This window comes from Pan troglodytes, chromosome 12 (genome assembly GCF_028858775.2).
Source record: "Pan troglodytes isolate AG18354 chromosome 12, NHGRI_mPanTro3-v2.0_pri, whole genome shotgun sequence".
NCBI lineage: Eukaryota > Metazoa > Chordata > Mammalia > Primates > Hominidae > Pan > Pan troglodytes.
This window is the reverse complement of record NC_072410.2, coordinates 54,665,715-54,737,803: the sequence shown is the minus strand read 5'-3', so window position 1 is coordinate 54,737,803 and position 72,089 is coordinate 54,665,715. Positions and strand designations below refer to the sequence as shown.

General features: G+C 38.6%; 1 protein-coding gene across 3 annotated transcripts; it reads right to left on the bottom strand.

Moving 5' to 3' along the window:
• Window positions 1-47,799: 47,799 nt before the first annotated feature.
• On the bottom strand, window positions 47,800-68,616 carry C1D (C1D nuclear receptor corepressor). 3 transcript variants are annotated; one of them, XM_001167269.7, is made up of 5 exons: window positions 68,529-68,616; window positions 52,766-52,912; window positions 51,936-52,002; window positions 51,580-51,635; window positions 47,800-48,660 (listed from the first exon to the last, which is right to left on the bottom strand). In XM_001167269.7, the coding sequence occupies exons 2-5, from the start codon at window positions 52,901-52,903 to the stop codon at window positions 48,496-48,498; spliced, it is 426 nt and encodes a 141-aa protein (XP_001167269.1). In that variant the 5' UTR covers window positions 52,904-52,912; window positions 68,529-68,616; the 3' UTR covers window positions 47,800-48,495. The 3 variants fall into 3 exon arrangements, with proteins under 3 accessions (XP_001167269.1, XP_009440852.1, XP_054533904.1); XM_009442577.5 differs by having other exon boundaries at window positions 68,516-68,607; XM_054677929.2 differs by having other exon boundaries at window positions 47,800-50,310; window positions 68,529-68,593.
• Between the last annotated feature and the right edge of the window lie 3,473 nt (window positions 68,617-72,089).

The following is a 72,089-nucleotide window of genomic DNA, read 5'->3' as shown; positions in this document are numbered from 1 at the left end:
GAATTTTTTTTTTCTAGTTTGTTGTTTAAAATTCAAACTTGTCTGGCCTTCACAAGCAATTTACCAGAAGCTGAACTTAAAAATGTAAACTGATGTCAGATGTTAGATTTATCTAAAATATCCAGGAAAATCAGAACATTGCATTTTAATGACTTGGCAGGTGGTCCATGATTATGATGAATTTCTTACTCTAGTTGACACATTTTCAAATGTTAATGTCCTCTCGAGGAATAAACTGTGTTCTAATGATTGAAATAATGGCTTCAAAGGTGAGCATTCAGCTTATTATGGTTTCAAATCTTGGCAGTGTGCATGGAGAGGTGTTAGGTTATGCACTCGACAGAGAAATAATTATGACCACGTAATGAAAAGGAGAAGAGGCTTTCAGAGAAGGATTATGAAGAGGGCCTAAGTCATGAGGAACAGACTCCTTCTCAGGATGGAACTACCCTGAATCAAGTGCAACACAATGCAGAAGACACTAGATCAAGTTTCCTCAAAATTGCACAATTCACACTCACCAGGGTCCCAGTTTGTGGACACACTTTTTTTCTCTAACCCAAAAGGAGGACTCAGAGATATTTTTTTTTCCTGTCAAAACTCAGCTCTCTTTAAGCCTAATGCTGAGTCCAAAAAGGCTGAAACTTGACAGTAACAAGGTGAGTTCTCAGCTTTTTCAACTCTCCAGGAGGAAAGGAGAACAGACAACCTCCTGGTGACCAAACACACTTCTATCTGCAGTCTGACTGATAGAATTTATTTGAAAAAAATATAGAGTAACTGTCAGCACCAGGAGAAAGGAATTGGAAATATTCTCTGGAAAGGAATTATTGGTCCCCTATGGCATTGCTTCTTTACTTTAAGCCATAGTTGATAAAAGTTTCCCCCTTTGCCTTGCAATTCCTAATTAAGCCCATCCTGAGCTAACTTCTTAGGGAAAACATGTATCTCAGTCCATTTAGGTGCTATAACAAAATATATTAGACTAGGTATCTTATATTAATAGACAAGATAAATTAATTTCTCACAGTTCTGGAGGCTGGGAAGTCCAAGATCAAAGCTCTGGCAGATTTGGTGTCTGGTGAGGACCCACTTCCTGGTTCATAGACTGTGCTTTCTCCCTGGGTCCTCACAAGGTAGAAGGGGTGAGGAGTCTCTCTTGAGACTCTTTAATAAGGGCACTAACCCAATTTCTGAGGGCTCCACCCCATAACCTAATCACCTCCCAAGGACCCAACCTCCTAATACCATCACCTTGGGGATTAGGATTTCAACATGTGAATTTTGGGGAGACACAAACATTCAGACTATAGCAACATGCAAAATGCTTCACCATAGAAATGCCATCAGTACACTGCTAGCCACACTTAGGATAATGATTTGGCCAAGGCAGAAAATCTCCTTTCTTTTCCTGAGATTAATAGACTGTGAATGATATAGATGCAAACATTCAGCGGAGTGGCACTAAGAAGGAAGGGAAAACTGATTACCCTACTCTCAAATCTTGTTTTGCACCTGAGCAAAGGCAGGCCTCCAACAAGTCCTATGTATTAGTTTTCTGTGCTATGTAAAAAATGATCACAAACTTCGTGTCTTAAAAAGCACTCATTTATTATCTCACAATTTCCATGGGTCAGGAATCTGGGTATCACTTAGCTGAGTTCTTTGCCCAGGGTCTCACCAGGCCTCATTTCCATCTAGATGTCAGGGTCCTCTTGCAAGATCACTGGTAATTGGCAGAATTCAGATCCTCAAACTGAGGATCTGATCTGAGGCCCCATTTCCTAAAGACCACCTGCTATTCCCACCAAATGGTCCTGTGACAACCATGTGCTTCTTCAAGGCTGCATTAGTCAGGTCAGTTTGCTACAACAAAATACCATAGACTCTGTGGCTTAAATAACAGAATTTTTTTTTAAGTTCTGGAGGCTGAAAGTCCAATATCAGGGGACCAGCATGGTTGGTTTCTGATGAGGGCTCTCCCCTTGGGTTGTAGGTGGCAACCATCTTGCTGTGTTCACATGACCTCTTCTTTACGCAAACTTGGGAGTGGGTGGGGGTGTAAAGAAAGAAAGCACAAGAGGGCACAAGTGCTAGCTGTCAGGTGTCTCTTCTTATAAGGGCATTAATTTCATCATGAGGGAGAACCTCATCTAACCCTAATTACTCTCCAAAGGCTCCATCTCCAAGTACCATCACATTTGGAATTGGGGCTTCAACATATAAATTTTGGAGGGAGTTTTTGGGGACAAGCATATTCAGCCCATAACAAAGCCAAAAGGAAAATTTCTCTAATTTCTTTCATTTCTGACCTCTGGATTTCCTTATAAAGGGGTCACCTGATTAGATCAGGCCCTCAGAGGCTCCAGGACAGGGTATTAGACCAGGCACATACACGAAGGGGCTTTCTAAGAACTCTGCCTACCATACCCTATCATTGACCCTATGGTGTCCTTTTCTCTCATATCCCTTTACCCCTCAGCACTCTCATCTGTCACTCTCGCTACCATACATGCACGCATGTGACATGCACACACACACACTCGCCACTCTTCACGGACACCTACAAATGAGCTGCAGTCATTTGGCCACGTCCCATGGCCTCCCATGTCCTCTTCCTGTCCCCATTTCCATCTTGACCTAAAAGGGCTAGCCTGTTGGAGTACAGAAAGAAGCAATGAGAAAATAGTTTTTTCTTTCTGCCAATTATTAATAAATCTCCATTTGAACCTGATATATTTTCTCTAAAGACATTCACCAACCATTAATAGTTACAGTGACTAGTATCTATGAGCTTCTAAAGGGCTTACTAAAAATGTATGACATCTAAAAAAGGAAAAAGCTATTGTCTTTAAAATGTAAAATTTGATATTATTAAATATTTAGTTGTATGCTTATAAAATATCAGGATGAATAAGTTATATGACTATATTTTAGTTAATGAGGGATATGAAAATATTTTAATATGTTTGATATGATGGGGTATAGAGCTCCAAAAATAAGAGTTTCTAGGAGTAGGACCCACGAAGGTTTCAAACAACTGAGACATATTTACCCCCAGCACTAGAATTGATAGGGTGAGGTTTGAGTGGAGAAATCTCAGAGCAGCACTTACTTTACTATACTTTCTACTTTTAAGGCGTCCTGGCATTTAAGCTTTTACCTGATCTTACTGATTTCCTTTCGAATTAGAAAAAGCAAATACATATATATATTTTTTATTTCACATATTGGGAAAGAATGATAAATTAAGTTACTTATCGAAGGCCACAGTAGAATCATAAGGAAGAACATGGTCTGCTCTCAAACTACAGAATCACAGATTCTGGGCATCGAACAGTTGATGGCATCATCTGATGGGTGCAGAGAAAATGTGAGGAGCCCAGGATCCCACTAGACAGCAAGTGAATATTAGAGACAGGAATCAAGGCTGGTTGCCTCTTCCCCCAGAGTTCTTTCCAATACAACACACTTTCTCTTTCTTAACACTAGACTCACATTTTTTCAGTTCAACCTCTGCATCTTTCAAACCAGACCTTACTGTATGATTTTTCCAATTAATTCCTTTCATCACAAATCTCACCTAGAATTTGATAATAAACTGTAAGCAGAACCCTAGAATCTTGGTGATAGACTCTCAGAGATCATCTAATCCATCCTCTCCTCCAGGCTGGATATTGCTTCAACAATATCCCTTACATGTGGTCAACTAGCCTCTACTTTATTACCTCCAGTAACAAGGAGCTCACTACCAAAGACATGGGCAACTACATTCTGAGCAACCTTAGCTGTTGAGATGTTCTCCCATCCTCTAACTTCACATGTGGTTTTCTGGAGGTACATGAAATAAGTGTAAGTCCTTTCAGAGGCCACTGTGTCTCATATTTGAAGATGATTACCTTTCTCCAATCACTTCCCCTCCCAGACTTTCTCAGTGTCAGTGTTATCAGTACTAAGACTTCTTCCTCAGCCAGAAGTGTCCCATGAATTACAAGATATTTAGCATCACTGGTCCTCCAAGAACCAAACTCCACTAGCCCTAGACTCTTACCTTATGACAACCTATTTGTGGTGACAACACAAGATTCCCCTGGCACTTTCAAAAACCTTTGGAGAGAGGAAGAATACTGTCCTTGATCGAGAAGCACTGTGAGTCGAGGCCACCCCCCCCCCACATTTACTGTATTAAACATGGTATAGCTATAGAAGGCTCTCTCAGTTCATGGAATTCTCAAAGCCATCCATGATGGGAGCTTTGTGCCACTGTTCTCAGAACACAGGATTACAGAGGGAATGAGAGAATTAATGACAGGAATTTAACACTGAACAGAAGGAAGCCTTCTGCCGTGTTTAGGAATCTGCCCTTTTGCACCACACCCATGTGCTCCCCACTTGAAAGCCACCCTCCTGTCTTCCTGTTGCAATTGGGAAGCATGTGTTGCCAATTAAGTAGTTTTTCTGAATTAGAAATTCAGATTACATTGTTTCCCACCCAAATAGCCATCTCTCAATTATTTTTCCAACTGAAGTGCCATGTAGTTCTTCAAATGTCTTTCACCTTTGGCCATTGTTTTCTTTGGATCTTTTGATTTTGATTAAAATTGCCTAAGTCAGAATAATTGTAAAAACAGAAAAAAGATTGAAACCCAAATTGCCCTTGAAATTGCTTTGAAATCAGAGCACAACCCTGGCAAGTGATTACAATTTCATTGAATGTGAGACCACCACACAGGACCTCCAGGCTTGCCCACTCATTCCCAGAATATTTTTGATTGCACACGTGATAATGATTGTATTTTGAGAAGCAGCGGGCAATACGCAGTATAGAGGTAAAAGCATGGGCTTCTTGCTTTGAATCCTGGGTCTGCCATCTACCAGCTATGTGACCATGGGCAAGTTTGTTAACTGCTCTGTGCCTCAGTTTCCCCTTCTGTAAAATGGAGGTAATTTACACCTCCTAAGGTTGTCATCAGGATTGAATGAGCTAAGGCACTGTCACAGGTACTGTCAGCACCCCACCAGACCCCCTTGGAGCATTTTTATGGTTTCTATATACCCATTCCCTGGCTACTATGTATGGAGTAGAAGGGGTGGGGGGTGTTTTTCATCTTCTTCTAACATCCTGTAACTCTCACCACAGAACTGTTTGATAGCTACTGAAGCTGCTTTGTGTTGAGGCACAAAAAGCCAGAAATACCTAAAAGTTTATGTCCCCCAACACCACCATCAGCCCATTGGACGGCCCTTAGCCAGCAACTGACTGGGGCAGAAATACGAAAGGCCCAGTTCCTTTGCCATGCGTGAGGACCAACCCTGTGATGTACTTAACACTCCAGAGCACCCCATTTGACTGAGCTAAGACTGGGACTCACCTGCAATAACACCCTTGTTTGACTTCTTCCACTCTGTCCTTCCTCTTCCCATTCTCTGGGCAAAATCCTACATAAATCCCCTGCATACAAATCCTCTTCTCAGTGTCTGGAAATCCAACCTGAGACAGGCACTTTACTCTAATTCACACCTGGTAAGCACTTAATAAATGCTAGCATTCATTATGTATGTTTTTAGTAGCCACTATGAATCCAAAAACACTTTTTTTTTTTAGATGGAGTCTCGCTCTGTTGCCCAGGCTGGAGTGCAGAGGCGTGATCTCAGCTCACTGTAACCTCTGCCTCCCGAATTCAAGTGATTCTCCTGCCTCAGCCTCCTGAGTAGCTGGGATTACAGGTGTGCACCACCATGCCCAGCTAATCTTTGTATTTTTAGTAGAGACAGCATTTCACCACGGTGGCCAGGCTGGTCTCAAACTCCTGGCCTCAAGTGATCTGCCTGCCTCGGCCTCCCAAAGTGCTGGGATTACAGGCATGAGCCACCACACCCGGCCCCAGTAACACTTTAAAATGAACCTGAATTTTATCAGTCACAGTCACTTCTAAATACACTTGAAAAATAATTACATATGTGCAAGACATTGTGTGCTCAGCCTGCAGCCAGCTGGGCAGACAGCTTGGACCAAACTACAATAACCCCACTATTCTCCATGACCCACATTTTGGAAGCATGGCTTTCAAACAAGTCCTTCATCTCACTGGAAATCAAACCACGGACAGGCTGTATCTAAGCCTATGTGAGCATATGGTGAGTGAGTGATGAGCAGGATGTAGCACACAGGTCTCCTGCCTAGTTCACTGCCATTTTCCTTGCATGCCTTATCCTCTTGCTGGATGGTTTTCAGAGATAACTAAACCACCAAGCCTCAGAAGCCCTTCTCAGACAGCTGCAGTAACACTTATCACTAGTTATCACAGGTCTTGTGTGCACAGCACCCATGCTGGATATTTTTATGAACATCAAAGTATACAGAAACTCCCTGCCTTCTAAAGTTTGTCACTGAGTATGGACAAAAGGCCAAATGCAGAAGAAACACATGAAAATACTCGGAAGGCATTAGGAAGTTGAGACTATTCAGGCGTGTGGAATAAATTTAGAGATGGAAGGAACCTTAGAAGATGTCTGTTTTCTGGTGATTTTCAGCACATCTTTTTAAGCAGTAGAATGTTTGGTTCAAATGAAATCTTACACCAAAATTCAGATTATAGAAAAGGTAGAAGCAGGGGCACTCCAACTGAAAAGGGTAAAAGATTAGAGCCCTGGGACACCATCTCCCCTCCCATCTCCCCTACCAACTGATCTAGGCTAAGCCCCCACTCATTTACAGCTGGATCAGGGGCAGAATTTACAGTCCCATGACCAGCTCACCCATCGCCTCTCTGAGGCCCTTATTTCCTCTCACCTGGTGATATGGTTTGGCTGTATCCCCACCCAAATCTCATCTTGAATTGTAGTTCCCATAATCCCCATGTGTCATGGAAGGGACCCAGTCGGAGGTAATTGAATCACTGGGGAGGGTTTTTCCCATGCTGTTCTCATGATAGTGAATAAATCTCATGAAAAATTATTGTTTTAGAAAGCACAGTTGCCCTGCACATGCTCTCTTGCCTACTGCCATGTAAGATGTGCCTTTGCTCCTCCTTTGCCTTCCACCATGATTGTGGAATTGTGAGTCCATTAAACCTCTTTTTTTAAATAAATTGTCCAGTCTCAGGCATGTCTTTATTAGCAGCACAAGGACAGACTAATACACCTGGTCTTGAATAGCAGCCCGACTCTTCCTGCTTCCTGTGCCTTAGGAAGATTCCTCTGAGAGTTCAGAGTGTGTGGGATGGGAGGTATTAATCAGGATGGGGGTGAAGTGGGAGTGGTAAAAAAAGCTTCAAAAAGTTAACTTCACTGAGGGCAAGTTTTTTTCCTCCATATTTTTCCTCCAGAAAGGGAGTTTTCTTATCTAAGAATGGGCAATATAAAGTAAATCCTCATAAGAATGATCCCCAGGGCCTGCCCCATCTCAGAAAGTGACAATGAGAGTGCTGTGGGTTCCCATGGCCAGCTGTCACAATCTAAAGGAGGGATGTGCCCCAGGAATGGTTCCAGACCGATAAACACAGAGTCTGGAAGAAAAGCCATTTGCAGCATGCAGCATGCCCACCCCATCCAGGGCAGGTTTTGGTGCCTTTTCTGCCTAGTTCTGTTCTTCAAAATCCACTTGGCAATGTGAAAAATGCAGATTTGCACATCTGCTGGCATTCTCTACAAGAAGTGGGCTATGTGAAAAATGCGGTTGTACAGATCTGCTGCCATTCATTCTTTACAAGAAGTAGCTTCCAGGAATGAGGCAGGAGGATTAGTGCTATGGGCATTCTCTCCTGTGGCCCAGTCACTGGCCTTGTTGTCAGGGATACCGCCCAGAAAGAAATGAGCAGACAACTCAGGAGTGGCCTCAAGGATCACTCTGAGTGGCCAGGAGTCAGACTCTGAGGGTCCCAGTTTCCGGATGTTCCCCAGCCCCCTTTGCCACACCACTTCCCAGCCCATCAAGCCTGCTTTCAGGAGATCCCAAGAGTCATGCTGATACCTTAAGGATCATGGTTTCCCAGAGAGTATTCGCATATATTGACAAAGGGATGTTTTGCTCAAATAGGTTTGGGAAATCCAAAGTTAAAGAAGTTTATTTTCTAGGGACTTCTCAGAGCCTTTCAAACCTAATGATTGCTAGGAAGTTCCAACAATATAATACCTATATGTATACTGCATTCCCCAATATGACTTAGTCATGGGGCTCCTTACCCAGCAGCCTCTTCTTAAACCAATGGCATTTGATTTAGTTTGTTCCCTTCCTTTTCTCTACCTCAGCAGTTCTCAAAGTGTGGTCCACAGACCCACTTTCAGGGATCCACAAGGTTCAAACTATTTTCATAATAATAGTGAGACATTATTTGTCTTCTTTACTGTGTTGAAATTCACTGACACTGTGGAAGTATGGGGAGTAAAACTGCTGGTGCCTTAGCAGTATCAAGGCTGAGGCAAGCTGCGCTAGTGATCATTCTGTTCTTTACCACCACATGCTTCCAAGAAGAAAAAGCCAGTTTTGCTTAAGAATGACATTGAGGAGGCAGTAAAAGGTATGAATTTCATTAAGCGGCTATCTTTGAGTATACATATTTTTAATATGTTGGGTGACTAAATGAGAAGTACATATAAGCACTTCTGCTGCATACTGAAGCATGCTAGTGGTCTCCAGGAAATCCTCTGGTGCAATATAGTTTGAGCTGTGAGCTGAATGAGCCTCTTTTTTAACGGGACAACATTTTACATGGCTGACAGACAGACCATAGTTATTCAAACTTCAGTATTTGGCAGATATTGACTCAAAAATAAAAGTAATGAGCCTATCTGTACAAGGAAAACAACTGACAGAATTTGACGCCAATTATAAAATTTGAGGTTTCAAGGAAAAATTAGAATTTTGGAAAACTTACATGCTCCACCAAGTGTTTGACAGCTTAAAGACAATGAGCTCTACGGTGATATTAACAAATGTGATGTTTTGATATGATACAAAATGAAACGTGTCAACATTTGGAAGATCTGCAAAACTCAGTGAACTATTATTTTCAAAATAATGTGTGATGTTATAAAATCTTACATGGGTATAAGATTCATTCAGAGTGCAAATTAGACCAGTGCATTTTAATGTAACACAGTATAAATTGCCATTGCTATGGTTCGGTTCCAGATTTTACATGCATCCTCCTAGAAATCACCACGTGTCAAGGCTTGTGGTAATGTCAAAGCAGAATATCTACAAATATCTGAAAAGACTATTAAAATACTCCTCCTTTTCCTGACTATATACCTGTAAGGGGTTAGATTTTCTTCATTTACTTAAACCAAAGCAGCATACCACAACAGGTTGGATGAAGAAACAGATATGAGAATTCAGCTGCTTCTTTTAAGCTGCACATCAAAGAAATTTACAAAAGTGTAAACCAATGTCACTCTGAGTCTTACTAAGTTTTTTGTTTTATTTTAGCAAATAGAGACATATTTCCAACTGAAAAAAGTATTCAATTATCTTGTCATGATTTTGTTATTGATATTTTTAATGAATTAATACATATTTTAAATATATTTTTTAAATTTTTATATCAGGAATTGGCAAACTATTCTGCAAAGGACAGGTAATATTTTAGGCTTCACAGGCCACACAGACTCTGCTACAACTACTCAACTCTGTCACTGTACTGTGAAAGCAGCCACAGACAATATGTAAATGAATGGGGTTGGCTGTGTGCCAATAAAACTTTATTTACAAAAACAGGTGGTGAGCCAGATTTGGCCCATGGGTCATAGTTTGCTGACCCCTATCTTATATGCTAAGTATCAATAGATATAGCCAACTTAAAAGCATTTCGTGGTCTTCAACAATTTGTAAGTGTAAAGGGGTCCTATGACTTAAAAGATTGAAAAACCCTGTTCTACCTGAAGTCTGAACACTTTGTCATCTTTACACAAGAATTCAGACATACAGAAAGGTCATGGGAGGTATATTGGGGTGGGAGCCCTTCATCTGAAGGGCATCAGCCTGCTCTGGCTCTCCATAGGACAAATCCCATAGCTAACTGATGGTTTGGCAAAGTAAGATCCCAAATATTCAGGACTCCACCTTCACATGCCCAGACACCTCTGGAATACACTTCATCTGCAAAAAGGATCAAGCTTTGACTACCGTGGATACTGTGAGTTCATCCAAATGAACAAATAAGTGAAATCAACAAAAATCTCCCCCTCTCGACGACAAAAGTCAGGAGATGCCAAAGTATATCTGTAGGATAACCTCCAACTAGCTCCAGGAAAGCTTCTGCCCAGTGGTGACAGCAGCCTACATGGGGGTGAGGCTAACAGGTCAGATGCTCGAACAAACAAAACATTTCAGACGTAGTAGCACACGGAGACTCCAGACTGCTCAGGGCATGCCAGTTACAGTAGACTCATCAGGCTTGGTGAAAGGCTGGCTCCTCAGCCCTGAGCTTTTGTTGTATATTTTAATTCAGGAACTGAGTCACACCTGCAAATCCTGTGACAAATGATGTTGTATTAACGTTGAAGAGTGCCAGCTCATCTCCTGGGTTCCAAGCCAACCTGACATAATAGAGTCTTTTTAAAAACCCACTAGAAAAAGTTGGTGTAAGGTCCAAAATATTTCAAGGAATGAGCACTTCTTAATTTGTGAATAAGTTCTGTGTCAATCAGCTATAATAAGATAAAAGCCTATCATTAGAGACCCCAAGCAAACTCAGAGTGGCCGCCATAGCCCCATTCTGTGGGACTTTCTGTCCTTGCCTGTATTTTTCCTTCTAGCAATGCTCTGGGAGACAAGCAGAATTTTCTGGTACCTTTCACACAGTTGGCTCTCCTGTCTGCCAATCTTCTGAGTGTTTTCATTTCACTCCCTCCGTGATTGTAGTGGATTAAAACATCAAGCTGTGAGGTTTCACAAACATGAAATGTCAATGCAAACACAGATATATCCAAAATAGCAGCACTCTGCTATTTTATAGCAAACATCACCAACTGCCCCCCAACACACATACGCACATCCAATTTTCCTCAGTTGACAAAGCTGTCCAGTTGGGCCTGTCTCTTCGGGATTCTGCTTTAGACTCACCAAGTAGCAACACACAGAGGTTCCAGTGTTTCTTTTGCTTTTAAAGGAGCTAAGCTCATCAGAGAAGCAGGGCATAGGGTAAACACACCTGAGAGCAATAATTTAAGCATATCCTAAGAATGAGCCTGTATGGCAGATGCACCTGAATGTGTGTTCTGAGCTAGGAGATCCAGGAGTAGACAAGCGGGAGATTCGTTCTTTATCTATGATAAAGATCTGAGCCCCTGGTCTCTCCCGTGGAAGATGGACCATTCAGGGGATTGAGGCCCTGAGTTTTGGTAAATGAAGGTTGCCAGGTGGAGGTGGTTAGGAGGAGGGTTTTAGGTGAAAATGCTATATAGACTGCATGCTGTTTGCAGGTGGTTGTGGTTCTCATGCCTAGCCTGCTGCCGCTGAACTCTCTCCCCTGTTTGTAAGCCCTTAATAAAAGTCCACGTCTTGTTTGCTGGCTCAGGGTCTCTTTTTGACCTCTTGAACTTGGCACCTTCCCTACTGGGGTGAATAGGGGTTCACCACAGCACAGGGTAAGCAAAATTCACACATGCAAAGCAATGGCAATCGGCATTTAAGGGACAGACCAGGTGGCTTCCATCTGATTAGAGGGAATAAAAGCAGCCTCAAGATGAGACAGAACAGTCTTGAAAGGTGAGGGAGAGCTACCTTCCTAGAGCAGAGGGTCTGTGGTGTGGTGCCTGAGGAATTCCTGGAGAAAGGGTGGGTTCATGGGACTGGCACAAGCTCTAACGAGAGAAGGAGGAAACTGAGAGCTGTGCAAGAGCTTCAGAGCACCCCTGAACTGAGCAGGATAATATGACTCCTTTAAAATTGGACTTTGTGGAGTCAGGAGGTGACATCCAGAAAATTTGAAACCTGGATCATTGAGGAAGGCTCAAAGGCCAAGTCCCTTGAGTAAGAGGTCTACCCTACTAAGTTTCCAAATAAAGGGAGAAATTTAAACCCTCAGCCAACCAGGAAATCTAAGGCCTTCAGGTTGACAAGGCACCCAGGCCACAACCAAATCTACTCTGATGCTCACTAGTTTGGTGAAGCAGGACAAGTTCCTTGGTCTCTTCACACAGTTGGCTCTTGGTCTTTTTGAATCTATTTTCTCATTGGTCTTTTTGAACCTATTTTCTCACTGATAAAATGGGATAATAATTGTACTGTATTAGTCAGCTCAGGCCGCTGTAACAAATACAACAGACTGGGAGGCTTAGGCAACAGAAACTTATTTCTCACAGTTCTGGAGGCTGGAAGTCTGAGGTCAGTTCCCAGCAATGTGGGTTCTGGTGAGGGCCCTCTTACTGGCTTACGGATGGCTGCCTTCTCTGATTGTGTCCTCACATGGCACACAGCGCTCGTCTCTGCCACTTCTTAAAAAATCATCAATCCCATCACAGGGTGCCACCCTTATAACCCCATCTAAACCCATTCACTTCCCAAAGACCCCACCTCCAAATACCATTATACTGGGGCTTAGAGAGAGCTTATGTAGCATAGTGCCTGGCCTATCCTTGGAACACATTGAAGGTGGCTGTTTTTCTTGTTCTAATTTGTTTTAGGGAGTGGGCAGAGGAAGCATGTCTACAGGTCAGTATCACTGTTCACCCCATCGGAGCCATGTTTGGGCAGGTGGTTTCAATGATATTTCCAACAAAAGAGTTTGTTGCCTTTTACTTGAAGGTAGCCAGTCTTTGCTCCCTGATCCCAAGAACGCTCCCTCCCAGTATCTATGTCCCAAGTGCTACAAAGAGGTCTGAGTTACAGAAAGGAGCAGTCTTCCTTTAGGAACTAGTATCAGGGCCTCCTTGGCAACCAGGAGCCTGTGACTGGAGATGGAGGCATTCTCACCTTGTCTTTTGCACCAGAACACGGACCAGTGGTTCTCAAACTTGAACGTAAACCAGAATCACTGAAGGGTTTGTTACACCCCAGGTTGCTGGGCCCTATCTCCAGAGTTTCTGATTCAGTAGGTCTGGGCTGGGTCCCAAGAATTTGCATTTCTAACAAGTTTCAAGGGGATGGTGTTGCCACTGGTTTTGGAACTACGCTTTGAGAACCACTAACATAAACACTAAAGCAGAGGATGCAGTAGCTCACTTCCTATGACAGTCAAATAGCTTCATAAAACCAACGGATTGGAAGATCCTACTCGTGAACCAATGCCACTGGGACCTAGTGTCCCAACCCCAGAGCTGCACAGATTCTCAACAGCCTCTCAGCTGGAATCTGCTTAAGCCTACCAAGCTCCTGGGAAGAGGGGCGACCAGCACCACAGCTGTGGCTGCCTGCTGTCTAAGCCATTTGAGCTCCTTGCGGGAGGAGCAGCAGCCAGCATTGGGACTCACAACTGCCTAACACGCTAAGCTCCCTGGGCAAGGGAAGGACAGCACCCATTTCTATAGCTCCAGGCCACACTTTTCCCCTGCTGGAGCCAGGGAGGCTATACGGCTTGGTCCTAAGACATGTCCCCCACCGCCCAACACACCAGCTGTGGCAGACTGTGGCCAGAGCGCCTCTTCAGGCTTGACCCTGACTCATCCTTCCTCACTTGATAGGGCTTCCCTGCAGGAACTCTAATAACTCCAGCCAGAGGTTCAGGGACAGAACCCAGATCTCCCTGGGCTTGAGCCCCTAGGGGGAAGGGTGGCTGCAGTCTCTGTAGACCAGCAGACTTAGCCTTTCTCTTGGTATTTCGGAGGAATCCGGCAGCCCAGATGAGTGGGTTTCCCCCAAGCAAAGCACACCCCCTCCACCAATGGACAGTCAAAGTACTTCGTTAAATAGGTCCTGTTCCCTCCAACAGGGGTTGTCAGACAACCTACACAGAAGCGATCCTACTGGCATCAGTATGGTGCCCCTCAAGGTCAGAAATCCCAGGAGAAGGAGCAAGCACCCATTATTGCTGTTCTCCAGCCTCCTTGCATGACATCTCCAGGTGCAGGAGTGAACCAGATGAGAAGGGCCTGAAGCAAACCCCCAGCAAACCACAGCAGCCGTACAGAAGAGGGCTTTGAAAGAAAGAAACAAACCATGGAAAGAAAAGCAAACAAACAGAAAGCAACAACAACAACAAAAAAAGCCCCCACAAAAACCCCATCCAAGGGTCAGCAGTCTGAAATATCAAAACTAGACAAACTCACAAAGATGAGAAAGAATCAACAAAAAAATGCTGAAAACCCAAAAGACCAGAGTGCCTTTTCTCCTCCAAATGATCACAGTGTTTCTCCAGCAAGGCCGCAGAACTGGACAGAGGATGAGATGGATGAATTGATGGGAGTAGGCTTCAGAAGATGGGTAAAAAAAAAAAAAAAAAACTACACTGAGCTAAAGGATCATGTTCTAACCCAGTGCAAACAAGCTAAGAACCTTGATAAAAGGTGAGAGGAGCTGCTAACTAGAATAGCCAGTTTACGGAGGAAAATAAATGACCTGATGGAGCTGAAAAACACAGCAGGAGAACTTCATGAAGCATACACAAGTATCAGTAGCTGAAGAAGGGATATCAGAGTTTGAAGACGACCTTGCTGAAATAAGGCATGAAGACAAGACTAGAGAAAAAAGAATGAAAAGGAATGAATAAAGACTCCAAGAAATATGGGACTTCATAAAAAAACCAAGCCTATGATTGATTGGAGTACCTGACGGAGACAGGAAGAATGGAAACAAGCTGGAAAACACACTTCAGGATATTATCCAGGAGAACTTCCCCAACCTAGCAAGACAGGCCAACATGTAAATTCAGGAAATACACAGAACACCACTAGGATACTCCATGAGAAGATCAACCCAAAAACACATAATCATCAGATTCTCCAAGGTCAAAATGAAGGAAACAAAGTTAAGGGCAGCCAGAGAGAAAGGCCAGGTCACCTACAAAGGGAAGCCCATCAGACTAATAGCAGACCTCTCAGCAGAAACTCTATAAGCCAGAAGAGATTGGGTGCCAATATTCAATATTCTTAAAGAAAAGAATTTTCAACCCAGAATTCATATCCAGCCAAACTAAGTTTCGTAGGCAAAGGAGAAATAAAATCCTTTCTAGACAAGCAAATGCTGAGGGATTTTGTTACCACCAGGCCTGCCTTGCAAGAGTTCCTGAAAGAAGCACTAAATATGGAAAGGAAAAACCAGCACCAGTCACTGCAAAACACACCAAAATGTAAAGACCAATGACACTATAAAGAAACTGCATCAACTAGTGTGCGAAATAACCAACTAGCATCATGATGACAGGACAAAATTTACACATAACAATACTAACCTTAAATGTAAATGGGCTAAATGCCCCCATTTAAAAGACACAGACTGGCAAATCGGATAAACAGTCAAGACCCATGGGTATGCTGTATTCAGGAGACCCATCTCACGTGCAAAGACATACATAGGCTTAAAATAAAGTAAGGGAGGAAAATTTACCAAGCAAACGGAAAGCAAAAAAAAAGCAGGGGTTACAATCCTAGTCTCTGACAAAACAGACTTTAAACAAACAAAGACCAAAAAAAACCACAAAGAAAGGGATTACATAATTGTAAAGAGAACAATTCAACAAGAAGAGCTAACTATTCTAAATATGTATGCACCCAATATAGGAGCACCCAGATTCATAAAACCAGTTCTTAGAGACCTACAAAGAGACTTAGACTACCACACAATAATAGTGGGAGACTTTAAAATGCCACTGTCAATCAACTGACAGATCAGTAAGGCAGAAAATTAACAGATATTCAGGACTTGAACTCAGCTCTGGATCAAGTGGACCTAATAGACATCTACGGAACTCTCCACCCTAAATCAACAGAATATACATTCCTCTGAGTGCCACATGGCACTTATTCTAAAATTGACCACATAATCAGAAGTAAACACTCCTCAGCAAATGCAAAAGAAATGAAATAATAAGAAACAGTCTCTCAGACCACAATGCAATCAAATTAGAACTCAGGATTAAGAAACTCACTCAAAACCACACAATTACATGGAAATCGAACAACCTGCTCCTGAATGACTCCTGGGGAAATAATGAAATTAAGGCAGAATCAAGTTCTTTGAAACCAATAAAAACAAAGAGTCATGGGGCACAGTGGCTCACGCCTGTGAGTGGCTCACGCCCAAAGTGGCACTTTGGGGGGCCAAGGCAGGCAGATTACAGGGTCAGGGAATCGAGACCATCCTGGTCAACATGGTGAAACCCCATCTCTACCAAAATACAAAAAAAAGTAGCCAGGCATGGTGATGCATGCCTGTAGTCCCAGCTACTCAGGAGGCTGAGGCAGGGGAATCACTTGGACCTGGGAGGCAGAGATTGCAGTGAGCCAAGATCATGCCACTGCACTCCAGCCTGGCAATACAGTGAGACTCCATCTAAAAAAAAAAAAAAAAAAAAAAAAAGAACAAAGAGTTAACGTATCAGAATCTCTGGGACACAGCTAAAGTACTGCTTTAGTGGTGTAAGAGGGGAATTTATATCACTAAATGCCCACATCAGAAAGCTAAAAAGATCTCAAGTCAACACCCTAACATCACAATTAAAAGAGCTAGAAAGGCGAGAGCAAACTAATCCAAAAGCTAGCAGAAGACAAGAAATAACTAAGATCAGAGCAGAATCAAAAGAGATAGAGACAAGAAAAAAACCCTCCAAAAAAAATCAGTGAATCCAGGAGCTGGTTTTTTGAAAAGATTAACAAAATAGATGGACCACTAGCTAGATTAATAAGAAGAAAAGAGAGAAGAATCAAATAGACACAATAAAAGATGATAAAAAGGATATCACCACTGACCCCACAGAAATACAAACTACCATCAGAGAATACTATAAACACCTCTATGCAAACAAACTAGAAAATCTAGAAGAAATGGATAAACTCCTGGACACATACACCCTCCCAAGACTAAACCAGGAAGAAGTCAAATCCCTGAATAGACCAATAATGAGTTCTGAAATTGAGGCAGTAATTAATAGCCTACCAACTAAAAAAAGCCCAGGACCAGACAGATTCACAGCCAAATTCTACCAGAGGTACAAGGAGAGCTGGTACCATTCCTTCCAAAACTGTTCCAAACAATTGAAAAGGAGGGACGCCTCCCTAACTCATTTTATGAAGCCAGCATCATCCTGACACCAAAACTGGGCAGAGACACAACAAAAAAAGGAAACTTCTGGCCAATATCCCTGATGAACATCAATGTTAAAATCCTCAATGAAACACTGGCAAACTGAACCCAGCAGCACATCAAAAAACTTACCCACCACGATGAAGTCGGCTTCTTTCCTGGGATGCAAGGCTGGTTCAATATACACAAATCAATACATGTAATTCATCATATAAACAGAACCAAAGACATGATTATCTCAATAGATGCAGAAAAGGCCTTTGATAAAATTCAACAGCCCTTCATGTTAAAACAAAAACTCAATAAACTAGGTATTAATAGAACATATCTCAAAATAATAAGAGCTATTTATGACAAACCCACAGCCAATATCATATTGAATGGGTAAAAACTGGAAGCATTCCCTTTGAAAACCAGTACAAGACAAGGATGCCCTCTTTCACCACTCCTATTCAACATAGTGTTGGAAGTTCTGGCCAGGGCAATCAGGCAAGAGAAAGCAATAAAGCGTATTCAAATACGAAGAGAGGAGGTCAAATTGTCTCTCTTTGCAGATGACATGATTCTATATTTTGAAAAAATACCATCATCTCAGCCCAAAAACTCCTTAAACTGATAAGCAACTTCAGCAAAATCTCAGGATACAAAATCAATGTGCAAAAATCACAAGCATTCCTTTATACCAACAATAGATAAGCAGACAGCCAAATTATGAATGAACTCCCATTCGCGATTGCTACAAAAAGCAATAAAATACCTAGGAATACAGCTAACAAGGGATGTGAAGAACCTCTTCAAGGAGAACTACCAACCACTGCTCAAGGAAATAAGAGAGGACACAAACAAATGGATAAACTTTCCATCCTCATGGATAGGAAGAATCAGTATCGTGAAAATGGCCACACTGACCAAGGTAATTTATAGATTCAATGCTATTCCCATCAAACTACCATTGACATTCTTCACAGAATTAGAAAAAAAAACACTTTAAATTTTATATGAAATCAAAGAAGACCCTGTAGGGCCAAGACAATCCTAAGCAAAAAGAACAAAGCTGGAGGCAACATGCTACCTGACTTCAAACTATACTACAAGACTACAGTAACCAAAACAGCACGGTACTGGTACCAAAACAGACATATAGACCAATAGGACAGAACAGAGACCTCAGAAATAACACCACACATCTACAGCCACCTGATTGTCAACAAAACTGACAAAAACAAGCAATGGCAACAGGATCTCCTATTCAATAAATGGTGCTGGGATAACTGGCTAGCCATATGCAGAAAGCTGAAACTGGACCCCTTCCTTACGCTTTATACAAAAATTAACTTGAGATAGATTAAAGACTTAAATGTAAATCCCAAAACCATTAAATCCCTAGAAGAAAACCTAGGCAATACCATTCAGGACATAGGCATGGACAAAGACTTCATGACAAAAACGACAAAAGCAATTGCTACAAAAGCCAGAATTTGACAAATGGGATCTAATTAAACTAAAAAGCTTCTGTATAAAAAAAGAAACTACCATCAGAGTGAACAGGCAACCTACAGAATAGGAGAACATTTTTGCAATCTACCCATCCAACAAAGGTCTAATATGCAGAATTTACAAGGAACTTAAACAAATTTACAAGAAAAACACAAACAACCCCATCAAAAAGTGAGCAAAAGACATGTGCAGACACTTCCCAAAAGAAGACATTTACATGGCCAACAAACATACGAAAACAAGCTCAACATCACTGATCATTAGAGAAATGCAAATTAAAACCGCAATGATGTACCATCTCAAGCCAGTCAGAATGGCAACTATTAAAAAGTCAAGAAACAATAGATGCTGGCAACGCTGTGGAGAAATAGGAACGCTTTCACACTGTTGGCAGGAATATAAATTAGTTCAACCATTTTGGAAGACAGCATGGCAATTTCTCAAGGATCTAGAACCAGAAATACCATTTGACCCAGTAATCCCATTACTGGGTATATACCCAAAGGATTATAAATCATTCTATTATGAAGACACATGCACACATATGTTTATTGCAGCACTATTTACAATAGCAAAGTCATGGAACCAACCCAAATACCCATCAATGATAGACTGGATAAATAAAATGTGGCACATATACACCATGGAATACTACCAGCCATAAAAAGGAATGAGATCATAAAGCTGGAAGAAATCATCCTCAGCAAACTAACACAGAAACAGAAAACCAAACACTGCATGTTCTCACTCAGAAGTGGGAGTTGAACATTGAGAACACATGGACACAGGGAGGGGAACAACACACACTAGGGCCTGTTGAGGGGTTAGGGGCGAGGGGAGGGAACTTAGAGGACAGGTCAGTAGGGGCAGCAAACCACCATGGCACAGGTACACCTATGTAACAAACCTGCACATTCTGCACATGTATCCTGAAGAAAAAAAAGAAAAAAGAAACCTCAGGGGGAGAGTGGAAAAGTGAGACCAGGAAGGAAAGGAAGGCATTAGAGGGTATGTTATCAAGCAAGTCAATACTGCAGGCAACTGAAGCTTTATCCTACTAGGGAATGCCAGGAGAGAATATAGAACATTATCTTCAGTTATCCCAAACGAGACTCAAGGAAGCTGAGGTATGTACTCACACATCCCATCAATCATTCATTGAGGGCTGACCCCAAGGGATATTAATTCCCCAGCACTTCCAGCTGGCCCAAACACAGGCAGCGGGGAGGTCTCCAAGAAAGCCTGCAGGCAAAGCATCTCAGGTGTGGGTGGTTGAAAGTCAGACTGGTGTAAATGCAACTGATAAGTGTGAGTGTCTACAGATGGGGATACCAACAGCATCTGCTACAATGGGATTTCGGGGCACATTCATTTGATAAATTGTATTTCTCTCATGTTTGAACATTTACAATTTCATTTATTACATTAATGTCAAGAATAAAACATTCATGACTAAAAATACCAGAGGGAAATGTAAAAAGCAAAATTAAAAGATAGGATGAAATGTTGCTCGTAATATCAGTTAAGCTGCCTAATACAAAACTAAGAACAAACAAGTTCAGAATCATATTTCATCCAACTTGAAATAGAGGTTACCCACCACGTGGTGTTGGAAGCACGGTCACTACAGATCTGACACTCATGTGCCATGAAGCTTCAAATGGTGTGTGCGGGCAGTGGGGGAGGGACTTCCCAGTCATATTCCTGGTGGCTGCATACACGCTCCTGGCAGCAGGAAACAAAGGCAGGGGCCCTTCATGCTTGGTTTTAGATCCCCTCTCCAGAAAATTTGAAAATTTTGAACACTTATTAAAAAGTATTACTATGCCAGGCACAGTGGCTCACACCTCTAATCCCAGCACTTTGGGAGGCTGAGGTGGGCAGATCACGAGGTCAGGAGTTCGAGACCAGCCTGACCAACATGGTAAAACCCCGTCTCTTAAAAAAAAACACAAAAATTAACTGGATGCAGTGGTGCGCACCTGTAGTCCCAGCTACTCAGGAAGCTGAGGCGGGAGAATCGCTTGAACCCGGGAAGCGAAGGTTGCAGTGAGCCAAGATTGCGCCACTGCACTCCAGCCTGGGCGACAGAGTGAGACTCCATCTAAAATAAAATAAAATAAAATAAAATAAGCATTACTGCAAGTGTCAATTAAAAAAAAAAACCACTAGCAAAGTAATTCAAGCAGAGACAAAACTGTTACAGGGAAATTAACTGATTTCAGTCAACATTGGTGCAATCAAAGCTACCCAGTCCATTTAGTGAGACCTCATTTTCCAAAGTCTGATGTTTGTGAATTCATATACAACATAACCAGGAAGTTTAGTCCTTACCTGACATCACATATTTTATTTTAAACCTTTTTTCACATTAATTTTTAATGCCCAATAGTCTAAACCTCCACTCCTGTAAAACCAACTTCTGAAGACAGATATGCACATGCATGCACACACACACACACACACACACACAGAGCCTCTAAACAATTTTGGGGAGGCCCAAAAAGAGACCAGTCTGTCAACTGCAAACATCATGCAACTTCTTTCATGTTCTTTTCCTTCTCTGAATCTTTATAACAAATTCTTACTTGTTGATGTGATGCCACTAATGTTGTTTAACTTTAACTGGGTTTCTGTTACCTGCAAAATATACTAAGGGAAAGGCTGGCCCAGAGATGTTACTTAGCCTACAAGAGGTCATAAGCAGCAGTTGGGCTCAGTGGCTTATTACTGCCCAAAGGAGTCATTCAGCACCAATTACAACTAGGTGTGGTTTTCTGGGATTTTTTGGATTTTGTTTTGTTTTGTTTTTTTCTGGTAGTGGTCATAAAATACTCCACTTTCTAGATCAATTTATTTGGTTATTTGGAGTTACCTTATTAAGATATAGTTCTCCTGGGGCCTATATCTTAGGGGAGGGGAGTGGGGAGAGGGAGAGCGTTAGGAAAAATAGCTGATGCATGCTGGGCTTAACATCTAGGTGATGGATTGGTAGGTGCAGCAAACCACCATGACACATGTTTACCTATGTAACAAACCTCCACATCCTGCACATGTACCCCAGAACTTAAAAATAAAAAAGATATAGTTCTTAAGAATATATGTTTCACAGGAATCACCCTGACTTTCATTTCCAGAAATGTTATGGTAGTCACAGAGTAGTTGGCATATATCCTACAAGTTTTTGGGAAAAAGTCATTTCCTCTTTGCTAAATAGAGTTTTGGTCCAAAGACTCTAAACTCTTTAAAACCTGAAGCCTGGCTCTACAGCCTCCACCTATAGACTCCCTGCTTTTCAGGCCTTCCCTCTGGACTTGGACCTTCTTCCAGATGAGGCTTTCACAATCAAATGATGGTTCTGCCCCCACATATCTGATTGCAAAGCATATGGCTCTCACTTGATACTTACTGGGGAATTTAGTAATGAATAAACCACACTTCCATTCTGCCAAATGCTCCCTCAAAGTACTCGATTAATATTTTAAAATAATCTGATGAATGTGCCAACTAACTATTCTTCCAAATTGTCCAAGTTCCATCCCTTCACAATTTAGACTGCTATAAAGCAAAGTATCTGGGCAATGTTCACCAGCTACAGAAATGACTTCATCATATACGCAATCAGCCTTTCTAGATCATGAATGGATGGTGCACTTAAAGAACTGTAATGTTAATCTTACAAAATCAGAGCTTAGAATATTACCCACAAAGTCTCCCCATGTTTCCTGTACAAAGACCATGACTTTCATTCCTGAGAAGCATGAACTCTGCTGATGAACTTGTATAATTCTGTGGACAGAAGCTAAAAACCACATAAGCCAAAGTGATTTTTTTTCTTTTCTTTTTTTTTTTGAAACAGAGTCTGGATTTATCGCCCAGGCTGGAGTGCAGTGGCACGATCTCAGCTCACTGCCACCTCCACCTCCCGGGTTCAAGCGATTCTCCTGCCTCAGCCTCCTGAGTAGCTGGGACTATAGGCACATGCCACCACGCCCCACTAATTTTTTGTATTTTTAGTAGAGACGGGGTTTCACTGTGTTAGCCAGGATAGTCTCGATCTCCTGACTTCGTGATCCGCCTGCCTCGGCCTCCCAAAGTGCTGGGATTACAGGCGTCAGCCACTGCTCCCGGCCTGGCTTTTTTTTTTTTTTTTTTTTTTTTTTTCCTTAGCTTCCAGAAAATGTCAGCCCAAACCCACAGCCATACTATTTGGAACAAGTGATTTATCTCAGGTTCCTGGTGGCATCCACTTTCCTTCTTCCATCTTGATCAGTGGTTCTCAGACTTTAGTATGCACAAGGATGCTCTGAGAAGACCGTTTAAAAGCAGATTCTTGAGCCTCAGACTCTGATCCAGTGGGGCCTATGGTGAAGCCCAAGCCCTTTTGACAAGTGCCCAAAGTGCCCAAACTGCCTTTTGAGAGATGCTGACTTCGATGGTCTGGGATGTTTCTCATTTAGATTTTTTTCTTTTTTCTTTTCTTTTTTTTTTTTTTTTTTTTTTTGGCTTTATTTATTTATTTAGAGACAGAGTTTTGCTCTTGTCACCCAGGCTGGAGTGCAATGACAAAATCTCGGCTCACTGCAACCTCTGCTTCCTGGGTTCAAGCGATTCTCCTGCCTCAGCCACCGGAGTAGCTGAGATTACGGGCGCCCTCCATCACACCTGCCTAATTTTTATATTTTTAGTGGAGACAGGATTTTGCCATGTTGGCCAGGCTAGTCTCAAACTCCTGACATCAGGTGATCTGCCCGCCTCGGCCTCTCAAAGTGCTGGGATTACAGGCATGAGCCACCGCGCCCAGCTTTTTGCTTTATTTTTAATAAAGGGGGACATGTGCAGTCATTTTATAGGTTGAAAGGGAGATAGAAATCATAAGTAAAAGTGATATTTTTAAAAAACCAACTGAACTAGATTTAATTGTAATAACTAACACAAGGTGAATAGATTTAAATTATGATTCTAGTCAGAAAAATTCAGTCTGGGATTAATTTTAGCATCTATCCTATCAACAGAAAGTTCTAAGCTATCCTAAACTTAAAAAGAATTTAACTGAGTGATACACAAGAGACATTTAAAGTAAATTTAAAGAAAATTTTCAGATTTCAAAACTACCTCAGAAAATAATATTTATCAACGTGTCTATTTCTTTATTTGCTGCTATGTAGGGAAAAACTCTCTCAGCCCGTGTTTTTCCTCTGCTCTCACACCACCACAACAGCAACACAGGAGGCTTCTGTGACAAAATGCGTGGGAGTTTTCCCCACACACCAACGAGCAGACACCAGCTGGGTGTCCTGCAATTCAGTTCTGACACCATCTACCTGGAGATAGCATCAGATTCCACAGGCTGGGGGCTCAGTCCCCAAGACTGCCCCGTACACCCCAGACACCAGTCCAAGTCTTCTGACCATCAGAACTTCAGACCAACTGACTTCAAGTCAGGGTTTCCAAGATCCCATTTGGGTTTGATTAATTTGCCAGCGTTGCTCACAGAAATCAAGGAAACACTTATTTAACGTCTGCTGGTTTGTTATAAATAATGTTACAAAGGATAACAATGAAGAGATGGTCAGGCAAGGTATGGGGGAAGGGGCGTGGAGCTTCCATGTCCTCCCTGGGGGCCACCCTCCAGGAACCTCCACGTGTTCAGCTATACAGAAGCTTCCTGAACCCAGTCCTCTTGGGGTTTGAGGGAAGCTTCATGACATCAGCATTCCTTCCTCCAGGGTATTAATGGGACCCTCTCTGAAGAGATTCTTAAGACCCACGGCCAGAAAGTTGGATAAAGACTAGAGTCCTGCCTTGGGGCAGGTGAAAGGAGGGCAAGAGAAGGTCAGAGAGATTCTGTTCCTGAGCCCTAATGCACCCAACATTCTAACAAAAGGCTGTAACAAGGGCTACAGGAATCATGAGCCAGGAACTGTGGCTCATCTATGAAAACTATCTATCTATCTATCTATCTATCTATCTATCTATCTATTTATCTATCTATATCGTAACACCACAGCCACTTAGCTCCAATTTAAAAGATTAATCATAAACATTTGGGAAGGAGAGTGAAGATTTTTGTGATGTTAAATAAGAATGATTATACTAAAAACCAAAATAATATGTTATTTATGGCTGTATGCGGTGGCTTAAGCCTGTAATCCCAGAACTTTCAGAGGCCAAGGCTTGTGGATCACTTGAGCCCAGAAGTTCAAGACCAGCCTGGGCAACATAGGGAGACCCTGTCTCTACAAAAAATTTAAAAGTTAGCTGGGCATGATGGCACACACCCGTAGTCTCAGCTACTCGGGAGGCTCATGCCACTGCATTCCAGTCTGGGTAACACACACCTTATCTCTAAAAAATATGTATGTGTGTGTACATATATATATACATATATACATACATATATACATATATATACATATATACACATATATACATACATATATACATATATACATATATACATACATATATACATATATACATACATATATACACACATATATACATATATGCACACATATATACATATATACACATATATACATGCATACACATATATACATATATACACATATATTCACACATATATACATATATACACATATACACATATATACACACATATATACATATACACATATATACATATATACATATATACACACATATACACATATATACACATATATACATATATACACATATATACACATATACACGTATATACACATATATACATATATACACGTATATACACATATATACACATATATACACACATATACACATATATACACATATACACATATATACATATGTATATACATATATACACATATGCATATATACATACACATATATGCGTATATATGTGTATATATACACGTATACGTGTATATATGTATATATACACATATATACGCATATATGTGTATATATGCGTATATATGTATATATATGTGTGTATATATATGTATAACTTTATTTATTATATATTTTTTGAGACAGGGTCTCCCTCTGTCACTCAGGCTGGGGTGCAGTGGTGTGTGATTTCAGTTCACTGTAACCTTGAACTCCTAGGCTCAGGCAATTCTCCCATCTCTGCCTCCAGGGCCACTAGGACTACAGGTGTGCACCACTATGCCTGCCTAATTTTTTTTATTTTTTGTAGAGATGGGGAAAAACAATACTACAAACACCACACACACACACACATATTTGTCTTTTTAGATCATAAACATATTTTGGACACTTTCATTCAGCATAAAATATATCATTTTAACTAAAACCACTCATCCTTTTGAAATATTAACTATTCGATAGTTAATGTAAGCTAAATAAAAGGATTCTTTAAAAAAATCTGTGAGTGGATTATTTCTGCAGTACCATTTGAGAACTTAAAATATCGGAGATGTAATTGTCAAGTAAAACACAAGCCAACAAAAATACGCCTCTTGAGACAGAGTTCTGAGGAGATGTTTTTCCCTGGATTTTGCTTTGCTTGTTACCTACACCAGATATATAGGTCTCCCCAACTAAGAATCTACAGATAAACATGCTCTAGAAGAGTCCTCTAAGCCAAAACTTTAAAAAGACAAAATGACTTGTTGAGAGTGACTAACTCAAACTCTAGAATGAGAATATAAACATGTTCTATGGCTGATCCGGGGAAACATACACAGCAAACATGGAATTCTGATGGCTGCTCCTGCTCTGCCACTGTGCTCAAGACCATCGCTTCATCCTAGTCCTACCTAGACCCCTTTGTCTTCTGTGTGACTCATGATCACAAAACTTGTATCCAAGGTCATCATGCACCGAAATGTTTATTTATTTGTTTAAGGTATCTTGCACACAGATGATCATTTCAACAATTCTTTTAGACTTTTCAATCAAAATGATGCACTGAGTTGTTGCTTTGATTTGCCACTCTGTTCCATAAACGAAGCAATGATAGCTAAAGATAGAAAAACAAATATATAAAGTTGAGCTCAACAAAAAATAAAAATCTCTGTGGACCAGAAAAGAACATAAATGCAAAGCAGTGAACTGGGCTCATTGAGGGTATACCAAAAGGACATGGCAAGTTGAAAAGACTCACACTAGCCAAAGATGGGACAACTGGGACACCGAAGAGAATAATATCTACCAAAACTCTGCTGCACAGTAAAAGGGAAAAATCCAGAGTTGATAATGATGCTTAAAAAAAATGTGTTGTCTTTTGAGGATGCTAGAGAATCAACTCATTATTCTAAGTCTGGCAAATAAAGGAAAAGTATCAAGGATTTATCATGGCTTTTCTGCAGGAATGACACATCATGGGATCAGTAGTTGATAAGGGAAAAATCTTCTTTAGGAGAAGAATTCTACCCAATAAATAAGTAAAATGATAGAATTAGAATATCACCATTTAGCAACCTGTAATGAAAGTATAGATCTGAGCAGTTACCATCAATACCTGCTAAAAACCAGCAGGTGAAAAGTTGATGAGGAACTGCCTGATAAATCTTAATGTCATGAAAAATAGAATCATAAGTTCTGTGCCTTCTCTGGGATACCATAGAATGTCTACACCACCACCTATGAAGCAGTCTTGCAAAATAAATAAATAAATGTCATATCTCACCAAGTCTCCTCTAGATCTATGACCATTGTACAGGTAATGGAGAGGGTGGCGGAACATATTAAACCACATCAAGGAGGAAAACCAAAACTGTACAACAGTTTTCTTAACAAATAAAACAAGGGGAGAAATTCAAAAACATTCTATATATTTGGTAATTTTGAGAAGTAGTCTCCATTTCTTTAAATGTGATCACTGTATTGTGCTTATGCTTAAAAAAGATTTCTACTGAAGTTTTTACTGATAAAATCATACAATATCTAATTTTACTTCAAAATAATCTATTGTGGGAGGCAGGAGGGGATAAGAAAGGAAGTAAGACTGACCAAATGCTAAGAATTCGAATGCTGAGAAGGTAAGAAATAACTAAGATCAGAGCAGAACTGAAGGAGATGGAGACACAAAAAACCCTTCAAAAAATCAATGAATCCAGGAGCTGGTTTTTTGCAAATATCAACAAAATAGACCACTAGCAAACGGTCTATTAAATAAAGAAGAAAAGAGAGAAGAATCAAATAGATACAATAAAAAATGATAAAGGGGATATCACCACCGATCCCACAGAAATACAAACTACCATCAGAGAATACTATAAACACCTCTTTGCAAATAAACTAGAAAATCTAGAAGACATGGATAAATTCCTGGACACATACACCCTCACAAGACTAAACCATGAAGAAGTTGAATCTCTGAATAGACCAATAACAGGTTCTGAAATTGAGGCAATAATTAGTAGCCTACCAACAAAAACAACTCCAGGACCAGACAGATTCACAGCCAAATTCTACCAGAGGTACAAAGAGGAGCTGATACTATTCGCTCTGAAACTATTCCAATCAATAGAAAAAGAGGGAATCCTCCCTAACTCGTTTTAGAGGCTAGCATCATCCTGATACCAAAGCCTGGTAGAGACACACACACAAAAAAAGAGAATTTTAGGCCAATATCCCTGATGAACATCAATGCAAAAATCCTCAATAAAATACTGGCAAACCGAATCCAGCAGCACATCAAAAAGCTTATCCACCATGATCAAGTCAGCTTCATCCCTGGGATGCAAGGATGGTTCAACATAAACAAATCAATAAACGTAATCCATCACATAAATAGAACCAATGACAAAACCCACACAATTATCTCAATAGATGCAGAAAAGGCCTTCAACAAAATTCAACAGCCCTTCATGCTAAAAACTCTCAATAAACTAGGTATGGATGGAATGTATCTCAAAATAATAAGAGCTATTTATGACAAACCCACAGCCAATATCATACTGAATGGACAAAAACTGGAAGCATTCCCTTTGAAAACCAGCACAAGACAAGGATGCCCTCTCTCACCACTCCTATTCAACATAGTGTTGGAAGTTCTGGCCACAGCAATCAGGCAAGAGAAAGAAATAAAGAGTATTCAATTAGGAAAATAGGAAGTCAAATTGTCTCTGTTTGCAGATGACATGATTGTATATTTAGAAAACCCCATCGTCTCAGCCCAAAATCTCCTTAAGCTGATAAGCAACTTCAGCAAAGTCTCAGGATACAAAATCAATGTGCAAAAATCACAAGCATTCTTATACACTAATAATAGACAAACAGAGAGCCAAATCATGAGTGAACTCCCATTCACAATTACTACAAAGAGAATAAAATACCTAGGAATCCAACTTACAAGGGATGTGAAGGACCTCTTCAAGAAGAACTACAAACCACTGCTCAACGAAATAAAAGAGGACACAAACAAAAGGAAGAACATTCCATGCTCATGGATAGGAAGAATCAATATCATGAGAATGGCCATACTGCCCAAAGTAATTTATAGATTCAATGCTATCCCCACCAAGCTACCACTGACTTTCTTCACAGAACTGGAAAAACTACTTTAAAGTTCATATGGAACCAAAAAGAGCCTGCATAGCCAAGACAATCCTAAGCAAAAAGAAGAAAGCTGAAGGCCATCACACTACCTGACTTCAAACTATACTGCAAGTCTACATAACCAAAACAGCATGGTACTGGTACCAAAACAGCATGGTACTGGTACCAAAACAGATATATAGACCAATGGAACAGAACAGAGGCCTCAGAAATAACACACATCTACAACCACCTGATCTTCAACAAACCTGACAAAAACAAGCAATGAGGAAAGGATTCCCTATTTAATAAATGATGCTGGGAAAACTGGCTAGCCATATGTAGAAAGCTGAAACTGGATCCCTTCCTTACACTGTCCACAAAAATTAACTCAAGATAGATTAAAGACTTAAATGTAAGACCTCAAACCATAAAAACCCTAGAAGAAAACCTACGCAATACCATTAAGGCCATAGGCATGGGCAAGGACTTCATGACTAAAACACCAAAAGCAATGGCAACAAAAGCCAAAATAGACAAATGGGATCTAATTAAACTAAAGAGCTTCTGCACAGCAAAATAAACTATCATCAGAGTGAATAGGCAACCTACAGAATGGGAGAAAATTTTTGCAATCTACCCATCTGACAAAGGGTTAATATCCAGAATCTACAAAGAACTTAAACAAATTTACAAGAAAAAAAACAAACAACCCCATCAAAAAGCGGGTAAAGGATATGAACAGACACTTCTCAAAAGAAGATATTTATGCAGCCAACAGACATATGCAAAAATGCTCATCATCACTGGTCATCAGAGAAATGCAAATCAAATTTGCATTTGCATTTGTGAGATACCATCTCACACCAGTTAGAATGGCAATCATTAAAAAGTCAGGAAACAAGAGTTGCTGGAGAGGATGTGGAGAAACAGGAATGCTTTTACACTGTTGGTGGGAGTGTAAATTAGTTCAACCATTGTGGAAGACAGTGTGGCGATTCCTCAAGGATCTAGAACTAGAAATACCATTTGACCCAGCCATCCCATTACTGGGTATATACCCAAAGGATTATAAATCATGCTGCTATAAAGACACATGCACACGTATGTTTACTGCAGCACCCCAAGGTGGGGACGGGGCTGCACATGTAGATGCGGATCTGGTCCCAGACCGGGAGTTAAGAAAAGATCTCGAGCTGTGTCTGTTTTGATGCCACTACTGTGCTCTTTGGGTTACATTAGGTCAGTATAATAGGAAGTCAGATAATGTGATTCCTCCACTTTTGTTCTTTTTCTCAGGATAGCTTTGGCTATTCTGGGACTTTTGTGGTTTCATATAAATTTTAGGATTTTTTTTTTCTATTTCTGTGAAGAATGTCATTGGTATTTTGATAGGGATTGCATTGAATCTGTAGATTGCTTTGTAGCATGGACATTTTAAAAATACTTCTTCTTCCAATCCATGAACATGGAATACACTTCCTTTTTTTGTGTTCTCTTCAATTTCTTGCATCAGTGTTTCATAGGTTTCATTGTAGAGATCTTTTACTTCTTCGGTTAAGTTTATTCCTAGGTATTTTATTTTATTTGTAGCTATGGTAAATGGGATTACTTTCTTCATTTCTTTTTCAGACTGTTTGCTGTCAGCATCATGTTACTGATTTTTTGTATATTGATTTTTGTATCCTGCAACTTTACTGAATTTATTTATTAGTTCTAATAGTTTTGGGGTGGATTTTTTAGTTTTTTTCGAATATAAGATCATATCCTCTGCAAACAATAATAATTTGACTTCTTCCTTTCAAGATTGGATTCCCTTTATTTTTTTCTCTTGTCTGATTGCTCTAGCTAGGACTTCCAGTACTGTGTTGAATAACAATGGTGAAAATGGGCATCCTTGTCTTGTTCCAGATCTCAGAGGAAAGGCTCTTAGTTTTTTTCTGTGCAATATAGCCATTTGGGTGTTCTTTAGACAGAAGGAAAATCTTCCATCTAGAATAATTTTCCTTCTTTCTGAAGAATAACGTTTAGAATTTTCATTTGTGTGAGTCTGCTAATGACAAATTTTCTAAATTTAGTGCTTGCTTGAAAGGTCTTTACCCTCATTAAAGGAAAATATTTTCAGTAGGCTTAGAATTTAAGGTTGGCAATTTTCTTTTTCAGCACTTCAAAATATGATCCTATTGTCTTCTGGTTTCCACCATTTCTGTCAATTGTGAGTTAAATTGTTCCTTCTTCAAAGGCAATCTTTTTTTTAATCTGGCATTTTGTTTTTAAACTTTGGTTTTTGGTAATATTGTCATGATATACCTAAATGATTTTATTTATATTTATCTTGTTTTGGATTTGTAGGGCTTCCATGGCTTGATGAATTTCATTAGTTATGGAAAATTCTTATCTCTAATTTATTCAGATTTTGCTTCCACTCCATCCTCTTTCTCTTCTTTTTATGGAGCTATAATTACTCGTAAAGTAGAGCTTTTCACTTCATTCTCATGGTTTTCACCCCTATTCTCATTTTCCATCCTTTTTGTATCTCCATATTTCCTTCTGGATATTTTCTTTAACCCATCAGGCTGTTCCTAATTCCCTCATCAGTTGTGTCAATCTGCTCTTAAACCCAGCTACTGAGATCTTCCGATTTCTGTCATTACATTTTCTCTACCAGATTTTCTGTTTGATTTTTTATTTATAGTTTCCACATTTGACAAAATTCTCAATCTCATTCTTTGCCATCTTCACCAAAGTACATTTACTTAAAATTCTGTATCTGATAATGTCAATGTCTGGAGCCCTTGTGAATCTATTTTCATTGTGCTATTTTTGTCAGCTTTCACTCATGCCTCCTATCTAGATTTTTTTTTTTAGTATGCCCTGAATATTGCATTTGCAAAATTCCTTGTAGAGGTAACTTAAGGCCTTAAATAATGATATTATGTTTCTCCTGGAGAGATTTAATTTTCCTTAGCTGGTGCCTGGGGATACTAGCACTTCTGGATCACCTGCCAGGGTCAACTTCTCATTTGCCTTTCCATGCTTCTAGAGTGCAACCTTTTGTGGTCCCAACTCAAAGTGGGGAAAAGAACTACTAGGACACTTTCCCAACTTGGGTGGGCCCTCGACACCAATCCCTGTTGCTTTAGCTTCATGGGGCATCAAAACCATTACACGTTGCCTGTAATCCCAACACTTTGGGAGGCCAAGGTGGGCAGATCATTTGAGTTCAGGAGTTCAAGACCAGCCTGGCCAACATAGTGAAACCCCATCTCTACTAAAAATAGAAAAATTAGCCAGGCATGGTGGTGCACACCTGTAATCCCATAATCCCAGCTACTAGGGAGGCTGAGACATGAGAATCACCTGAACCCAGGAGGCATGGAGGTTGCAGTGAACCGAGATCATGCCACTGCACTCCAGCCTGAGCAACAGAGTGACTCTGTCCCCCTGCAAAAAAACATCACCCACCCACTTGAACTCTCAGACTCTATTTCCAGGAAAAGAGGAAAAGAATCCCCAGCTACAGGATCATCTCTCTGAGCCTTGCCCCATCTCTAGATCCTGGCCTTGGGATCGTTCACTATCTTGTTAGCTCTCTGGGATCTTTAAGCAGAAAGATGTGCTTAATTTGTTTGTTGGCTTGTTTTCAAATTGTACTCAGCAGAAGGGTCAATCAAAGTTACTTTCTCTACCATTACTAAAGGCAGAATGCACTTAAATATAATTATCTTCTTTATTTTTAATTTTAAATAAGAGGAGCTAGGAAAACAAAAAGCTTCCTAATTCTTCGTATTCCCAAATGGTTCCTCAATTTATAATTACTTAATCTAGAGGAACTAAATACTCATTTGACCAAATTAATTTATTTTAGAAAGCATTAATTTAAACAAATGGTCATGTCAGAATATTAATGTGATTTTCACTTCAATCAAAACTGTGCTTCATAGCTACAAAGTTTATCATTGCTGGTATAACCATAAGAATACTAGATATACACCCCATAGGAAAAATTTACCTTTGAGTTGTTCATTGAGATTATGATTTTAATAAAACAGATTAAAGATATTTCAAAGCTTGTGTAACTATTTTAAATTTTCAAAATCATTACATAAGTATAGTAGCTCAAGCACTATCTAATTCAAAATTGCCATTCCTGTCCAATAATGAGTTTTTCCAATTTTACTGTATTCAAATTTTAACCATTTAAGAAATCTGATTTAAATAAAAAATGTATTTTATGATCAGAAAACTTTGATCTTTAGAACCTCTTCAAGTTAGTGTTTGAGACTAAGAAATTGCTTTTTAACCTTACAAATTCATTCACCATTTAACAAACATTTGTTGAGCACCAACTATATATCATACATACAAGTAGAATACAAAGTTCCTTTTAAAAAATATCAGACTCTTGCTCATTTACTTTGCCGATTTATGTGCCATGTTAAACATTACTGTCTGTAACATAATCAGTGAAAACAATATTTCCCAGTTCTCTGTGTAATGTGTCTTTTTAAGACAGCCTTGAAATTTAATCCAATGTCTGCATTATCTTCCTCATAAAAGGGGACAAATGCAACTGATAGTAAATGACATCAACATTCTTTTCTACTCACCCAGCAAAAATTATGACCTGTGGTTGGAATATTTCTAAAGCAAGTCTATGGCTAATTGGAACTTGTCTCTACAGCAGGGTTCATTTGAGAATTGGATAAGGATTGTAGATGTAACAGATAAGGTATCTGGCTTGCCAGAGTCATAGATGCCCTTTTAAGTGAGGAAATGAAAGTTGAGTGAATGTTAAGGAAAGTTTTAAGGTCCCAGCTAGCTAAGGCCAACTCAAGTCCAGAATCCATTTCTGTCTCCCAGGTCAATCTTTTGTGTAGCATACAATGAAATTGAGCATTTTGATTCTATAACTAATAGCTTCTGAATGTGTTTTCACTGGTGTGTATATACAAATAATTTTGTTAAATTTTTTGAATGTTTTGAGGTCTGGGGTTTCTTTTCTTTTTATCATTTCAGACAGAATAGAGAAAATACCAATTTCTGAAGACCTATAATCATGAAATAGGCTCATTTCAAGTTAGGAAGACTATTTTATGTCTATAAGAAATTCAGCAGTATCTGAGATGGTTCAGATGAACCTTATGTTCATTTTTATGTTTCTTTAATAGCATAATAAATAGGCTGGAAGGAAAGAGGAAGCATCCCTTCCTTCACAGCAAAGTTAGGATTGTACCAGGGAAGACCATGGCTAGCTGACAACATTTTCAGCACTTCTTTCCTAGTGTATTTTTTGTTTGTCTTCAACTTACAGATCCCCTTTTGGAAAAGTAAGATAACGCAACTAAAGACAAAGTAATGGACGTTAAAAAACGTTTCTGTTGTGTAAGCCTTTTGCCAAGTTATTATCTACTGCAGTCTCTAGATCAGTGGTTCTCAACCTCGGAAGCACAATACCATATGCTGAGGAGCTTCAATGAATGATGATGCCTGCGCCATCCCCAGGAAGTCTGATTTGTTGGTCTGGAGTGGGGCCTGGTCATGGGGATATTTTTTAAGCTCCCGGAGTGATGTGGAGCTAGAGCTGACAGCCACTGCTCTCTGCATTGCTCTAGTCAAGAGGGACAATTTCCATTAGTAGCAAAAATGGGGACTCTGTTCTTTATGGTGTGGGCTTCTTTCTCTAAATGAATTACAGAAGGGCTGACACTCTCTCGTATAAGATAAAGTCCTTTTCTTTTGTTAGAAATTTTTCACTACCTGACTCCTTCAAGGATTGAGCCATGGTCTCAAACCACCTAGCAAAACCTTAGCTGTCCACACAGAATTGGTAAGACTCTAGGGTCAGGTTTCAGCCAAAGAACCTTACAAATGCAAGATCTGAGAACTCTAACTTCCCCCTAATGACCTCTTCATCTATTAACTCAGAAATCTTATTCGAGACAAAACAAAATAGAGAAAAAACTAGAAGAGAAACTTTCATTCAATTTGCCCAGTTTTGATGTAAAATGTCATCTTAATTTTACTACCACCAACCTAACATTTTAAATACCATTTTCTTCTGAAAACATGACTTCTTTTCATTTGAGTTTGTATAGGCAATGGAGGAAAATTAGCATGGTTTTACCCGCTTTATAGATGGAGAAATGTACGCCTAGTTTCTGTGATCTTTTCAAAGTCAATAGTCACCGACGGAACGAAAAAGTCAAAGCTGTGTTGTAATGTTCTTTCTGATGTTCTACAATTCATACTAAAAAATATTCTACCAAGATATTTACCTGAAGATGTATTTTAGGAATCATGATTTAAGGCTCGATCACAAAAATTCAGTGAAATTTAAGAGCCATAAAAATAATAAATCTGGAACAAAGTATATCCTGCAACTTGATGGATAGGCCTCTATGGTCTGTAAAGACACATACAAATTATATGTGGTTTTACCCTTTAGTTTTACAATCACTGACTTTCAAAATGATTTTTTTCTCATTATATTTATAATTTCTCTTAATAGATAGCTAATACAAATGAAATAATGTGACAAAATGATAGGTATGGGGGGAATTACAAGTGATCATTACTGAAGAAGGCCATAGAAATTTCTTTTCTAGAAAATTTCCAAGGGGATTTACAGACCTCTGTCCCCAAATACTCTGAACTAGTAGAAATAGCAAATTAGACTCTTTCAGCATAGTGACTCTACATAGTTTCTGAAGAAACTAAATACGCTTCACACAAATCTATCTTGCATTAAGACAATAAAAATGTTCCTCCTCCTAGCCCCTCCTCAAAATAAAATAAAATAAAATAAATCTCCAAAGAGAAGGAATGGTGAGGATAAGAATTACTTATCTCTCCTTGTTCTTGGTTTTAGTAGATATTGATGGCCAGAGTCCAAGCCCAGGACGATGTTCAACTATAGTTTCAGATTGGGGGTCCAGGTCTCAGTACCTATAAATACTGCTGAAGCATCTTGAGTACTATTAAAGGAAAGTGAACATCGAGGCTCTGATGGCCATATACCTTGTTGCAGGGCGTTGGGGGAGGACTTACCTCTTTTCCCAAACTTTATTTCCATTGAGAATCAAATTACATAAAGCCCACTGATCCATATCATACATACATCAAAAAGCAATGATAATGTTGCCAACAAGAAATAAATCAAGAAGGGTTCAGGCTCCAAGTAACCCAGAAGGCCCCAAGCTCAACAGGGGAAGAAACACAAACTCTGCTCTTCCCTAACCCTCCAAGAATAAGCCCCAGAATGATAATACCTTCGCTGCGTTCACAACTCAGCTCTCTGGACAAAAGCAACTTCTCCATTCCACACTTATTTTTTGTAACTCATTTAGAGGTTTTAAGTTAAGTTAAATATATTTTTTTCCAAAAATTAAAAGATTCTTTTAAAGTAAGCAAATAAGCTTGAAAAATACTTGGGAGAAATAGGAAGCTCTATTTTCAACTAAACAGATTTCAAATTTCTGCACTGAAATCAAATTAAAAAGTATTTTTTACCTCATTGCTGCTTCATTACTATTTCACCTTTTTAGTTTGAGAGATTTATTGTATGTATTGAGCTATATATGGTACTCAGTTTGGAACTAAGCCATTGTACATTTATAGAAATGGTATGAAATCTTCAGAGGCTCATATTACTTAAAATCTGCTTGCTAAGTGATTTTTTAAAAGAAAAATGAAAAACTCTTGTCTATGAACAGGGTCTCTCCAAACTCTGATTTTTCTCTAAGAATGCTCTTTAAAACAGGCTATCAAGGAAAGGGACTCTTTTCCATTGTCCCTTGTCATTCAAAGTCTCTCTTCACAAGTTCTTAGTATCTGACTTGGATTTTTTCTTTACCATTATAAATACCATTATTGCATAGAAATCTTGGAAGATATTTTTGTGACTAAAAGAAACTGAAAAAGGAGAAATTTACAGTATGGCTTTGGTAATAATAAAGCATAAATTTAACTTTTCACACTTAGGGTAACATATTAATATTTAGTCATGAGATCTGCCGGGGTTTCATCTGCTGTAGATAGCTGTCAAGTTTTAATCACTGTATCATTTTCTTTCCACCATCCATGAAATACAAAGAATAGCTTTCACTTCATTTTTGTGTACACAAAGGCACGATAGAAAATCTCCTATGTTCTTTTGCTGCCATCCAGTGGTTCTGATTGATAAATGCAATGATGATAAATCTAACATGAGACAGAAACATATATGGGTATGAAAGAGACACATGTACACCTTTAAGAAAGCCTAAAGCATGAAAATTCAAATTGTTGAAAGTGATAAGTTTTAAATGGGATAGTTACATTATAAAATGTTCCTCTGTGTTGCATGAAGATTGAGGGAAAACCTCCCTTAGATTGTAAGTTCAAGCAAGAGTGGGGACACTGAACTTCACTCTCCCATTGTCACAGGCTAGCTGGGCATCAGCACTTAGTAGGCACTCAGGAAACACTTGCTTACCACAGCTTTTTTATTAACTGATTCATTAAAATGCTAATTATAATCACAAGCGGGGAAGCACAGTGCAAACTTTTTTGCAGTTGAGTGTAATTTAGCCAATTGTCTCCTGGTGTGGGGATTTCTTACTTTCTATAAAGAGCACTTTTACATAGCGGTGAACAGGAGTTGGAGGGAGAGGGAGAATTCGTAAGTTTAAGGTAAGAATTATTTTTGAGAAATATAACCAGGTGTATCAATACTATGTTTCTTGAATAGTTTTAAGATGGTCTAAGCTGGAGGATAAACTGCCAAACATTATCAAAAATGGCTATTCAGGGCCAGGCATGGTGGCTCACGCCTGTAACCCCAGGACTTTGGGAGACACAGGCGGACAGATTACTTGGGGCCAGGAGTTCAAGACCAGCCTGGCCAACATGGTGAAACCCAATCTCTACTAAAAACACAAAACTTAGCTAGCCATGGTGGTGCGTGCCTGTAATCCCAGCTACTCACGAGACTGAGGCATGAGAATCGCTGGAGCCCAGGAGGCGGAGGTTGCGGTGAGCTGAGATCACTTCACTGCACTCCAGCCTGGGCGACAGAGTGAGACTCTGTCTCAAAATTTACAAAAAAACAAACAAAAAAAAGCTAGTCAGAATTTTTCTGTTGCTGACACTAGCAATAGAGCACACCATCAAAAATGTGATGTGGCTCCAAATTATGAAGTCGGTATGCAAGTGTAACACTGACACCACACTAACCCAAACTGAAACCAGCTAGATAAGTGTTTGAAAATTCAGAGCAAGTTTGGCCAATCAGCAAATAGAATTCATGACTGACCTCGGTCGTCTCCTCTGGTAAAACCTCCTCTATGTAGCTCCTCGGCCAGTAATTAGGCTTAAAGGGAAGAAAACAGTGGTTAAGGCGGAGCCTCCAGAATGGCCCCACATCCTAGCCTCACTAACCGCATAATCTTGGGCAAGGCCTAACCTCTCTGAGCCTTGATAGCTTTACCTGTAAACAGAAAATAATACCCACCTCAATTGGCTTCTTGTGTAGATGACAAATGAGGAACACAGTGCCTGGCAAAGACTCAGTGTTAGCTGCCATAAATGCATATATACCACATGCACACACGTACATGGCATTAACAGACACACACACAGAACAAACACTATTCAGAGCAGAGGGAATGATTGGACAATCTTTCTACTCAGTTGTAAATCATTTATTAAATTTAATAGCCTATACTTTAGTTACAGAGACTGGTACAAAAAAAGTAAACATTGAGCCTGGGTTCCAGATGTGAAAACGACAATCCAGTGGGAATTTTAAGATCCCACTTATTCCACTTTAATCACTTTATCATAATAAAAAGCAAAAATATTTAAAACAATTAGTAAGAAGGTCATCAAAAACAAGACCTCAGTAAATTCAATTATACTTACCAAGTCACATATTAAGAAGCATTTCTTATTTATCTCTGACAAAAATATCTAATCGTGGAAGAGGATTCTTACTCTTTGTCTTTTAGGAAGTTGGATATATTGAAAATGTCTTCCAATGAGTCAGGGAATTCAAAGAATTTCAAGATGCATTTTAATTTAAAGTCCAAGTTTATTCCGAATGAAACGTTCTATTTCCCAGCATCTCAGGAGCCAGACCCTAGCTCCTTTCCAATTTTCTCATTAAGAAATTTAAGATTTTTCTACATCTCATTTGATCATTTACATCATATTTTTAAATCTCTACAAAAACGTATGGCAGAACCTATAAACAAAAGCTTGAAAAACAAATTACAGCACAACTGAATGCTGGTGAGGAGGAGGTGCAATGGCAACTTGCATTCACTGCTGTTGGGAATGCAAAATGGTATAGCCACTTTGAAGGACAGTTTGGCAGTTACAAAACTGAAAATACTCTTAACATAGAATCTAGCAGTTGCACTCCTTAGTATTTGCCCAAAAGAATTGAAAACTTATGTCCACACAAAAACCTACACATGATGTTTACAGCAGCTTTATTCATATTTGCCAAAACTTAGAAGGAACCAAGGTGTCCTTCAGTAAGTGAAGGACATATAAACTGGTGGTACACCTGGACAATGGAATACTTCTTAGTGCTAAAAAGAAATGAGCTCTCAAGTCATAAAAAGACATGGAGGAAACTGAAATGCAATTATTAACTGAAAGAAGCCAATCTGAAAAAGTTACATACTGTATGATTCCATATGACATTCTAGAAAAGGAGAAATTATGAAGACAGTAAAAAGGTCAGTGGTTGGCAGAGGTGGGAGTGGGGAGAGGGAAGAATAAGTGGAGCTCAGTGAAAATACTATATGATACTGCAACGGTGGGTACATGTCATTATATATTTGTCCAAACCATGGAACTTACAACACTGAGAGTGACCCCTAACGTAAATGATAAAGTTTGTGTGATTATGATGTGTCCATGTAGGTTCATCAGTTGTAATAAATGTGCCATTATGATATATGATGTTGTTACTGGAGAAGCTTGTGGCTGTATGGGGACTGGGGTCTACAGGAACTTGCTGTGAACCTAAAATTGCCCTAAAAATAAAGTTTACTAATTAATTTTTTTAATTATATACAAAGGGGAAGAGGAATACAGGCAAAAACAAAAAAATTTCACACAATTATAGAATGGTTTCTGTAAATTTCAAGGCAGTACATAACAATTAAGCTTAGCAAACCAAACTTTAAGGTATGTATTAAGCTGTACATAGTACCTACCACAAAAGGACTTACACATACATTACCACTATTTCCAAAAGATGCTTTTAACATCTTTTTTTCAATGTTACATATTTTAGGCTGGGTGTGGTGGCTCACACCTGTAATCCCAGCACTTTGGGAGGCCAAGGCAGGTGGATCACCTGAGGTCAGGAGTTCGAGACCAGCCTGGCCAACATGGTGAAACCTTGTCTCTACTAAAAATACAAAACTTAGCCAGGCATGGTGGTGGGCGCCTGTAATCCCAGCTACTCAGGAGGCTGAGGCAGGAGAATCGCTTGAACCGGGAGGTGGAGGTTGCAGTGAGCCAAGACCACACCACTGCATTCTAGCCTGGGAAAGAGTGAGACTCTGTCTCAAAAAGAAAAAAAGAAAAAAAAAAAAGGTATATATTTTAATTATGTTAAGTTACTGTAAATGCCTAGCTGAAAGAATAAAATTTAATTACAGGTATTTCTAACGTTATGTATTGACACAACATCATGTAGCTGGGAAACCTCAAATAACAAGTTTGGCTAAAATAAAATTTTAAGTGGTATCAATAATTAAGAAATTATTAGGTTAGCCTTTATTAGTGTTGTCTACAAATTTTAAAAGGTGATAGATAAAATCTGGCAATTCCAATTCTATAAACCCAAATTTCAATTGTTCTTAGGACAAATTCTAAAATGATGTTACATTTTGCGACATCTTTGACAATGTGTAATATTTAGTAATATTCAATTTCCATTATAATCCAGTTAGGTTCCAGTGAGACAACAGATTATAAACACATTTCCTACAAACTAACCTCCCCTGATGAAAATTAGGTACAATAAAAATCCCTTTCAATTTAGCATTATTAAGACATTCAAGCAAAAATCACACTATCATTTACATATGATAACCCTACTGTTGCGGTGTCTAAACTTATCTTGGTAAGATTCAGAAGTTTCAAAATACCATGGAAGGCAGATTTGGAAGAGACCTACTTCCAAATAAGAGTTCTTATTCTCTAACTATATCTGGAATGCAACTTGTCTAAAAGTAAACTGAGCCCAAATTTAGGAAAAATATTTAATGCTCACAGACTATATATATGTATATATATGATAATGAAATATTTGCTACCACATTTAACTATTCTTATTTCTCCATCACTGAAATGTTTTATTGCTTAAAATTTCAGTAACTAAATAACTCGTATTCACAGGAGTACCTCATTGTCATGCTGCTTCTTTGAACGAATTTTGTTGCTTGTCAGTACAACTTTTTTTCTCTTTCGTTTTACCAAAGAAATTATGTTTATGACAAAAACAAAAATATTCACCATGAGAATCTGATGGGAAAAAATAGAAACAGAAAAAACCAGAAACAAAACTATCTACTTCATTCCTGCTGGTGTGAGAGACTCTCACTTGTAAACCTTTTCTGTCTTTAGTTCTGGTGATAACTTTCCTAACACTCACCTACATTTGCTGTATCACTGGATATCATCTACTAGCTCCCCAGCCTGAAAACTCAGGATTTAATTTATACTACTTTCTCCCAACTCCTTCCAATTTTTGATAGAAGAATTAAAAAAGAATAAATCACCATTACCTTTGAAAAATAAACGTAAAACCGTATTCATCCACCGGTTTTGTACAGCATCTGTGTTTCTCACCACATAAGGATGACCCTCTAATATGTTCTCTATTTCTAACTCACTTCTGCCTATTCTACCTTTACTTTTATACTGGCAAGGTCAATTTCATTTACTTTCTTGTTTTACCTATCAGTTGATTCTAAACGCTGAAAACCAATAAAGCAACATTTACAATATTTAAAAAAAAAAAAAAAAAACTTAAACTGGGCCCAAACTATTAAGAGTATGAACCCACTTTGACCCTAAATCATTAAGGGTGAGAACCCACTTCTGAGTTCTCACTAGCGCTCTTTTTTTTGTTTTGTTTCGGTTTTTGTTTTAATAGAGATGGAGGCTATGTTGCCCAGGCTGGTCTCAAACTCCTAAACTCAAGCAATCCTCCCGCCTTGGCCACCCACAGCGCTGGGATTATAGACATGAGCCACTGCGCCCAGCCTCTGAGTTCTCTAATACCTTTTTTTTTTTTTTTTCTTTTGAGACGGAGTTTCGCTCTTGTTGCCCAGGCTGGAGTGCAATGGCGCGATCTCGGCTCACCACAACATCCGCCTCCTGGGTTCAAGCGATTCTCCTGCCTCAGCCTCCCGAGTAGCTGGGATTACAGGCATGCGCCACCACGCCCGGTTACTAATTTTGTCTAATGCCTAACTTTAAAGAAAGAAAACTGGGCCAGGCGCCGTGGCTCACGCCTCTAATTCCAGCACTTTGGGAGGCCGAGGTGGGTGGATCACTCGAGGTCAGGAGTTTGAGACCAGCCTGGCCAACATGGTGAAACCCCATCTCTACTAAAAATACAAAAACTAGCTGGGCACGGTGGCAGGCACCTGTAATCCCAGCTACTCGGGAGGCTGAGGCAGGAGAATTGCTTGAACCCAGAAGGTGGAGGTTGCAGTGAGCTGAGATCCCGCCACTGCACTCCAGCTTGGGTGACAGAGTGAGACTCCATCTCAAAAAATAAAAAAATAAAGAAAACTGAATATCACACTATACAGTTAAGAATTTATAGACACATACACATTTTTTAAAAATGTCTATCTGGATGAATCCAATACGCGATTTTTTAAGTGGTGTGTGCTTATCCAAGAGGACAAATTATACACAAATTCTGGCAGATTTTTTTCAGGATTTTCATTATTTGAACCTGACTGTTGCATTACATTAGGGAAAGATCACATGGCAGATGATAATAGGCATGGTGAAAATCTCCTCTCCATGGAAACCTGACAGGGTTTTAAGTAAATTTCTTCAAGCAAGATAAAGATTAAGAGATGTCATACTCAACACTCAATCATAACTGACAATATGTTAGAAAGGTCTGAACATTTTGGCTTCAGAAAGAGTATAACAGACCCTTGACATTTCAAGGTGTAAGTTCCAAGATCTTTGCCCAAATTCAAAAGTATTCTTGAATAACTTTACCCAGGTTCCTGGTTTTCTTCAGAATTACACTTTCATCTTGTGCCAAAGATTTTTACACACATTTTAACACCCAAGTTATTAATCTTCTCAATAGTGTCCACTCAATAATGGCCATTGTGTGTGTTTCCTAGGGCTGCCATAACAAAGTATCAATAACTGGGTGGCTTACACAACAGAAATGTGCTGTCTGGCAGTTCTGAAGGCTAGCAGTCCAAAGTCACAGGATCAGCAAAGTTGGTTCCTTCCGAGGATTATGAGAATCTGTTCCAGTCCTCTCACCTAGCTTCTGGTGGTTGCTGGCAATCTTTGGTATTCCCTGGCTTACAGAAGCATAATCCCAAGCTCTGCCTTAATCTTCACAGGTGTTCTTCCTGTGTGCATGTTATTTGTGTCCCAATTTCCCGGTTTTATAAAGGCATATTGGATTAAGATCCACCCTAATGAATTACATCTACTATGGCCTTATTTCTAAATAAGGATACATTAAGAGGTATTGAGGTTTAGGACTTCCATGTATGAATTTTAGGGGAACATAATTCACGCCACAGAAGCCATTTATCACATGATAAAAAGTTTGACAGCTCCCAACCACTACAACCATGTTTGGATAACTGCTGAATCTCCTATGCCTAAAACAGAACATGGTACACAGGAGTTCAATAAATATTTGTTGAATGAATGAGTGAATAAATGAATGAGACTGCAAGTGAGGGAAAAAAAAAACTGTGGATGCTAAGAGGTTAGCCAAGCTAAATCATTAGCTGAATAATGCCTTCCTGCATGGAATTTAGCAGGAATTAAGATTATGTCTTGGCAAAATTACAAAATAACTCTATACTCCATGGACCTCTAAAAGTCACTCACAAATAGTAAAAATCACAAGTGTTAAAAGTCACAAATGTCAAAACCCACAAAATCCAGCAACTTTTAAATAATTATCTCTTTCTTAAGGGAAAAATAATAAAGTATCAAAACTAGGAAAGCAAATTATTTGTTTAAGTAAGTTAAGGAATGCATTCTTAGTGAGATTAAAGGCCATCAAATGAAAAAAATACCAGACACACATGAGAACATGGCCTATAGGCAATCCACTGCTCTAGCACTAAATCAGAGGTGATTCTAATTTTGCTATTTTAATAACTAAAGTTTTTTGTATAAGGTCCAAGATAAATTGTACTCTATAACAAAGTGGGTATAACAAGCTTCTATTCTTTTTACAATAACATTTTTCAACATAGCATCTCAATACATAATACCTACATAACAAGAAATTGAAGGCATTCTTTCCTATTCCTCCTAATAATCTCATTCAAATCATATCACTATGAATTGCCTGGGTACTTGGCTTTAAAATATTGTATTACTGTAAGCTTGAAATTCAAGCTCTGGATAGGTCTACATTCATTTCAGCAGAAGCATCTTGAAATGCTGAATTATCATCTTCAATTTTCTTCAGTCATTTATTGCAGCGGCCAAACTGAAATGGTACACCTTAAAGGCAACACTAAACTGAAAAGCAAATAATAAAAGAGTCTCTTAAATGTTTCATTTATAAAAGCTTATTTTTCCCCCATCAAATTTTGTATACTGTCTGAAATATATCACTTTACAAAACTGACATCTTGCATACAGTTATTCTGCTATGATAGATTTGCTAAACATCAAGGCTAATTGTGGGGAGAGGGAGTAAAAACCAGCATCTCGTTTCAACCTTTTAAGAACAGATGACTAACACAGAGCTGGTGGCTTTAGGTTTCTAGCTGGGCAGGGAGTTGGGAGATATAAAGTTAAAAATTAAACCTCAATTGCCAATAGCTATCACTATAGCTCTCTCTTTTCTGAACACTTCACTAATCTTTCTGGCTGTGTGAAAAATCATGCCATAATCTCAGACTTCTTGAGGGAATAATAAAAAGTTATGCCATAAATAAGCACTTTAAAAAAGCACATCAAGTCAGAGGGTGGCTATTCTAAAGAGTAGTCTATGGCTGTACACCCACTTTGATAGGAAAATGAATATGCAAACCAAAAAACATTCAAATCATTTTCTTGAAAGCCCGCTAACAGGTAATATAATAGCAAATTATTCAAATGAAACAAATCTACAGAATTCCATTATAAAATCCTGTATACTTTCTGCCAACATAATTGTTAATGACAACTATAAAATGCTAATATATGAACAAAATATGGCTTGTATTTCCAAAACTGGAGAGTTTTAGATCACAATATAGGGAAAGATAAATGTTTATATTTGTAAATTATGTTCACGTCACATTGATATAAAATACGTTGCTACCAAGATCATTCAGGAAAAGAGCCACTGAATTTATCTGAGCAGGTTTTCTAACTATGCTATGAAGGGAGAAAATGAGACACCAGTGCTTTTTCTTCCCTTTAGATACCAAATTTAGCTATTACATGAGGCTGAGTCACTGTTCACATCTTTCTCAGTTAATGTCACTTTGCAAAGCCGAATTTCTGGTAACTTATTGAATAAAATTATAATTTAACTGTATGATAAACTGAGTGATTCCTAAAGTATCTTTTTCTCCAGTGACCTACTTAAGAACAAAGTATTTACATTAAATACAATGTCCATTTTTGAAGTCTTTCCTACACTTCTGGTCAATTTTAAATACCTTATTTAGAAATAATGCCAATCCATTTCTAATTGCTAAGTAGAAGGATTTTTTAATCTACAGGGTATCTTAAAACTAATCAACCTGACATAACTTCCTAATTCCAGTAATGTAACATAATTCAAGCTTCAATTTTTCACTTAACATATTCTGTTTTACTAAAAGGATTTCCCACCTTACAACTATAAACAAGAAAAAATTTGTACTTAAAATAATATTAAAATGCAAGATCTCATTATTTAGTATAAGATTAATAGACTATAATTCTAATCTTAAAAATATCTATAGATGCAACTTCTCCAACCTGTTAATTCCCAAAGAGATTAATAAAAGATGTAATTAACATCTAAACTTAGAGCAGACTATCATGTGGAACAAACTATGTTAACAAGAACTGCACCATAGTCAAATAGATCAACCACACACATCACCCTTTATGGTTCTGAATAAGGTTAATGAGCACAATTTGTCATAAATTTTCCCATAACTCTGAGAAACTGAATTGAATAAAAAGACTATTTTTTTCTTAACACCTTATAAAAATAGGATAAAGGCCGTAGTTATCGTCTTTGGAACGTTGCACCTAGCACTGTATCTGGCAATATAAATGTCATTAAGTATATTTGTCAAAAGAATAAACAAACAACAAGCAAATAAGCAACCCAATGCACTACAGCCATTCAGCTCCTTATTACGTGCTAAGTATTTAAAATTATGCATAATAAAATGGAATATACTCAAACTTTTATTTCTACCTAATAAACAATGAAAGAATTACTCACTTAAGAGTTACACAATTTAACAGAACGTAGAGGTGCACTTTCATAAACCAATAACTTAGCTAAAACCAATAATGATTTTCTGCAATTGTATAACATTTTTCATTTAAGCTGTTTTTCTTTTATGAAATTAGAAAATATACAGAAATCCAAATACATTTCTTTGCAATAAATAACACACAGACAGGTACACTACACTTGATCTTAACAGTAACACATTTCTCTCACAAAGAGGTTATTTTTAAAAATAGCTAGAAATTTGGAGACAAAGGCAAAAAAAGGAGTAAAATAACTATAAATGTTCATTAATGTTCTTCCACTTCAAAAACTGTCTGACATCAGAGCCAGAAAAGACCTTCTGCGTCTATCAGTGACTTCCTCTTCATGTGTCATAGAAAGAGTTCAACATGCTTTACAAAATCCATTACATTTTAAGACCATTTCCAATATCTGCTATCATAAATCAAGAAATCCATTTATTCAAGGTTACTTATGGAGAATTAATCACACAGAAAATTTTAACAACTCCTTTTTCAAAAATTAAAGTACTTTACTATACTTGGCATTCCTACACATAATGATATGGATTCAAACACTGAAAGCATTAAGGGCATATAATTAAAATTCATGGGCTTAGACATTTAAAAAAAGGTTTACTATGTAGTACTCTCTGTAACTAATATTCCAGAAAAATAAACCACAATACAAACACAATGTAATCTCCTTTGGACTTCTCATCTGCTTAAGTGGCATTAGGTAACGTAAGAAGTTGTTCCAAAACACTTGTATGTACTTGATACAGCCTCAAAAACATGAAATAAAAAAAATCTGAAAAAAAATGAGATGAAAAGAACTGTGGACACCATGCATCAGGAACAAAAACTCAAGAATTTCTCTATTTGTGATGACTTCTAAAACCTATCTTCCTAATTTGGAAGGCAAATTTACTCAAAAGATAAAAATACACTGGTCAGTTATACAACATTTTCAGCCTTTATTGAGAGTACAGTCATCATGCCAAAATTCATCCATCAATATACAACCTTATTTCCCATCTAAAGTTAATGAGAATGTATTTTATTTTAAATGGGACATAGAGGCAACATGCCAAGAATTAAAGTACAACCATAAAGTTTTAGTTTCACACTTTGAATATCAACAAAGCAGTAATTCCTAAAATCATGAAAACATGATAAAGTATCTATACAGAAAAAAATGAACATTTAAGTCATTTCACGCTTTCTTAATATCATATAATGAAAACAGATGTACCTATAATTTCAGCCTACAGATAGCATACTTCATAAGGTCATTATTCATTTAAAATAGTACAAATGTTTACAAAGAACATTTCACTTAAATTTCACAGCTGCTTATAAAATGGTACTTGCAAGACTGACCTATATAAAGAAATAAGAGTCTCATCAAGAGATGGTAAATTATAAATATATAATATATCACAATGTTAAAATCCTCAGTGCAAATCAATAAAGATAATGATCTTTGGAGAGGAAAGTATTTAGCTTTACATATTTACTGTGAATTTACATATTAATAAGAAACACATTTAAACCTTGCCCTGCCACAGAATTATTTTGCGGGGGGGGGGGGGGGGGGGGGGGGGGGAGATGTACTTTTTGAATATGTGTACATCAAAACCAAAAAGTTAACTTTTACTTTTTCCTTTATTGGCAACTTTTGATGCATTTTTTGGTTTTGGTTCCCAGAGGGCATTTTTTACAAATCTTGAAGCTGCACCTCTGTCCAGCTTGCCAGCCTTTTTCTTGTCTGTTATTTCCTTGACTCTGTTCATATATACTCTGATTCTTTCCTTAAAGATAAAAAACAAAGGCAATAGATTTACTAAGCTATTCGCCACCACTGAATTTTATTATACTGTACACCTTGGTTAAATTCAACATATACGTATTTATTGCCTATTAAAGTGCATGGTGCTAGGAAATGCAAATGAACAGGATAAATATGCTCCCTGCTTGCCTGGAGTTCATAGTCGGAGGGTGGGGAAAGACAGATGTTAAAAAGTCATTTCAGAAGTCTTCTGTTTCCAAAGAGTTAGAATCACACTAAGACATTACTCCAGAAATAAACATTGAATTGAAAGTTTCTAGGTGGTTATACATTTTTGAAAAACACCATTAACATAAATCTACATATTAACTGTTTTGTATCTAAAGTAAAAAACCGGAGCTTTCATATACTTGCAAAATACAAACTAAATTCTCCTGAAATTTTTCTAAACAGGAAATACATGAGGTAGTACTTAACTATCTTTTCACATTACCATCTAGTGTAACAATTAGGGAGAATGAAAATACAAATTATTCAATTTTATAATTTTGGTAAGTACATGAAATTTTCTAATAAAATATACAGTTCTAATCAGACTTTACAAGGTGAGAAACATAATATGTTGCTGTACCACTGTGAATCTTCTGAGACAATTAATCAGCATAAATGGCTATCTTACGCTTCAAATGGAGAAATAAAGTTGATGACAGCCATAAAACAGCAGAGTAAAAGACTGATCACTGCTTAAAAACAAGCTTTATTAAAATAATCAACATAGTTAATGCAAAATCTTAAAATGTTTTCATTGTGAAAGACTGGCAACTCTGCTCCACACTCTCTAGTGACGCCCCATTTCTGTCTGAATAAAAAAGCACAGTGCTTATGATGGTGGATACTAGCTGCAGCACACACACACCAACCTGCCTTGGGGTCTTTGCCCTGCTTATTCCTCTGCCTAGAAGGATATTTCCTCAATTACCCATACGGCCACTTCCTCTCTTCCTTCCATTCTACTCAAATGTTAACCTTGTCATTGAGGCCCTGACTTCAGCATTTTAAACTGCAGTCCTATCCAAGCACTCCAGTCCCCCTTACCCTACTCTTTTTCTTTGTTCCCATAACTTTCCAACATACTACATATTCATATATATTTCTTATTTGTTTACTTTATTATTTGTCTCCTCCATTAGATACAGTCTGGTGTCTGCCACAAGGGCAGGGATCAGCATTACTCACAGAGGAATCATCTCTCACTTGGAAATAATGCCTAGCTCCCAGTAAGCACTCAAATATTTGTTGAATGAGTAAACTGACTTTTCCCATTTGTGATACATATGGCAAATAAGTTTCCTATCATACACTAAGTCTGTGATCAATTAGTAACATCTACACAAGGTCAGAAAAGGGGAACAGGTTCTGTAATCCCAGCACTTCGGGAGGCCGAGGCGGGCAGATCACGAGGTCAGGAGATCGAGACCATCCTGGCTAACATGGTGAAACCCCGTCTCTACTAAAAATACAAAAAATTAGCCGGGCGTGGTGGCAGGCGCCTGTAATTCCAGCTACTCGGGAGGCTGAGGCAGGAGAATGGTGTGAACCCGGGAGGTGGAGCTTGCAGTGAGCCAAGATCACGACACTGCACTCCAGCCTGGGCGACAGAGCAAGACTCCATCTCAAAAAAAGAAAAAGAAAAAAGGAAGAGGTTTATGCATGCTTTTTATTCACCAACCCTTATCTAGAATATTAATGTACTACTTCAAAAGTAGATTCTGAGGTAGAAAGAAAACAAATGACCTTGTCCTTTCACAAAGACAGTATCAAGTACTCCAAATAACTTCATGTTAATGGAAAAAAGAGAAATTGTATGTAAAGTCTATATTAGGAAGTTGAAAACAGATGATACAAGCCATCATTTTAAAGGTTTAAAGCCGTATCACTGGTCAAACCAAGATCTGCATATCATATTGCTTTATACTTTTGCTTTAAATATTTTTCACAATTGTTTTATTTAAAAATAAATTTATTTTCCCCCCCAAGAACTTTAAAATAAGGAAATGTCTTAGACTACATGTTGAAAAACTGAAGACAACAGATCTGGCTTACTCATTTTTAAAAAGTAAAGGACCAAGTGCTTTACTAAGTTGTAAATAACATACATATCAACTACCCTAAAACTTGAGAACAAGAATACAATGTCAAGTGTATTTCATATCTATATTTGCCTTATATTTTATAAACACAAAGAATCAATTTATTAATATTCTTATTCATAAAACCAAGTCAAGAAGGTAACCATAAGTTTGATTTCTAATTTTTCTCTTCAAATTGAATGATTTAATTTTTGAAGTCAGCAAAAACTCCAAGATACCAGACCTTATATACTGTACTTATACATCTAAATGGAATACAAAGACAAACCTAGAAGATTTATTACAGGTTGTAAATATGTCTAATGCAGAATTACTGGACAGTACACATACAGCTGGTGCCAAAAAAGCTTTTAGCTTTGTTGCTGAACTGGATTCTTTACTGCTGAGAAAATGAATTAATGGAGGAATTGAAAAGGTGGGAGGGAGAAACTTTCCCGTCTTTGCTAGTAAATCAACTAGAATATACTTTTAAGAACTGTACAGAAGTTTAAAAAAAAAAAGTAGTTCCAGAGATAAACAGGATTTCAAGAATTTATAAGAAAAATAATACCTAAGTTATAAATAATTACTAGAATCGTAACATTTTCCCATTCCGAGATTTATATAATATATGGAATACCAATTATCTGAAAAAGGTGAGAGAAAAAAAAACCCAAAGATAATAAGGTCTGGCTCACTTTCATAATTTCAACTCGAATTCTGCTCTCCCTAATTTGTGTGACAAAGGTAGTGTGACAAACCTCAGGAATACAACAACAAACACATAAAATAAAAAGAAATTAAAATCTTACCAATTCCTGTTTTACTGGATGTTCCTTAGGATTAACTCCTTGGGTTGCCAAATAAACTACAAGAGAAAAATTTCATGGAATAAAATGGTGAATGTATTAATTTAAAACATTCCAATTAAAGAAACTAGTTATTCACAAAAAAGGAAAGTCCTACAAACAATTAAACTTTAAATTATTCAATTTCCACATAATACTAAATCTATGTGTGGCTCACTGGCATCCAGATTTAAAAATAAGTATCTATTAAAAGTGTTATGAAGTATAATTGTATATAAATTGTTAGCATTTTAAAAATAAATCATCTTTCACACAAGAAGTAATTTGCTTTCTAATTAATTCCAAAGTAACACACATACCCCAAAACATTGAATTTAATGTGTATGCAGAAACCAAATCCACTTTTGCTTGTTCAAGTGGATCCAACTGTTAAAAAAGAAAGAGAGAGGGAAAGAGAGAAAGTGAGACAGAAAAAAAATACACAAACTTTGAACACCATCTGATAACATTTTAGACTTTTACCAAGTACAGTGTATCAAAGAAGTTTTTTTCACTTCATATAATCCAATAACCAAATGATCTGAAAATAATTTGTAAAAAGAAGTTTTCTTAATGAGTGACTTTTGTCCACAAATTTTCACCTTAGGGTATCATCTTTAGTTAGACAAGGAAAGTGTATAACCCAAGAAAAATTCTTTTGAATTATTTTAATTTCGGGAGTTACGATCTGGGCTTTGTAAGTCAAAAGTAATTTATCAATATAAACATTGTACATGATGCATTTATGTATAAGAAGCAGGCTTAGGCAATACCAAAGACAGAAGAAACATAATGAGATTTGTTTTAGACTGTCAAAGTCAATTTACTGTTTTTGTCCTATAGGGTTTCCAGAAACCCTGATAACATCATTGTAATACTTAAAAGGTCAAAGATAGAGTCTGTCAAAAAGAATACTGTGAGTGCTCCTTTTTTTTCCAAAACCAAGTTAAAAACATAGTTAGGAGGTATTTCCTAAGGCTGGAGTTTTGTTTTGTTTTGTTTCCCCCCTAAAAATACCCAAACACTAATAAAATTGAAATAAAGGGGAAAAGGGGCATAGGTCATTAATCTGTTTCTTCTTCCACATGTTTCATAAAATAGCATTCTGTTTTATGAAATTCATTTTTAGGAAATTACGTTTTTAAAATACCTTCTGCAACAACTCATTTCTAGAAACAGACATCATGGTCTTCAGCATCTCATCCACAGCACCAATGGAATTCTCAAACGCTGACAAATACTCGTGAATTTCTACTGGATAGTCTTCATTAATTTCTTCACCTGCCATTATGGCTGACTGGAAAAAATTAAATTCTTTGAATTCGTATTAGAGACAGAGCTTGTTCTTTAGTTTACAAAAAAAAAAAATCAATAGGTCATATCATGTATTTCAAAGGCACTAAGAGTTAAAACCCGAAGACAAATCTTTTTAAAATTTAATTCTAGATTAACTACATTCCAATTTGTCCCCTTCTTAAGTTTCTTGGGGGGCTGTGGAAGAAGAATCAACCAAAGCCCACTAATGCTATGCACACCAAACCCTCAACATTTTTGTTTTGTTTTGTTTTGAGATGGGGTCTCCCTCTGTCGCCCAGGATAGTGCAATCACCACTCACTGCAACTTCCGCCTGCTGGGCCCAAGCGATCCTCCCACCTCAGCCTCCTGGGTAGCTGGGACTACAGGCCCATTGCCACCATGCCCAGGTAATTTTTTTGTATTTTTAAAGAACTTTTACAGAACTAAAGACATGATGACCAAACATGAGATAGCAATAATCAAAATCCTACATTTTAAAAACTGTTGAATCAGCAAAGCAATTAAAGTTTGATAAATAGATCCCCTAATGATTGCTGAAGAAATGGTAAGCAAAGCACTTTTTTTAGAAAAACATGTATTTTAGTCCTTCTAAATATAGGTGTTGATCTAGGAGCATGTTATATTCAACTAAAAGTAAAAATCTTAGGTCTAAAATACGTATCACAGAAATCATTTTTCAAGCCTATATATATTTATATTCCTTAAGCTTCTTTAAAATATTAATAAGAAATCCAAAGAGTCTATAAATCATATAAAGCCCATAAGCAGAAAAGAGGAAACTTGGGGGAAATAAACAATATGGTTTTCATTTGTGCTAGTGCATACTCTGACAGCCCATACTTTAAAAATTCACCTATATCAATGTATTATTAAAGTATCTAAGTCCAAATTTTAGAAGCAATTCCAAGCCATAGGTAACATCTCTAGAATAAAAAAAATTTTTTTTATATTAACAGAAATACCTCCTTTATCACATAGGTAAGGAGAACAGCATGAATGTGTATGACAGCAAATAGCATTGCAGAATGGAAGTAAAGAGACTTGAGCTTTCTGTCTTGATCACTGACTTTGTCACCTGAGATAAATCATTGAATCTCTCTTGTCCATAAAATAAGGCAGCTGGTCTAATGATCTGTAAAGTTCCTTATAGTTCTAAATGTTATGATTACTTTTAAGTTTGAAAAGTACTATTTAAATATTTAGTGACAACATATCAACATTTTTTCTGAATGAGTATATTCCACTGAGACATTTGGTTTCATTAAAAAAATAAAGTGAAGTCTATCTATTACTACTTGAGTTGTGAAGTTACTATCCAACTACTGTGCAACCAGCAATTAAGGCAATAAGAAAACAAAACTACACAGAAAAGAACTGATTTCCAATTTCAAAAGGTTAACTGAAAATATGCATTTGCCGCTCATCCCTCCCCAAATCCCTACAATATGACAGATGAAATAGAAAAACATGAAAATAAAAATGCTGGAAACCAAGAAAAGCACAGATCTACCAGCAGACTTCAACAGTAGAAACTGTGTAAGCTAAAGAGCAAATTGGGCTGGACACGGTGGCTCACGCTATAATCCCAGCACTTTTGGGAGGCTGAGGCAGGTGGATCTCCTGAGGTCAGGAGTTCGAGACCAGCCTGGCCAACATAGTGAAACCCCATCTCTACTAAAAATACAAAAATTAGCCAGGCGTGGTGGCGCACGCCTGTAATCCCAGCTACTTGGGAGTCTGAGGCAGTAGAACTGCTTGAACCTGGGAGGTGGAGGTTGCAGTGAGCCAAGATTGTGCCACTACACTTCAGCCTGGGCAACAGAGTTAGACTGTCTCTCAAAAAAAAAAAAAATAGAGCAAATGGGATCAGCCTGCAAACAGGAAACAAAGCCAAGAAACCTTACAAACAAAAGAGAATAAGAATTTAGAAATAACTCCAAGAACAGAGCCATAAGCGCTGAAAATAGCTAACCTAATCTCCAGATCTGTGAAAGGACAGCTCCAGCATTTATTGCCTAGATAAAGGTATAAGTATAGGGATACACTGCAAAGAAGACTTGGTTATTTTCTCACTTTATGTAGAATTTTGAACCAATAAATTTGAAAATGTAAATGAAAACAATGATGTTCTTGGGAAGATATCAATTACCAAAACTAAAAAGAAGTACATAAACCATACAGATCATTAAGCACAGAAAAAGAATTACACAGTAGTCAAAGACCTACCCTACAAAGAGGTTCTAGTCCTAGATTTTACAGGTAATTTCTTTCAAATCTTCAAGAAACAGTTAACTCCTATGGTATTTAGCTGTTTAAGAATACAGAGAAAGATGGAAAACCTTTTTCATAACATACACAAAAATAAACTCCAAATGAATTAAAAATGTAAACGTATAAACAGATTATATCAAATATTTACATCATCTAAATGAAACCCAAATGCTATAAAAGGAAATGGCTGACAAACTTAACTACATAAAAACATTTTTGAAAAGTCGTACATGGTAAAAGGATACCATAAGCAAAGTTAAAAGGCAAGAGACAGCCAGGAGAAAGTATCTGACAAAATATCACAAAGAATTAGATAGACTAAATAAACAGTTCCTAGAAAGCAGTAAAACAAATTAAAATAATGAAGATATCATCAACTATCAGATTGGCAATAATTTTAAAGATTAAGAATGTTCAGTGTTAGAAAGGGTATACACTGAAAGTGGAATATAAATTGGTACAGGTTTTTAAAATGCACATACCCTTTGACTCAGGAAATCCTTTTAAGAATCTAGCCTATAAAAATCCTTGCACATGTGCATATAAATTAAAATGTCCTCCTCAAACTTGTCTCTAAACTTCCTCCAGTTTGTCATGTATCCAACTGTCCCTCTGCTGGACTATTACCCATAAGTTTAAATGTTTTATTTCTCCATCTAAGAAAGAAACCAAAAAAAAAAAAAAAACTTCTTGACTTCATATCACCCCCCAGCTAAGGCCCCATTTTCTCTCTTTTACAACAAACTCCTCAAAAGAGGTGCTTATACTAACAGTCTCTAATTCCTTTCCTTCCATCCTTTCTCAAATCTCCTACAAACATACCTTACTTTTCTCTCAAAATTGCACTTGGCAAGGTCACCCACACTACCACATGGTTAAATTCAATGGTCAATTCTCAGTTCTCCTTGAGTGACACTGTTGACTCCCTTCTCTTGGTTTTCTCCGTTTCCTTTCTATCTCACTGGCTCCTTTCTTGGTCTCTTCGATGCATCCTTCTCACATCCTCAGCCCCTTAACCAAGTTTGAAGTGCCCAGAGGCTGTTCCTGACTGTCTTCTCTAATTTACTCCCAGGTAAACTGAGGGTTTTAAATTGCTTTAGTAAACTGAAGACTCCAACATTTGTTTCTCCAAACCTGACCTCTCCATTGAACTTCATATTTACATTTCCAGCTGCATATTCAATATCTCTGGTTGGATGTCTAATAAATTCTCAAACAGAACGTGCCCAAAGCCAAATTCCTAACCTTGCCTACTGCAGTTTTCATCATTTCATTTCACGGCAACTTCAACTTTCCTATTGTTCAGTCCCAAAATTTCAGAGTGATCCTTGACTACTCTCTCTCACTTCATCTTTAATACACGCCCAGAATCTAGCCATGTCCTACCACCTCTACTGCTACTATCCTGGTCCAAACCACGAAACCACTATCCTGGTCCAAACCATGCCTGAATGCCCTCCTAAATAGCCTTCTTGCTTCTGGCCAAAGTCTATTATCAAGAATACAGAGAGACCATTCAAAATGTAAATAAGATTATGCCATGCTTCTGCTCAGAAACTTCCAAAGGCTTGCCACCTCATTCGACATAAGACAAAAATCCTTACAGTGGGCCCGGCATGGTGGCTCATACCTGTAAACCCAGCACTTTGGGAGGCCAAGGCAGGAGGACAGCTTGAGCCCAGGAGTTCGAGACCAACCTGGGCAACATGGCAAGACCCCATATCTATAATTAAAATACATATTTATAGGCTGGGTGCAGTGGCTTATGCCTGTAATCCCAGCACTCTGGGGGGTCAAGATGGAAGGACTGTTTGAACCTAGGAGTTCAAGACCAACTTGGGCAACACAGCGAGACCCCAACTCTATTTTTAAAATCAAAAAATAATAAATATTTATCTTTTAAAAATCCTTACAGTGGGTTCAAAAAGCTCAACACAATTTGTCCTGACTCCCCGTCACCTTCTGTGACTGCATCTCCCACTCTCCCTTGCTTATTTCATTCCAGCCACATTGTTCTTCCCCAACGACATCAGGCACATGCCTACCTCCCTTTGGGCTTCTCTCCTTCCTAGAATACTCTATTCCTCTCTTCCTCCCTTACCAACACCTTCAGAGCTCATTATGTTACCTTCACCAGATCTCCACTCAAATGTCATCTATTGGTATCTCACTCTTAACCACCCCATTTTAAAATGCACACCCCTCCCCTTCACTCCCTATCTCCTCCCCAACCTTACACTCCTCAATATCAACTAACATATTTATTTGTTGCCGGTCTACCGCCAAAAGGCAACTGCATGGGAGCAGGAATTTTTGTGATCTGTTCACAAGCACTGCCTGACAGTCAATACATTTGTTGAAATAAACTATAACAAAATATTGGAAATAATCTAGATATTCATCGACAGGGAAACAGTTAAATGAATTACACCATATTCATCCTTGAAAATATTACATGTCTTCTAAAAATAAAGAAGTAAATCTACATATAGAGACACACAATGAGAAGGAAAAAGTCAGAGAACAGAGAACATTATATATAACACATAATGTGCCTAATATATGGCATTTGGTTTTTTAAAAAAAATTGTATATACATACATGTAGAAAAAGGTCTGGAAAGAGCATACAAAAAATAGACATTTTCTCTGAAAAGAGACAAGGATTAGGGAATAGGTTCAAAGCAGACTCATTTTTTTAACTCTTCATTCTTCATTGTTTACATTTCAAAAAGCACATATTGAATTTTTAATAAAAAACACTTAAATAAAGGCACTTAATAAAGTATTTTGGCTCTTAACAAATACTGCATGTATTTTTAAAAAACACAAAAAGGTCTTTATTTAAATGTGAATTTTTTCATCAAATTTTCCTATTAGAAAATATTTCCTTTCTTCAGAAGAACATAGTAGAGATTTTTCCTGCAATTATTCCCTGTCCCTAAGCCCCAATAAACAAGCAGTTATTTATTGTTAGAACAGGTTAGGGTGAACACTGAAAGCAAGGTAGTAAGTAAGAATAACTGCCCTCATTAAATCTGAACTGAGCCACTTGCCTTTTCCCTAACTAAAAAAATAAAGGCAAGGGGGACTAAAAAATAAAGGCTCTTCTATTATGAGAAATTCCTCTTAATTCAATTGATTTCTACTAACATTTCATATAGGCAGTTGCTGAGTATTTATTCCTTCCACAGAAAAAGCGCAGAAATTTCCCTCTGTCCCCTTAGCTACTCTGACCCCAGGATCAAGCAGTGACTCTACGGTATCAGCAGCAAACTCTTGAATAGCACTGATTATGTGCCAGGCACTACTCTAAGCATTCCACATGCACTTGTTCATCTAAACCTCACAGATGAAGAAACTGAGCCAAATGAAGTTAAAGAACATGCCTAAAGTTGTACATGTTAAAATTTCCAAAGAAGAAAAGAACTCACCCAGCTCTGCTCCTCACCCTCCTCCCGGGTTCTATAGGTACTCCTTGCCCTTCCACATACTCCTTCTAAAACACTGGCTGCAGAGGTAGAGACAGACGGAGAGGGCACGAGAAAACTTGCTTCTCTTCACCACTCAGTAAGGTGTGGCTGAGACTGAGTACCTGGGTTGCGGGGATGCTGCCCAGTAACCCCAACAGATGTTACTGCCACTCAGTCCTTCCTCTCACTGGTTATACAGAAGCCAAAGTACATACAGAACTGAAGTCATCAGCTACCTCTTTCCTTTAATTCTCCACTTCAGGGTGGCCGATCCAGGCAGAAACCTGGGAGGCACCCCAAATCCAATCAGTCCTGTCAATATGGCTCCCTTAATCTCCTTACACCACAAGCTTTCCTCTATTCTCACTGACTAGATTATTTCAACAGCCTTTGAGTAGTGTCCCTATTATCAATTTTTCTCCACTCCCAGTTTTAGATTACAAAATATGCTTTAAACAGTCTGGTCATGGTACTCCTCTGTTTAAAATTCGGCAACAGTTCCCTACCACATGGAAGACAGTTCCAAACCCCTCAGCATAGATGCAAGGCCCATTATGATGTGGCCCTTGCTTGTCTGCCTAACCTCATCTTTCATGGCTCCCCTCTTCCAATCCTAGAGCTGTGGCCATGATGGCAGTTTTCCAAATGTGCCATGCTCTCTCACTCTGAACTTTCACCTGTGTGATTCTCTAAGCCTGAAATGCCCTTCCAACTCCACTTTTTTCAAACACTGCTTATCTTTGGAGGTAAAAAATAGGTTCCAGTTCGGCCAGTGAAGACTTCTCTGCATGCTCTCCTTCTATGCTCTCTGTCTGGACAAATATAACAACTATAAGCTGTCATGTCACTTAAAACACTATCTCTTAATGTATTTTTATTTACTTGACTTCTCCTTTGACTATATGCTCCTTGAGGGGCTATGTCATATTCATGTTGTATCCCCAGTGGCTGACACACAAGGTGACTATAACTCTCAATTTGCCCAAGACAGTTCCACCTTATGCCTGTTGTTTCAGCTTGCCATCAACTCAGCTCCTTTCTTTCTCAGAAGTCCCAGTTTGAACAAAAAATTATATGGCTACCCTAAACAATGCAAGTTCTCTGACCCTTACTACTGCTTCCCATCCCATTTAGCTGGAGAATAGAAGCATCAGAGGAGTTACCCTTTGCACCAGTCAGGTTTCAACTAGAGAAGCAGAACCAGTAGGAGATATATATTAAGAGAGCTATGGCAAGAAACTGGTTTACATAGGGCAGGCTATCAAGGGAGGAACTCATGCTTGAACTCTTGGCTACTAGCTGAAATTGCTGTCTACAAGTGGAATTTCTTCTTTTTTTGGCAGGGAAACCTCAGCTCTGCTTCTAAAGCCTTTCAACTGATTGAATCAGGCCCACCCAGATGATCTAGAATAATCTCCCTTACTTAATTGATTATGGATTTTAATCATAGCTTCAAAATACTTTCACAGCAACACCTACATTCATGTTTGACTGAATATCTGGGGGCTACAGCCAAACCAAGTTGAAACATTAAAAAGACAATCACAGCCAGACACCATGGCTCACATCTGTAATTCCAACACTTTGGGAGACTGACAGGAGGATCACTTGAGCCCAGGAGTTCAAGATCAACCTGGGAAACACAGACAGACCCATCTCTAAAAAAAATATATTTTTTTTTAATTAGCTGGGCGTGATGGCATACACCAGTAGTCCTAGCTACTCAGGAGGCTGAGGTGAGAGAATCACTTGAGTCTAGGAGTTCGAGACTGCAGTAAGTTATGATTACACTACTGCACTCCAGCCTGGGCAACAGAGCAAGGCCCACATCCTTTCTTTTTTTTTTTAAAAAAAAAAAAAAAAAAAAGACTATTGCACTAAGATGCATTCCTAGCATCACAAATATTGTTGCTCTGCCAATACTTTCCCACAACAAGCTTGTTATTTTGATTATCAGGTTCCCAAGTAACTGAACTAGACTTCAAATTCTAGCTAACAAATGTAGAAGAAATGACAACTTGAAAAAGATTCACGACTTTGCAACGCCTAATGAAATTGTAGTTTTAGTCAATGACCACCAACAGATCACTAAAAGTAGGTGAAATGCACATATTATGAACCTCCTGATGTGAGGCAATATAACATACACAGCACCATCCGCAAAGCATTCCCAACTCCCAAAAAAGCTGAATCTGAACAATTAAGCCTACAGAGCTAACTTCCATTTTATAGGAAATACAAAGGATAGAGGAACAAATTACCACCACAAGAAAGCAAACAAATATGGAGTGAGAAATACAGTACTCTACAGGACAACTGACCAGGTTTCTATAACAAGTCAACGGCATGAAGCAAAAAAAAAAAAAAGTGGGGGAAGAAAAACAGAGGAAGAAGAGATTTAAGAGATGTAACAACCAAATGAAATACACAGACCTTGTTTGGATCTTGATTCAAATAAACCAAGTGTAAAAAGATAGTTCTGTGAGAAAGAAATCTGAACATGGACAAAGTATTAGATGACACCAACAAATTATTGATAATTCTGTCATCTATGATAATAGCAATACAGTTATATAAGAAAATTTCCCTGTCTTTTGAGGATGCACACTGAAGTATAGAGGGGTAAAATTATGTAACATTTTGAATTTGCTTAAAAAAAAAAGTAGCCTCCACAAATTATTACAACTTTGAGAGCAAAGATAAGAACCTATGTACATTATTTCTATAGTGAAATTAGATGGCTAACTCACAAACTAGCTTTTAGAATACAACTCCATTCATATATAGGAGAATAACTAAAGAGAAGGTGTCGTCTAGAATATTTAAGCAGCTCCATTACATCTCATTTCAATTCCAAATATAACTGGGGTGAGGGGGAGGAAGGTTACTGGGTGCTCACTACATCTGTGATAGTTGCTGAACATATAGTCTCAAATGAAGTTTGTATTACTAACATTTCCAACAAAAGGCTCACATTCTAGAGTGTCTATTTATTTCAAGAGTATCACAAAAATCCTTTTTTTTTTTTTTTTTGAGACAGAATCTTGCTCTCTCGCCCAAGCTGGAGTACAGTGGCTCAATCTCAGCTCAACGCGACCTCTGCCTCCCAAGTTCAAGCAATTCTCCTGCCTTTTACAGGTGCGTGCCACCATGCCCAGCTAATTTTTGTATTTTTTTAGGAGAGACAGGGTTTCACCATGTTGGCCAGGCTGTCTCGAAATCCTGACCTTGTGATCTGCCCACCTCAGCCTCCCAAAGTGCTGGGATTACAGGTGTGAGCCATCGAGCCCAGCAAATTCCCTTCTTTAAAAAAAAATCCTAATTTCTTGTATTTTTACCTGGCCCTTAAAAATGTAGGCAAAATAAACAAATAAACAAACACCCAAGACTAATGTCAAATAAAAAACTAAAAAAAGACATATGCAACACAAAGATTTTTTAAAGCCTCTATGAATCAATTTAACAATAACAAAAAAAGTACACACAACCCAAAAGAAAAATAAGCAAGAAAATCAACAGTTCACAAATAATCCAGATGACGAATAAGCATAAAGAAAGCTACTCAGCCTTACTGATAATTAAGGAAACATAAATCGCTAAAATACGATGCCATTTTCATCTGTCAAATAGGGAAAAATTAAAAAGATTAATAGTACTAAAATGGACAAAGGTGAGCTGAGAACAGCCTCCCATTCACTATTAGTCAGGGTATAAATTAGTTTAGCATTTTTGTGAGGTAATCTGCACTATGCTTCAAAATCACATATGTACACGTGCTTTGACCTAGCAATTTTACTTCTCAAAGTATATTTTAACGCAAGATAATGTTTAAGGACTTCCACTGCAATGATCTTTAAAATAGTAAACTTTAAAACAGAACAACCCACACATCCATTATTAGAACCTGGTTAAATAAATTATGATATGCCCACCTATTAAAATACTCTGCAGTAGTGAAAAGGTACGAGGTACAGCTTAGAAAGATTCCTAAGCTATATTAAGTGAACAAAAGTTGAAGAACAGCATGTATAATACATCCTATTTATTTATTTATTTATTTGAGTCAAAGTTTCGTTCTTGTTGCCCAGGCTGGAGTGCAGTGGTGCGATCTCAACTCACTGCAACCTCCCCTACTGGGTTCAAGTGATTCTCCTGCCTCAGCCTCCCAAGTAGCTGGGATTACAGGCGTCCACCACACCTTGCCTTTTTTTTTTTTTTTTTTTCTGTATTTTTAGTAGAGATGAGGTTTCACCATGTTGGCCAGGCTGGTCTCAAACTCCTGATCTCAGGTGATCTGCCTGCCTCAGCCTCCCACAGTGCTGGGATTAGAGGCGTGAGCCACCACGCCCAGCTCATCCCATTTATTTTGAAGAAAAAAAGATACATGAATGTGGAGGCATATTTGTATGGTATATGCATGTAAGTTTTCTTAAAGGATCCAAAAGAAGCTGTTAACTGTGGTCACTTCTGGGAAACAAAAAGCAAGAAAGTGAAGAAGTACATTTTGTTACACTCTCTGAATTACAATTTTTAAAGAATAAAATATGTAACATATTATAATAATACTTAAGTTTATAAATAAAAACTTCAATCATCTCAAATTTTGAAATTTACTTTATTCTCAAACATACCAGATAAAAATGTCATTTCCCCCTACTTAGCAGCAACAACTAAACCTATATTCTTTACCACTGTTACATTCAAAGAACCATATAAATGTGTTTTCTACACCTAAATTGTCTAGCCACCAGGTGGCTATTTTCCTCTATTCTCATGGTACAAAAGCCTCCTCTGGCCTGCTTGCTACATGGCCATACCTCCCAGTCAACTGGTTTAAAGATGCTTTTGCAAGTTCTCATCTTCTCTTTCTGCCCCCAGCCAACCATTCTAGCTCTAGGCCTACTGAACATTCATTCCTAACGAAATTCACAAAAGACATAAATTAATGCTACCCAACCTCAACAGGTCCTCTGTCAGTTGCCTGACAGTTCCATTATTTATCCCTGATACCTCCTCAGCACTTATTGCAAAATGTCATGTAAATGAGTAATATTTACTGAGCATTTACCACATGCCAGACACTAGGGACTCTCTTATTCAATAGATATTTAATTAGCCTCTATGATAGGCAGCCCTGATACTTGGAAGATAACAGTGAGCAAAAACTTGCCTGCTCTGCACTTACTGTTTAGTGTGGATGATAGACATTAATCAAAGAATCACAGAAATATAAAATAACAACAGTAATATGAAGAAATAAATCATGCTATGAGACTATAAACTAGTGTACATGACAATCTGAGGGAAGACAGAATGCTTCCTCAAGAAAGCACTCGATGACAGAGATGAATTAAGCAGACAAAAACTGTAGTGCGGGCGGAGAGAGTTCTCACAACTCTACGACTGGGCACTAATATTAGCTTCACTTTACAGATGGCACAACAGAAACAGGTCACAGGGCTGGTAAGTGGTAAAGCTCGGCAGAATGGAACTCAAATCGAATGGAGGAGGAACATCCCTCATAAATCCCATCAGTGGATTCGTGTGGGATGCTCTCTGGACAAAATCTTTAATACAACATATAAGGTTTGTTCCTCCCTGAAAATCTATTCCTCTAACCCTTCCAGCCTTAACTCCCATCTTTACCCTATTCCCCAACATCACACTCAACTTCTGTTCCTGTCACTACTCCACGTGACTAGAATCTCCAATTTCCTTAGCAACGTTCAGCAGGCCTGGAGCTACCGAACATGGGGCATTAGCAAGTGGCCACAGAGGAAAGAAGACTGACAAAAGCATCTTTAAAACAGCTAACTGGGAGATGTGACCATGAAGGAAGGGAATTGAGGTCCTGTCATAGTCCTTTCCCTCTACTTGGAATACCCGTGTTCCTCCGTTTTGCACTGCTATGCAGGAATACCTGAGGCTGGGTAATTTATAAAGAAAAGGGGTTAGATTTGGCTCCCAGTTCTGCAGGCTACACAAGAAGCATAGTGTCAGCATCTGCTTTTGGTGAGATAAAGGGGGAGCAGACATGTGACAGGGCAGGAGAAATGGCAATAGAGGAGCTTCCATGTTCTTTTAAACAACCGGCTCTAGGAGTGAACTAATAGAGTGAGAACTCAACTCATTACCTCAAGGACAAACCAAAACATTCAATCTGCCTCCATGACCCAAATATCTCCCACTAGGCCTACCTCCAACACTGGAAGTGACATTTCAACAAGAGATTTGGAGGAGACACACACCCAAATCATATCAACCTCCTCTTCATAAGAGTCTCCATTTTCTTGGCCTAGTGAAACTTATCAATCCTTTAAAACCCACCTCAAATGCTCCCTCCTCTATAAAGGTGTCCATACCTCCCAAACGAAAGTGGTCTCTTCTTCCTCTTTGCTCCCAAGGTTCTCTGAATATAACTGTAATACAGTTATCACACTAGTGTGCAACTATCTGCTTGACTTAACATTATCACATATCTATCAATAACACTCCTTAAGTTCTTGATAAATCCAAAGGTGTCAATCTTCATTTCACCTGATCCATCAGCTGCACCTGACAAAACTGAACATACTACTCTACTGTAAATTCTACAACACCAGACTCAAAATTGTCCTTGTCCCTCACTGGCTGCTCAGTCTGTCTCATTTGGTGGTTATTCCTCATTTTCCCAACTTGTTAATGTTAAAATGCCTAAGGACTCAGGCCTTGTGCCCCTTCTCTTTTCTGTCTACATTTACTCCTTTAACGACTGTCTCCGGTCTCACAACTTTAAATACCATCTGTTCACTGACAATTCCCAAACGTCTGTTTCCAGCAATGACCACTCTGAAGTCCATAATGAACATATTCAACTGCCTACTCAACATCTCCACTTAGATGACTAACAGACATCACAAACTTATCATGTCCTTAACTGAACTCCGAATCTTCCCACAAACCTGCCCCTCCCACAGTTTTCTACTTCTCAGTTAATGGCAATTCCCTTCTTCTAGTTGCTCAAGCCCCAAACTTTGACAATAACCTTATTCTTACAATTCACTTTCAATCTGTAAGCAATTCTGTTTGCTTTTCCTAGAAAATACATCTAAAATTAAACTGCTTCTCCACCTTCACTTCTTTCCAGCCAGTTAAGATGTTATCATCTCATCTGAACTACAACACCTCCGTGATTAGTCTCCTGGTTTTCACCTACCCCACCCCACAGCAAACTATTCTTAAACACAGCAGCCAGAGAAGATTCTATTAAAACGTGAGTCAGGCTGGGCGCAGTGACTGACGCCTGTAATCCCAGCACTTTAGGGGGCTGAGACAGGTGGATCACCTGAGGTCAGGAGTTCGAGACCAGCCTGGCCAACACGGTGAAACCCTAACTCTACTGAAAATACAAAAAATTAGCTGGGCATGGCGATGGGTGCCTGTAATCCCAGCTACTCCGAAGGCTGAGGCAGGAGAATCGTTGGAACCCAGGAGGCGGAGGTTGCAGTGAGCCGAGATTGTGCCACTGCACTCCAGCCTGAGCAACAGAGTGAGACTCCGAAAGAAAAGAGGGGCGAGATGGGGTGGGGCAGGGCGGGCAAGGGCAGGGCAGGAAAGGAAACAAAAGAAACAAAAGACAATAAAGTAAAATAAAGTAAAATAAAATAAAATAAAACAAACCTAAGTCAGATCATGTCACTCCTCTGCTCCTACCTTTCCATTGGTTATTTACTCACTGGGCTATTGCTCAAGGCAAGATTCATGTCGAGGCACATTTTGAACTCCACATCACTAACATAATGTCTTGTCATGTATTAGTTAGTTAGCAACTATTTGTTTACTAACTAAAACCAATCAAAGTAACCTAAGACCTAATTTTGGAAACTCTTAATATCAGATTACAGTTTGAGCTTACAGATACTAGAAAGTCACCACATGGATCCAAACAAACATACAATAATGTACATTCCAGGGCTCTTCCCATCTCTACACCAAATAATTATACACAGTTATGAACTAAGCCAAAGAACAAATCCAACATGATTGTTTTTTGGAATTTGAGAGCCATTTGCTGTTGTTGCACCAGAATTCTATTACTGTAATGAATTACTGTAATGACTTTTTCGCACTGCATTATCTTAGGAGAAAATAACAATGAAATGTACACACAAGTTCTCAATAAATATTGCTGTCTTGGGCAAACAGTGACTCCATGTTAGTGTGGTCTGTAACTCTCCTTCAGTCCCACAGTAAAATTCCTGAGTAAATATAGACTTCTTCCTTTTCTAAAAAATATATTAACATCTAAAAATAAATTTATCCCAAAGTCTAATAGGAGACTATATAAATTACGAGGATATTGCTCAAGATTGAGATGAACAATTACATTAAATTAAATTTACTTCTATTCAAAGTTTAATTCAAAGCATTTCCAAAATTACAGCAATCAGGCAGCGAAATTACCTTCCAAAACAATATGGAAGTTGATTATTACAATTATCTTATTTCTGAAATAACAGTATATAGGGTTGTTGCATAGATTAAATAAACTAGATAAAAGCCATTAGAACGGGGCCTGGCTCAGTTAGCACTCAATACATTAGATAGTATTTTACTAAAAGTGAAAATTATCAAATACTCTAATCCAATGTGAACTATTTAGAGCCATGCTTGAAGGGTCAACTCTTTGGAAACAGTAGCTGAGATAATACATATGAAGAGCCATTTGAAAAGGTAAAAGCAGTTAAGAAAAAAATTACATTACTTTTGAACTGTGATACATACAACACAGCTAACTGAAGGCAGCTGTAGTATCTTTTGACTGAGAATTTTATTTTGAAAAACCGTTATTCACACTTGTCATTATCTTTCAACAAAACAATGAGTTCTACCATTTCCACCAAACACAAACATTTCTCTGTACTTCAATTTTGTTTTTGAATCAAAAATACAGGGTTAAATAACTAAAAGTATAACTGGGTTGTTTGTAACACAAAGGATAAGTGCCTGAAGGGATGGATACCCCATTTTCCATGTGATTCTTACACATTGCATGCTTGTATCAAAACATCTCGTGTACCCCATAAATATATACACCTATGTACCCACAAAATTTTTAAATTTAATTTTTTAAAAAATCACGGTTAAGTCTTGGTTCAGTCTACCATCAGACAGTCCTAATAGGTTAATAAGTGGATAGCAAACATCTCATTGCGACAAATACATCTTTATCAAGCCAAAACTGAACTGCAGTCAGCAAACATGAGGACATTAAAGTTATTCTGAAACAAGTTTGAGTCACACTGCACTTATCCGGGTCATCAAGAAAAACTGCTCTCTTGGATTACCCACTACAGATTTCAGCTAAAGGTCGAAATTAGCCCACTATCTCAGATGAGCTAATACTGCAGCAGCAGGCAGTCTGTGAATGTGGATGATAAACGGAGCTAACACAGTAAAGTTACTCCCCTAGACGTTCCACTTTAGCCTCTCTCCCTAAGCAAGATTGAAAACAGCTGAAAATTGTGAAGACTTCAATGTTTTTTGATTTTTGTTTTTAATATCTTCGTCTTCCAAGATTTGAGAAGGGGGTGGTTAACAAACGAAGAAAAAGAGAGAGACCGGAGCAAAAGAGAGAAATGAGGGGCCGGGGTAAGCCAAAGCCTGCAAGCAGCCCCAAAACAAGCGGAAGTGGGGGACCTGCAACAATGCTGCCCTAACGAAGAGCTGTGAGAGACTGCATTCCTGGAAGGCTATGCAGCCAAACTCCGATTCTCTCAGTCTGCCCAGAGGATGACAGGGGAATCCCAGGAGAGGAAAAGCGGAGTTAAACAGGAGCAGGAGAAAAACTGAAACTACACCTTTGAAAAATACCTCACGGCCTTCTACTCCAGTCTCCCGGAAAGCGGTCGGGCAACGATGACGACAATGACGCGCCGGCTCTGCCCCCGCCACGAGCGGCGCTTTCCGATGATCTCACGCTGCTCGCCACGCCCCCTGCTCCTTCACTCTTCTCCAAAGGCAAATTTCATTTTGAGTAGCTCAGACCCATGTTGTGGGAGACGATTGCGGCGGCACTCGGAACCTTTGTCTACCTTTGTACCCGGCTAACACTTACCCCAAATACAGGTTGAGTGTATTTAACCAGGAAAAAAATCTTAGTTATCGAAACTTTGTTCGGGTTTTTACTTTCCCAGAAGCTTTTTTCAGGGCCCTCATTCTTTCTACCCTTTTATTGTCTGCCTCTAGATGAGCCTCTTAGAGCAGCTTCCCAGATTATCCGTGGGGAAGAACAGGTTCTTTATTAGATTATCCGTGGGGAAGAACGGGTTCTTTATTTTTCCAATCTGTCAGTAAAAGGTACTTCTATAAAATACAGTAGAAATGAATTAGTAGAAAAATGGGGAAAATATGTGCAAAATACAAGCCCAAATTTTTTATTAGTTTCAAATAAATGTAAAATTGCATTTCAATGTATGCAATCAGAACAAACATAATAGAAAATAAAGGCATTAACAGAAACTGTACATACTGTTCATTGAAAGTGTAGTATAAGCGATTGAGCATTGTCTTAACATTTGTAACTTGTCATTCCACGGCTGTAATTTGATAAAAAGTTATGCATGAAACAGTTGTCCATATATTAAATGCATGTAAAAGCATTTTGAACAAGCACCATGTATGTAATATTTAAAGTTTTGGGGGAGGTTCCAAAATGGCCGAATAGGAACAGCTCCAGTCTACAGCTCCCAGCATGAGCGACGCAGAAGATGGGTGATTTCTGCATTTCCAACTGAGGTACCGGGTTCATCTCAGTGGGGCTTCTCAGACACTGGGTGCAGCCCACAGAGCAGGGCGAGGCATGACCTCACCTGGGAAGCGCAAGGGATCAGGGAATTCCCTTTCTTAGCAAAGGGAAGCCATGATAGACGGTACCTGGAAAATTGGGACACTCCCACCCTAATACTGTGCTTTTCCAACAGTCTTAGCAAACGGCACACCAGAAGATTATATCCCGTGACTGGCTCAGAGGGTCCCACGCCCACGGAGCCTGGCTCACTGCTACCACAGCAGTCTGAGATCAAACTGCAAGGCAGCAGCGAGGCTGGGGGAGGGGCGTCTGCCATTGCTGAGGCTTAAGTAGATAAACAAAGTGGCCAGGAAGCTTGAACTGGGTGGAGCCCATCGCAGCTCAAGGAGGCCTGCCTGCCCCTGTAGACCCCACCTCTGGGGGCAAGGCATAGCTGAACAAAAGGCAGCAGAAACTTCTGCAGACTTAAATGTCCCTGTCTGACAGCTTTGAAGAGAGTAGTGCTTCTCCCAGCACGGAGTTTGAGATCTGAGAACGGACAGACTGTCTCCTCCAGTGGGTCCCTGACCCCCGAGTAGCCTAACTGGGAGAAACCTCCCAGTAGGGGCCAACTGACACCTCATACAGCTGGGTGCCCCTCTGAGATGAAGCTTCCAGAGGAAGGATCAGGCAGCAATATTTGCCATTCTGCAATATTTGCTGTTCTGCAGCCTCCGATGGTGACACCCAGGCAAACAGGGTCTGGAGTGGACCTCCAGCAAACTCCAACAGACCTGCAGCTGAGGGTCCTGACTGTTAGAAGGAAAACTAACAAAAAGAAAAGACATCCACACCAAAAACCCATCTGTATGTCACCATCGTCAAAGACCAAAGGTAGGTAAAACCACAAAGATGGGGATAAATCAGAGCAGAAAAGCCGAAAATTCTAAAAATCAGAGTGCCTCTTCTCCTCCAAAGGAACGCAGCTCCTCACCAGCAATGGAACAAAGCTGGACGGAGAATGACTTTGACAAATTGAGAGAAGAAAGCTTCAGACGATTGGTAATAACAAACTTCTCCGAGCTAAAGGAGGATATTTGAACCCATTGCAAAGAAGCTAAAAACCTTGAAAAAAGATTAGACGAAAGGCTAACTAGAATAAACAGTGTAGAGAAGTCCTTAAATGACTGATGGAACTGAAAATCATGGCACGAGAAGAACGTGACGCATGCACAAGCTTCAGTAGCCGATTTGATCAAGTGGAAGAAAGAGTATCAGTGATTGAAGATCAAATGAATGAAATGAAGCAAGAAGATAAGTTTAGAGAAAAAAGAGTCAAAAGAAATGAACAAAGCCTCCAAGAAATATGAGACTTTGTGAAAAGACCAAATCTGCATCTGAATTGTGTACCTGAAAGTGACTGGGAGAATGGAACCAAGTTGGAAAACACTCTTCAGGATATCATCCAGGAGAACTTCCCCAACCTAGTGAAGCTGGCCAACATGCAAATTCAGGAAATACAGAGAACGCCACAAAGATACTCCTCGAGAAGAGCAACTCCAAGACACATAATTGTCAGATTCACCAAAGTTGAAACGAAGGAAAAAATGTTAAGGGCAGCCAGAAAGGTCAGGTTACACACAAAGGGAAGCCCATCAGAGTAACAGCTGATCTCTCGGCAGAAACTCTACAAGCCAGAAGAGAGTGGGGGCCAATATTCAACATTCTTAAAGAAAAGAATTTTCAACCCAGAATATCATATCCAGCCAAACTAAGCTTCATAAGTGAAGGAGAAATAAAATCCTTTACAGACAAACAAATGCTGAGAGATTTTGTCACCACCAGGCCTGCCTTACAAGAACTCCTGAAGGAAGCACTAAACATGGAAAGGAACAACTGGTACCAGCCACTGCAAAAACATGCCAGTTGTAAAGACCATCAATGCTAGGAAGAAACTGCATCAACTAACGAGCAAAATAACCAGCTAACATCATAATGACAGGATCAAATTCACACATAACAATATTAACCTGAAACGTAAATGGGCTAAATGCTCCAATTAAAAGACATAGACTGGCAGATTGGATAAAGAGTCAAGACCCATCAGTGTGCTGTATTCAGGAGACCCATCTCACATTCAGAGACACACATAGGCTAAAATAAAAGGATGGAAGAAGATCTACCAAGCAAATGGAAAACAAAAAAAAGCAGGAGTTGCAATCCTAATCTCTGATAAACCAGACTTTAAACCAACAAAGATCAAAAGAGACAAAGAAGGCCACTACATAATGGTAAATGGATCAATTCAATAAGAAGAGCTAACTATACTAACTATACATGCACCCAATACAGGAGCACCCAGATTCATAAAGCAAGTCCTTAGAGACCTATAAAGAGACTTAGACTCCCACACAATAATAATGGGAGACTTTAACACCCCACTGTCAATATTAGACAGATCAACGAGACAGAAAGTTAACAAGGATATCCAGGAATTGAACTCAGCTCTGCACCAAGCAGACCTAGTAGACATCTACAGAAATCTCCACCCCAAATTAACAGAATATACATTCTTCTCAGCACCACATCACACTTATTCCAAAATTGACCACATAGTTAGAAGTAAAGCACTCCTCAGCAAATGT

What these genes read in the sequence shown, in the direction of transcription:
- C1D (XM_001167269.7), bottom strand. Translation starts at nt 52,903, where the DNA reads ATGGCAGGTGAAGAAATTAATGAAGACTATCCAGTAGAAATTCACGAG. An exon ending in GAAATGAGTTGTTGCAGAAG is followed by an intron (nt 52,003 to 52,765) that starts GTATTTTAAAAA and finishes CTTTTTTAACAG; the next exon opens with TTGGATCCACTTGAACAAGC. An exon ending in ATCCAGTAAAACAGGAATTG is followed by an intron (nt 48,661 to 51,579) that starts GTAAGATTTTAA and finishes TTTATCTTTAAG; the next exon opens with GAAAGAATCAGAGTATATAT.